Source organism: Coregonus lavaretus, assembly GCF_964263955.1.
Source record: "Coregonus lavaretus genome assembly, chromosome: 40".
NCBI lineage: Eukaryota > Metazoa > Chordata > Actinopteri > Salmoniformes > Salmonidae > Coregonus > Coregonus lavaretus.
The window spans coordinates 9,864,886-9,928,850 of NC_140027.1; the positions used below are offsets into that span (position 1 = coordinate 9,864,886).

At 43.9% G+C, this 63,965-nt stretch overlaps 2 protein-coding genes and 2 long non-coding RNA genes across 6 annotated transcripts in view; all 4 read left to right on the forward strand.

The window, feature by feature from the left end:
- The window catches only part of LOC311113619 (uncharacterized protein), a 15,604-nt gene extending 6,456 nt beyond the window's left edge, over positions 1-9,148 (forward strand). Inside the window, exon 2 of one of the 2 annotated variants that reach the window (XM_084156879.1) lies at positions 8,402-9,148. In XM_084156879.1, coding sequence (XP_084013005.1) covers positions 8,409-9,065 — 657 coding nt within the window. In that variant the 5' untranslated portion in view covers positions 8,402-8,408 and the 3' untranslated portion in view covers positions 9,066-9,148. The remainder of the gene's footprint in view (positions 1-8,401) is intronic. The other variant, XM_084156880.1, reaches the window with a different exon arrangement.
- A 28,007-nt stretch (positions 9,149-37,155) lies between these two features.
- LOC311113484 (uncharacterized protein) lies at positions 37,156-48,108 on the forward strand. Of its 2 annotated transcripts, none has more exons than XM_084156708.1 (2): positions 37,156-37,351; positions 47,363-48,108. In XM_084156708.1, exon 2 carries the CDS (start codon positions 47,370-47,372, stop codon positions 48,024-48,026), a length of 657 nt encoding a protein of 218 aa, XP_084012834.1. In that variant the 5' UTR covers positions 37,156-37,351; positions 47,363-47,369; the 3' UTR covers positions 48,027-48,108. The 2 variants fall into 2 exon arrangements, with proteins under 2 accessions (XP_084012834.1, XP_084012835.1); XM_084156709.1 differs by having other exon boundaries at positions 37,162-37,351; positions 47,366-48,101.
- A 3,592-nt stretch (positions 48,109-51,700) lies between these two features.
- LOC311113562 lies at positions 51,701-52,086 on the forward strand. The gene is made up of 2 exons (XR_014611017.1): positions 51,701-51,781; positions 51,867-52,086. It is a non-coding gene; the product is annotated as an uncharacterized lncRNA (long non-coding RNA).
- Positions 52,087-56,299: 4,213 nt separating this feature from the next.
- Positions 56,300-56,956, forward strand: LOC311113296. The gene is made up of 2 exons (XR_014611002.1): positions 56,300-56,651; positions 56,737-56,956. It is a non-coding gene; the product is annotated as an uncharacterized lncRNA (long non-coding RNA).
- The last annotated feature ends 7,009 nt before the right edge of the window (positions 56,957-63,965 follow it).

Sequence of the window (63,965 nt, forward strand, 5' to 3'; positions counted from 1 at the left end):
GTGGGGGCCATATTCCTAACACACTCAAACCCTTCTGATCAGCCGAAAGTAGTAGTTAACCTAAAACAAGTTGATAGAATAATACCTGAGCACAGTCTATGAAGGCATAGGATACAGCTAGACGTAGGGAAAGGGGAAGATTAGGGACTTTAGGGGAGGACATCACTGTATGTGTGTCGCCGTGTACATCCTGGGACTATGTAGTTGCTCATATCGAGAGCGTGGGGGATATGTAAATCTTCATACACAGTTTGGGGACAGGTGTAGTGTTGTGAGGGTAGGGAATTACCAGAAATGGCAGTGCGACCCATAGAAGGGTAGGTTCTGTCTGAAAGTCTGAAGTACGCAAAAACAGGTTACAGACCTGACAAGTGAGATATCCTCTTCAACTGGGGCACCCTATAGAGTAAACCTCTCTGAGGGAGGTAGTGAGACAGTGCAACCTATAGACCTGAAGAAAGTAGGACAGGTGGAGACGGGGTGTAGGAATCTTGACCGGTGGTTGGAATGGATTTAGTATACGGCAAGAACTATGTCTAAAGAGGACTGTTATGCCTATGGGACAGCCAAACCAAGGTTAACAACTACTCCGTTCCCCTTGACAGGCTTTGACTCTCTGTCAGGTTTATCCTCCATACAAGCCACCTGGGAATGTGGTGAAAGAGTCTTGTAGTAACTTGAACTATTAGTATCCCCCGATAACAAAGTCATTCCGACCTAGGTTGCCTACGTTTGAAGTCTCAGGGGATTCTAATTGTTATTCTAGGACTAGTAAGATAGGATACAGAGTAGGGCATCTTAGCTCTGCTCCTACACAGAGAATATCACAACTGAAAGAGACCATGACTAATCTCTCCTCTTTGTTGCAGCCAGAGGATTGTAGGAACTAAAACCAGGCCCGTGCTGACATCTGATGGTTGTGTGGTGATAACTGATTGTGAACTCACCTACATACGCAAACAATCAAACGTGTCAGAGACTGGTGAGTTGTCACGTAGAAAGTAGGACCTCCTCCCGGGATCCTTTGATGAAAGGATCCTTTGATGGGGTAGGAGTACCTCGAGAGGTTCCAGAACAATTCAAAGCTAGGAATCAGATCGCAGTTGAGTTTGAATCAAGTATTTTTTGGTGGGCAACAATTAATAAAAACGTAGATTGGATAAATTATATTTACTATAACCAGCAAAGATTTATAAACCACACTTGTGATGCAATAAAGGGATTAGATGAGCAGACAGCGGCAACTATCTTAATGACAAGGCAGAATAGAATAGCTTTAGATATGCTTTTGGCTGAGAGGGGCGGAGTTTGTGTTCTGTTTGGATCTATGTGCTGTATTTTCATCCTCAAACAATATAGCACCGGACGGGTCAGTGACAAAAGAGCTTCATGGGAGTAACTACACTGACAAACAAACTGGCTGAGAGATCTGGTATTGAGAGCTCCATAAACGGATGGTTTGATAACATATTTGATAAATGGAAAACTATTGTTGTAACTATTCTGGGTGAAGTTATAGCCTCTATGGGTATACTTGTTCTTTGTGGATGTTGTCTTATTTCCTGTGTCTGAGGTTTGGTGAGAAAGGAGATGGAGAAGGTGATTTCCCACAGATGGTGAGATAAGGCCCAATCCTGGACTCCAACCTAGGAATGGAGGATATGACCTACCAGGCTTGGTGGAGTGACACTAGAGGGTGTCTAAAGGGGGCCAAGATATACTTATCTGTTTGTGTTTTATGTTTTAATAGTCTTATGTTTTGTGTTCTATTAATCCTGTGTTTTATGCTTTATTAATCAAGTTAACCATGTGAATGTTTGTCTTTTCTTATGTGATGATTTGAAGTTCCTTGGTGACTGGTAACAATTTGCAAGTGGGGAGTAGATGGACTGAGGGTTTGAATTTTTTAGTATCATTATGGCCTATTAATAAAAGTGTGATTTTTTGTTTGTATTGTATTATAATGAATGACAATCTGTGTTTTCTTATTTTTTGAATCACACCTTATGAGGTGTGAAAAGGGGGACTATTGGGGATTTATTATTCTCCTAAATTGATGGGATGACTAACTTAGAAAGAATGCAGTCTTGACTGGGCTAATGTAGGCTGTGACACCTGGCAAGGCTGTGATTGATGTGAAGAGCTGTTTTAGGGGGTAAAAATAAGATAAGGATTGTGTCTTCAAATTCTAGACTATACTGGTTCTTTGTGATCTATGAGTCTTCCTTTGACTAGGAATGATGTCTAAGGGAGCTGGCTCTTCTCACTATGATAGGTTGTTATGATAATCTTGTGCCTGGCTGAAGTGTGTAACAAATGGCGCCGAGGAGATGAGAGCAACCCCTGAATCAACGGATTGGCTGAGAAAGTTTAAACCACGCTCAAGTCTTTACTCTAATTGGCCAGCAGAGAAGTGGGAAACTCCCTCTGTCAGAGTATTTGGGTATTGTTTCTGGAACAATGTGTGAGTTCTCTGGAGTGTCCTGCGAGACATCACAGAGAGCCCGTATATACGAAACATCATATTTACCATTGAAGGTTTTTGCATTGATTAAAATAACTAGTATACCTTAGAAGTCGTGTTGACTGTTTCTGTATGATATGTTGGATTAAGGAATAAAGACAGACACCAATGTTCAGTTCAATAGCCTTGTTAAGCCTTCTACAAATGCCTACGCCTGGAGTCTCGGGAACAGTCCAACTAGTCGATTACCTATCAACTAGACTCCGTAACATCATCCTTTTCAATAGAAAGTGCAAACATAACGGCATAACATTGCGTTCTTAACAGTCAAGTCATAACAATTGAAAAGCATGACATTTTCTTTTTACTTCAGCTGTCATCTTCCTTTTTTAAATTTTTGAAATATTTTTTTTTAAATTAACAGACAAGTTAAGTCTCTTGCTTACAGAGTAAGCCTGTCCGGTGGCTTGCACAGCCGACCCACCCGTGAGTAAGTATTGGCTCTGACAGGGGTAGGATTAGGGCCACGAGCTGGAGAGTTTGGTGGGGTAGAAGCTTCACCTTCAGTTGGCTCATGTCTCAATTCTGCACCCCTTACCCTTAGGCCTGGACTGTGATCCAGCTCATCTAAGTGAGTGTATGGCATGTTCTGGTTTGTCTGCTCTGCTACGCGCAGATCCACCCGATTGCGACGATAGAGGGAGCCACCAACATCCACCAGGTAAGAACGTGGTGCAACTCTCTGTAGGCATGTGCCCAGCCTCCAAAGTCCTGTGTGGTCTCCCGGCAGCGGTTTCATCCTTATAGTTTCACCCACCTCCAGCTCTGGTAGGTCTCGAGCAGTCCGGTCGTAGAAGCACTTAGCGAGCTGCTTTCTGTGACGCAGTTTGTCCGTGACGCCAACCATGACGCAGGGCTCAAGTAGCTTGTTAGCTACGGGGATAGTAGTCTTCAGACGTCTGGATAGAAGGCGTTGTGCTGGGCTGCTGTCCATGTTTTCGGTGGGTGTGTTCCTCCACTGTAAGATCGCTTTCCATGGGTCGTTGCTGTCGCGCAAGGCCCTGCTTAACAGGTTTTTTGCAATCTTGACAGCTGATTCTGCCTTGCCATTTGCTTTTGGGTGTCTTGGAGAGGAGGTCACGTGGTCAAACTCCCATTCTGAGGCGAAACGCTTGAACTGTGCAGTGAATTGTGGGCCATTGTCCGTGATTACCTTGTCAGGCTGACCTTGCCTTGCAAACTGCGCCTTGCAGCGCTTTATGACCGTCTCTGCGGACAAGTCAGGGAGCAGTTCAATTTCCCAAAAGTCAGAGTAATGATCAACGAGGAGAAGATAGTCCTTTTGTCTGTGGCTGAATAAGTCCATGCTGATGATTTGCCAGGCCCTTGTGGGCAGTTCGTGTGACATCATGGTTTCCTTTTGCTGTTCATGAGCGTACTCGTTGCATGTGGTACAGTTGCTGACAAAGTCTTTAATTTCTGCTTGCATGTTTGGCCAGTATAATGTTTCACGAGCCTGACGGTAGCATGCGTCACCTCCAACGTGACTGGAGTGTATGCGGGTAAGCATCTCTGGACGTAGTGATTTGGGAATAATGACCTTCTGACCTCTGAACAAGACGCCATTTTGCACACTGATCTCATCTCGAAAGGTCCAGTATTCTCTCACTGTGAAAGGTGTCTCCTCTTTCAGATATGGCCAACCTGCGAGAGCCATGGACTTCAGTGACTGTAGGTGTTCGTCCTTGTCAGTATGTTGCCTGATCTGGGCTAGGCGGTGATCTGTCACGTTTAAGTAGTCTGCCTGATTGATCTGTTGAACATCTTGTTGTTCCTGCTGTAGCGAACAGATGGCCTGCCGCTGATAGGCAGTGCCTCTACCTGTACATTGTGCTGTTGCCCTGCTCAGTGTGTCGCTGATGTACATCTCAGGTCCTGGCTTGTAAATGACCTTCAGGCTGTAGTTTTGCAGAGTCAGGAGCATACTTTGAAGCCTCTTGGGCGCGTTGAGGAGAGGTTTACTGAATATGGCAATGAGTGGTTTGTGGTCAGTTTCAGCGGTGACCAGCTCTCGACCATATAAGTAGTGATGGAATCGCTGGCAGGAGAAGACGATGCTGAGGCACTCTTTCTCAATTTGTGCATAGTTTTGTTCGGTGGGGGTGAGCGCTCTCGAGGCAAACGCAACGGGCTGGCCTTCCTGCATAAGGCAGCATCCAAGTCCCCTTTGGCTAGCGTCGCTCTGGATTGTGACAGGCTTCGTGACGTCGTAGTAGCGCAACACTGGCATGGATGAAGCCAGAGATTTCATCTCCTGCACTGCGGCCTCGTGCTTGGGTAGCCAGTGCCATGGTGTGTCTTTGTCCAGCAACCGGCGCAGAGGCTCACAGACTGCTGATAGGTGTGGCATGAACTTTGCAAGATAGTTTGCAAAGCCGATGAGACGCTGTACTCCTTTTGCATCAGACGGGTTTGGCATGTCGAGGATCGCTTGGACCTTGTCTGGGTCCGGCTTCAGGCCTTTTGCCGAGAGAATGTGGCCATGGAAGTGGACGTCTTTCACCTTGAACTGCAGCTTCTTCAGGCCAAGACGAAGCTTAACTGATCGGCAGCGCTCCATCAGTGCCAGGAGCTTCACATCGTGGTCGCGTTCTGCTTCTTCGTCTGTTTCACCACAGCCTACGATCAGGATATCATCGGCGATGGGTTCAATGCCCTTGAGCCCAGCCAGTAACTCGTGCTGCTTGCGTTGGTATACCTCAGGCGCCACTGAGACACCAAACGGGAGCTTGAGCCAGCGTTTCCGACCCCAGGGGGTCCAGAAGGTAGTCATGAAGCTGCTTTCTTCGTCCAGCTTGCATTGAAGGAATGCATCTCGGGCATCCACCAAGGTGAAAATCCTGGCCTTGGGAAGCTTATAGAGGACATCCTCTAGTGTCGGCATGATGTAGTGGGATCGTTTCAGTGCTTGGTTCAGATGCTTTGGGTCGATGCAGACCCTCAGCTTCTCTGGTTTTTTCACTATGACCATATTGCTGATCCAGTCAGTTGGTTCAGTCACAGATGTCATGTGGCCATCGGCCTCATACTTGTCCAGCTGGGCCTTCACAGCCACTTTCATTGCAATGGGCACATTGCGAGGAGCACACTGGACTGGAGTAATGCTCTCATCCACTTCAAAGTGTACCTCCCCAGGCACTGATTCAACGGGCATGTTGAATACATCGTCATATCTGCTGAGTAGTTGTTCTTTGGACAGGGGTCCATGCTGGACATGATCCACAATGTGCAGGTCATTTGGTACAGTGAACTGCATCAGTCCCAGGCGTTCGCATGTAGAGCCTGAGAGGAGAGGATTTTGACTGGTTTTCACAATCTCGAACTCCAGCTTGTGTTTGCGTCCCCGAATAACACATTCGGTCTCAAAGGTGCCCATAGAGCTCATTAGTTCTCCTGAGTACAGCTTTAGTCTAGTATCGCTGGGAACTAGATGTGTGTCAGGTGCCAGATTGATTTTGTCTTTGTAGCTCATTACGTTGCATGTAGCACCCGAATCCAGTTGACATTGTTGTTGCTTGTTGTGTAATCGTAGTGTCACAAACCATTTCTTCCCTCTTGAGTGTACAGCCCCAATGGATTCATGCATGTACATGTCACTTTCACTGTTCAGCTCTGAACATTGAGTAACATCATCAACACAGTGAATCTTGCCCTCACTCACCCTTCTTTTGCTTTTGAGACACACTTTTGCAAAGTGATTATTAGTTCCACAAGCTCTGCATGGTTTTCCATAGGCCGGGCAGTGCTCTTTGCCACGTGTGTGTGTATTCCCACAGTATTTACATGCTACGGGGCTCTCTGTGTTCACCGTTCGTGGTGAATTACTCTGCCTCGATTGGTTTTGTCTGAATGTCTGCCTAGCAACAGCGTGAACAGTATCAACGTCGGAGCGTGGGGTTTCCGTTTCCATTGCTCTCATTCTCATGTCAGTGACTTCAGCAGTGCGGCACATTTCGATGGCAGTTACTAATGTTAAGCCTCTCTCTCTCAGTAGACGCCGGCGCGTATTCTCATTTGCAATTCCCAGTACTATTTTGTCACGAATCAGTTCATCTTTCAATCCCCCGTATTCACAAGTGGCGGATTTCTCTCTCAAACGGGTTACAAAGTTGTGTACTGACTCACCCTCTTCCTGTTTGCAGCTTCCGAAAACGAACCGCTCGTAAATTACGTTTCTGGCGGGTTTGAAGTAATTCTCCAATGCATCCAATATAGCCTTTGCATCACACTGTTGTCGTGCCGTGAGGGTGAGATTGTGCCGGTAGATATGCCTGCATTCGCTGCCCATTAAACTCCTCAGAGTTGCCGCTTGTACCTCGTTGGGTTTCTCATGTAGACCGGTCGCCAGCGCATAGTCTTCGAATTCATCCCTGAAGTTGTCCCAATTAGTATTCCAGTCCCCTGTGAGAACCATGTGATTTGGTGGCGGAATGTTCGCTGCCATAGCAATGGAATAGGAGATTTCTTTGTCTTCAGTCATGGAGGTAGGTAGTGATGCTAGCTAGCCAGCTAACACGAGTTGATCAGTGTTGTGAGTAGGAAACGGCTTGTGTTCGCATATGGAACGTAACTGCGCCTATACTGTACTTAGCTACAAAAATAACAAACGTGTGTTTTCCGAGCCACTTCTGATACCATGTTTCTGTATGATATGTTGGATTAAGGAATAAAGACAGACACCAATGTTCAGTTCAATAGCCTTGTTAAGCCTTCTACAAATGCCTACGCCTGGAGTCTCGGGAACAGTCCAACTAGTCGATTACCTATCAACTAGACTCCGTAACATTGACCTCTTTTGTTCCTGATACCAGATTTGAATTGACGCGACTTTGACAAAAGGTAGAAACAATGTAAAAAATATTTTAGCAACTTTTCCACAGCCAGTCAGTTGCACCGCATTTGGATCTATAAGGCATAGATTTTAGTTTTTCTATAGTAGTAACTATACAGTACTGCATTTATTGTTGTTACTATCTATATGGATGTTTTGCTTTCTCTCAGTCCTGTCAAATTAACGCTGTACAGCTGGTATGGTGATCAGGGTTGACTTTCATTCAGTTAGTTCAGTAAAAATGAAAAGTCTTCATAATAAATGATGGGAGATTTGAATTAAATTATTCCCTGAAATGACCCCAGCCCTGGTGGTGACTATACAAATAACTCTCTATAGAGGGAGAAGATGGAGTTTAGTTCAGTAAAAAGGAAAAGGTTTGTGCTGTTCAGTGACACCTTGTATACTTTGTATACATTATGATATCATACTTTGTACTCAAATTAGCACACTTAAGGCTTGATTCAATCAGTAGAGAATATATGTGTTGTACTTCACGTTTAAAGATACTTTCTGATTGAGCCGACATATTCAGCGTTTACCGTGAATGCAGTCTCGCAACTGCGGGAACATTGCCTTTGTCAACCGCCCTATAAAGCGGATCTTCAGCGCTACGGATTGAATTAAGCCTTAGTCAATCATCTTTTGGGGGGGAATAAATCATGGAAACATACTTGAGTAAATAATCATTTGAGTTGGGAGATTTTAGAAAAGAAAACCTCTCTATGTCTACATCTTCAATATGTTTTTTCCCCAATAAATATATTATTGCTGTATGTGTACAACACATATAGCCTAACCCGGTACAGCCAGAAGAGGATAGGCCACCCCTCTCTCTGAGCTGGGTTCCTCTCCAGGTTTCTTCCTTGATGGGAGTTTTTCCAAGCCTCTGTGCTCTCACTTCTGCTTCGCTTGCACTTTGGGGTCTAGGCTGGGTTACTGTAAAGCACTTTGTGATAACTACTGATGTATAAAGGTCTTTATAAATACATTTGATTGATTGATATCATCTGTTTACAAATTGGTGTCAACTGTGTGTCCGTTAGCAGAGCCATGCCAGCGAAGTCGGTGCAGTTCAGCGGTTGGGAGGCTGTGGTTGAGAAGCAGAGTGTCCTGAAACCTGGTCAGGCACCGCGGGGCAGACAAGGCTACACCATGTACCATGGAACCCACCGTGACAGAGCCCGAGCCATCATCACAGGGGGGTTCCAACCCTCGGCGGGGGGCACGTTGGGCCCGGGGGTCTACTGCAGCCGGGACATAGCCAAGGCACAGGGCTACCCCAGTGGTTGCCCCTCTGTGGAACACGTGGTACTGCAGCTGAAGGTCCGGGTGGGCCGCGTGAAGAAGATGGATGGGCAGAATGTAGCAATGTGGCACTCGTGGCAACAGAGCGGCTACGATACGGCCTGGCTGCCCTCCACCGTCAATGGGCGTGAGGAGGACTGCGTGAAAGACCCCAAGCGGGTGGCGGTGAACGGCATCGCGCACTGTGGCGACCCAGCCACGAAGCACGCCCTCGAGAAGCTCATCAGTCAGCAGAGACAGGGGGCGGAGTCAAGTGGGCGGGGACACGAGCAGGGGATTGTGGCCGGGTGTAAGCGGTGCAAGAAGCAGACACCGATTGGCCACTCTCTGGAGGTGTGTTGGGGGTGTGGCGCCACAGTATGCCCGTTTATGGACAAACATGTCTGCAAAAAGAGCAGTTGAAAGTGACAGCTTCTAAATACTGGAGACTTTATGATGATGACATTACTGGTTCGTTCGACAATAAAAAAGGTTTGTGTGGAATTAAATTAAGCTTTGTTGGTGACTTCATTATAGGTTTATTTGAAATCGGACGGCTCACTCATTGTCCCCCATGATGAAATCGGAGGGGCGGCAGGAGGAGGGGCGGCAGGTAGCTTAGTGGTTAAGAGCGTTGTGCCAGTAACCGAAAGGTCGCTGGTTCTAATCCCCGAGCCGACTAGGTGAAAAATCTGTTGTTGTGCCCTTGAGCAAGGCACTTAACCCTAATTGCTCCTGTAAGTCGCTCTGGATAAGAGCGTCTGCTAAATGACTAAAATGTAAATGACTATGTATCTGTCTCCGTCCATTCGTACGTACAGTACGTACATTAGTTAGTCACCCGCAAGGAGTCAATGAAATCCATTTGAGAAAAGGCCTAGGGAGAATCTCAATTGGGATTTGCTAAATTCCTCACGTCCTCTCCTCTGTCTTCTCCCCATCGAGGAGAGGAGGCGAGTTGTGGTAACGTGGAAACATGCATGTATGAAATGAGACTCAGGCAAATAACGTTTACAGAGGAGGAATCCCATAATACATGTGTAAAGAGGTAAAAATAAATTGAGCTAGTTCTGCTAAACATTTTATAATTAAGTAGCATGTCATTTTTAAGAGAAAAACAACAGCTCTTTCAAAGGGGGTGATGTGGATTTCTAAACTCTTCCGCAATAAGATACACCTGAGGATCATCCACCAGAGGAGGAAATTGATGAGAGGAGCAAACTCCTCCATTCACCTACAGTGTATTAACGAATTGACACACACGCGACCACTTAACGGTTTACGGTCACGGATGAGAGGAGGAAGGAGAAGTCGAGGAGAGGACAGACTTTTTCCCAATTAAGAATATTCCTTTGTTACAAGAGGCCCTTGCTCTGGCTTGCCTGTCACAGATTAAACATGGAATACAATCTTATTTTATTGTAGGATATTTACATACATTTTTGATCACTTAAATGATTGGTATTTACACATTGAATCCGACTGCTTATAACTCTAGCATAGTGGTAGATACAGTGTGGGCGAGGGGATGGATGGAGTAAGGCACAGGAGTGTGAAGAAGGAATATGCTTTAATCAGCTCAATAAGGTAGTCCGCAGCAATGCGTAAACACGATCCCAGGGCGACTTAAATGCGTACTGGGAACCAAACATACACGGGTAAATGTTCCTGGGGATAAAAACAATAAAATGCTCAACCGAGCATGCGAATACCTCCACAAAGAACAATCACACACAAAGACAAGGGGGGCAGAGGGAACACTTATATAGGTACTGATGAGGGGATTTGAACCAGGTGTGTGTAATAAACAAGACAAAACAATTTGAATGATGAGATGAGGAGCGGCAGTGGCAAGAAGGCCGGTGACGACGAACGCAGAAGCCTGCCCGAACAAGGAGAGGAGGCAGCTTCGGAGGAAGTCGTGACATACAGTATCTCCGAAGGACTGTTCCGGCTAGGGGTTAGGCAAACTTACTCCTTATCTCATGTTTCGGGCAAATGTGGATTTAGGCCGGAATTCAATCCGCTTAAACACGCTTGACATTTAAAGGTAATTTCCGATTGAGCGGTCATCTGCAGAATTTATCGTTAATTCGATCTCTGCATACGTCAAGGAAAATTCCTTTAAACACCGCATCGTCGGCTTTCCAGTGCGCTGCGCTATAAATGGAACTGGACTGAACTGCTAGTGATTTAGCGTTAGGTTTGTATGCTTAACTCAACATTTGTGTTACTCTTAGACCAACCTTGACTCTAAAAAGCAAATATTAAAGAAACACTAAAGTCCAGAAAGTGAGCCTACTCCCGGTTGATATCAGGCTGCTCTGTCAAGTCTAAAGAATTTGGAAAAAGCACACACACACACACACACACACACACACACACACACACACACACACACACACACACACACACACACACACACACACACACACACACACACACAGTATGACTATGTCTGCCCAACCTGGTCTCAGAGCATTTTGTATTATTTTGTAAGTAAATCTGAAATTCAATTTAGTATGATATGTTGTGTTTCGTATGGTTCATAAGACAGATGGTTACTTAAGGCAAAAACTAAAGTACAGTGGTTGGTCGGGGTAGATAGGTGGGCGTATAACGCGAATGTCTAGTAACCCAAAGTTGCGAGTTCAAATCTCATCACAGACAACTTTTCATCTACTTGCTACTTAGCATGTTAGCTAACCATTTCCCTAAACCTAACCCTTTTAGCTAACCCTAACGTTAACCCTTTTAGCTAACCATTCTCCTAACCCTTTAACCTAATTTCTAAACCTAACCCTGACCTTAACCCAAACCCTAACATAACATATTGTACATTTTGCAAATTTGTAACATAATATTATTTGTAACATATCATATGAAATGGGTGATGGACAACCACAAATTAATACATAAGATATGAATTGAAACAGAATAATACGAAATGCTCTGAGACCAGGTTGGTCTGCCCCCAGAACCAAATCTAGTAGCTGGCCAGCATTCATGCACAATTTGGTTCTGGGTTCCGAGACTCCTCCCAGTTCTCCTCTGAATCATTCAGATGTTCATTGGCAAACTTCAGACGGCCCTGTATATGTGCTTTCTTGAGCAGGGGGACCTTGCGGGCGCTGCAGGATTTCAGTCCTTCACGGCGTAGTGTGTTACCAATTGTTTTCTTGGTGACTATGGTCCCAGCTGCTTTGAGATCATTGACAAGATCCTCCCGTGTAGTTCTGGGCTGATTCCTCACCGTTCTCATGATCATTGCAACTCCACGAGGCGAGATCTTGCATGGAGCCCCAGGACGAAGGAGATTGACAGTTTTGCGAATAATTGCACCAACTGTTGTCACCTTCTCACCAAGCTGCTTGGCGATGGTCTTGTAGCCCATTCCAACCTTGTGTAGGTCTATAATCTTGTCCCTGACATCCTTGGAGAGCTCTTTGGTCTTGGCCATGGTGGAGAGTTTGGAATCTGATTGATTGATTGCTTCTGTGGACAGGTGTCTTTTATACAGGTAACAAACTGAGATTAGGAGCACTCCCTTTAAGAGTGTGCTCCTAATCTCAGCTAGTTACTTGTATAAAAGACACCTGGGAGCCAGAAATCTTTCTGATTGAGAGGGGGTCAAATACTTATTTACCTCATTCAAATGCAAATCAATTTATAACATTTTTGACATGCGTTTTTCTGGATTTTTTTGTTGTTATTCTGTCTCTCACTGTTCAAATAAACCTACCATTAAAATGATGGACTGATCATGTCTTTGTCAGTGGGCAAACGCACAAAATCAGCAGGGGATCAAATACTTTTTTCCCTCGCTGTACATGGGATGCATGTTTCATCACAATATTGTTTTGAACGTTAGTTTTAGGACTGATGGCCAGCTGAATATTTACTCAATACATCCTCAATATGCGCTGATGAAGATTTGGTCTAAAGTACATTACTGTAGCTTGAAAACACGATGCCATTTCTACAGAAGGTAACTTATTAGTAGCAAAACCTTGTGTCTTCATTTTGATGTTGCCAGATTGACTTTAGTTGCAGTTTAACGTTAGCTAGCTAGCTAAGATCGAGTGGAGACCACCAAACTTACTTCACCGACCTTACTCTTTGGACCTCTCTCTTCTCTTCTACTGATGAATTTTGCTTTTTGTCCTTGTGTTTCATGGCTATTTACATAGTTTTGTTCACAAGCTACGTTGTTTTTCAATATTTGAGTTTCAACTGCTAGGGAAGAGAAGACAAAGCTGCTACTAATCAGACTCTCAATTTCACAGGTAGTGGTGGGGAGTCGACTCCAAAAGCATCGATTCGTCGACTCCTTGCCCATCGACTCCCGGTGTCGACTCCAATTTCTGGGTGTCAAGCTTGGCCGAATCGACTCCCCGACTCCTAAAATTCTGTATTTTCTGCAACGGAGGAAGCTATTGTCCGTAGTCTACTTCGAGAACATAAACTCTAGCATCTTTCACAGAAAATAAAGATAGAGCTAGCGAGGGAGAGAGGGAGATGGGAGGGGCAAAGCCAGGCATAGGTAGGCATGTCGGCCACCAGGCAGGCAGTCAGAACCGTGCATCGGTAATCAAAAGATGTAGGCTATAGGCTATCGCAATGCTGTATATCACAATTTCTTGGCTTGCAATGTCTTGTGCAAGTTCACTAAAGTAGCTTTCAATGAGTATGCTGAGCTATTCTACAAGCAACAGACCGAAGTCCAACACACACTAGCGTTTTTCATAGCGAAAAGAAAGGGGCACAGGCGAGGGAGAGAGAGGATCGGGGCAGGCAGAGAGACAGTCAGAACCGTGCGCATAGGCTATACCGGTGGTTCCCAACCTTTTTGGGTTACTGTACCACCAACTGAATTTTGCTCTGTCCGGAGTACCCCTGAAGTACCCCCTGGTGCATTTTACCAGTAGACCTATGGTCTCATGAGTCTTCTCAAGTACCCCCTGTGGATATGCCAAGTACCCCCAGGGGTCCTAGTACCCCTGGTTGGGAACCACTGGGCTATACTGTATCTTGGTAATCTGTATCTAGCAATGCCTCATAAATTCATCAAAAGTATATTAAAGTATATATTAGGCTATCAATGAGCATGGCTAAGATGTTCTTCATAGTGCCAGTGAATTGAAGTTGAACATCCCCAAATGTATCAGTTTAATTAGGCCGAAATGTGCAATATAAGGTATTGCCTATAGTTTATTTAATGAAACCCTGGCTGACTGTTGATGTCCCAGGTCAGGGCTCTCCAACCATATTCCTGGAGAGCTACCTTCCTGTAGGTTTTTGCTCCAACATTTACATTTACATTTACATAATTTAGCAGACGCTCTTATCCAGAGCGACTTATAAATTGGTGCATTCAACTTATGATAGCAAGTGGGACAACCACTTTAATTTTTTTAGTTTTTTTATTATGGGGGGTGGGGGAAGAAGGATTACTTTTATACTATTCTAGGTATTCCTTAAAGAGGTAGGGTTTCAAGTGTCTCCGGAAGGTGGTGAGTGACTCCACTGTCCTGGCGTCGTGGGGGAGCTTGTTCCACCATTGGGGTGCCAGAGCAGCGAATAGCTTTGACTGGGCTGAGCGGGAACTGTGCTTCCGTAGAGGTAGGGGAGCTAGCAGGCCAGAGGTGGATGAACGTAGTGCCCTCGTTTGGGTGTAGGGTCTGATCAGAGCCTGAAGGTAAGGAGGTGCCGTTCCCCTCACAGCTCCGTAGGCAAGCACCATGGTCTTGTAGTAGATGCGAGCCTCAACTGGAAGCCAGTGGAGTGTGCGGAGGAGCGGGGTGACATGAGATAACTTGGGAAGGTTGAACACCAGACGGGCTGCAGCATTCTGGATAAGTTGAAGGGGTTTAATGGCACAGGCAGGGAGCCCAGCCAACAGCGAGTTGCAGTAATCCAGACGGGAGATGACAAGTGCCTGGATTAGGACTTGTGCCGCTTTCTGTGTAAGGTAGGGTCGTACTCTGCGAATGTTGTAGAGCATGAACCTGCAGGATCGGGTCACCGCTTTGATGTTAGCGGAGAACGACATGGTATAGTCCAGGGTCACGCCAGGGTTCTTTGCACTCTGGGAGGAGGACACAATGGAGTTGTCAACCGTGATGGCGAGATCATGGAGCGGGCAGTCCTTCCCCGGGAGGAAGAGCAGCTCCGTCTTGCCGAGGTTCAGCTTGAAGGGGTGATCCGACAACCCCAGTTGTAACTAACCTGATTCAGCTTATCAACCAGCTAATTATTGAATCAGATGCGCTAGATTAGGGTTTGAGTGAAAACCTACAGGATGTCCATGAACAGGGTAAGAGAGCCCTGTCCTAGGCAATAGATCTCAAAGCAGCATCCCCGCTAAACCTTTTGGAAATGGCAAGTTCACTTTCTCATCCATAAACACAGTCAAGTGCAAATACGGTTCAGCAGCTCAAATCAGTAGGATGTGGGGCATTGTTATTAGGAAGGACGTCTACCATGGATGGATTGCTAAAATAATGATTATGATCACACTTTATCAATTTAAATATTATGGGGAGACCTATAGGCCTACATTTGGCAGCCACGCACGAGTTATCAGTGTAGCCTATTATTGTCTAGACATGCCGTTGAAATATCTTCACGCTTACAATAAAAACTTCCAGGCTTCCGTCATAAGATTCAATTCATTAAAAAAAGATTAATTTAAAAGACAGGGGGCAGTTTTGAAAAAGTAATCCTGTGTGAATCGTCCTCTGGAATAACGCACATGCTTGGATAATAAGTACAAAACCAACGTCTCTAGTAATACCCGCCCGAATAGGGCTATATCATGGTATAGAATAGGCTTTTCAGAGTAGAGTGCGTTGCATCATCCCATGGGATATCACTGAAATATTCTACATCCTACACATCTTCTTTCTATAGTCAAACAAAATAGTCATTTTACAGGCAAATAGGCAGCATCATGCTCATGTCAGTATTCTAGAATGCAAATGTAGTCTTCCTAGTAGGACTGCAATAATGAGATGGTGTGTATGTGTGTGCGCATTCGTTTCAGCGTGTTTTGGGAGTTGAGCAAGAGTCGACTCCTTTCGACTCCAATCACAGGAGTCGGAGTCGACTCCAAAAATCCTGGAGTTGTGCACCACTACTCACAGGCACAAAAATGACTCAGTCACTTTACCATGGTAACCTCCCGCCTTTAAAGGGGCAAGTGAACATTTTTGTCTCATCTGTGATATTTTGGATAAAAGACTCAGGTCAGAAATGTTTTAATGAAATTAAACAGTATACCATGTTACTTCTTACTAGTAATACATTTATTGTTTTAGAAACATCATAAAGCATGCTCATCCTTTATTTTGGCTGGTAAAAAATCTGATTGGCTGGTAGATTTTCTTTTGGGGGGGAATATGTTTCTAAACACTTCTACGTGAATGTGGATGCTATGAATGAATGTGGATAATACTGAATGAATCGTGAATAATGATGAGTGAGAAAGTTATAAATGCACAAATATCATACCCCCAAGAATCTACAGTCTCTTACTTTCTGGTTAGAATTTCCACGACAGGGTCCACCACCCTGCAGCACCCCAACCCAACACATCCCACTCAGCTTTAGGATCTTAGTGAAACATTCATTATTGGTTTCAGTTGTGTTAGGCCAATGCCAGAGTGAAAACCAACCATATGGAAGGGCCAGGACTGAGCAGCCTAGCAGCTAGTGATTGCCTAAATAAGTATCTCCACTGACGTGGACATGTTTTCAATACAGACTCTTTCGTCGTACAGTATTCCATATAAGGCATCCAGACCTTATGAAAGTTGCACAGTATACCTTTAACCTGGTAATCAAATCTAGTGATACATAGCTTAACATTTCTGCCATCCATTGTGACATTGTTGGAGGATAACCAACCTTCCAATTAATGGCAATGCATTTCGTAGCCGCTATAAATGCTAGGTTACACAGTTTCTTCTGATAACAGTCTCCAGTATCAACATTCCCAAGCAAACAAAAACAGGGAGAAGGGAGAATCTGTAGACATGCTGAGATAAAATAACTTACATCTTTTCCAGTCTTTATGAAGTCATTTCAATAAAAATAATGTATTACAATGTAGATATTATTTGTTTATCGTCCCGTAATTTTGAATCAAAGGTGACCTAATTATTTGTTTGTTAAAAGCAACAACACAATTATGTATAAATGCCTTTATAGTGCATTGTAGAGATGAGCAGTAGATAAATTCATAACCAAAAAACAGAAAAAGAATTGCAAAAGTTGGGTCTTGAAGGGGAAATCATGTTTGACAAGGAAGTGGTAGCTGACAATCTCGATACTTTTTTCACAACAGTTGCCTCACATTTGGTTGAGAAGTGTGTGTTTTGGAGTGTCAGTGTAGTATGTGTGAGTGTGTATGTGTGTGTGTGTGTGTGGTGTGTGTGTGTGTGTGGTGTGTGTGTGTGTGTGTGTGTGTGTGTGTGTGTGTGTGTGTGTGTGTGTGTGTGTGTGTGTGTGTGTGTGTGTGTGTGTGTGTGTGTGTGTGTTTTGGAGTGTCAGTGTAGTATGTGTGAGTGTGTGGTTAGAGTCCAGTGAGTGTATATTGAACCTGTGCAAGACAGTCAGTGCAAAAAATAAGAATAAATCTGAATAAAATAAGGGGTCAATGCAAATAGTCCAGGTAGCCATTTGATTAACTGTTAACTGCAATATTATGGCTTAGGGGTAGAAGCTGTTAAGGAGCCTTTTGGCCCCAGACTTGGCGCTCCGGGACTGCTTACTGTGCGGTAGCAGAGACAACAGTCTATGACTTGGGTGGCTGTGACAATTTTTAGGGCCTTCCTCTGACACCGCCTGGTATAGAGCTTGAAGAATATTGAAAAGAATAATGGGCAAATGTTGCACAATCCAGGTGTGGAAAGCTCTTAGAGACTTACCCAGAAAGACTCACAGCTGTAATCGCTGCCAAAGGTGCGTCTACAAAGTATTGACTCAAGGGTGTGAATACTTATGTAAAGGAGATATTTCTGTATTTAATTTTCAATAAATGTGCAAACATTTCTTAAAACATGTTTTCGCTTTTCATTTTGGGGTATTGTGTTTAGCTGGGTGAGAGATCCATTTTGAATTCAGGCAGTAACACAACAAAATGTGGAAAAAGTCAAGGGGTATGAATACTTTCTGAAGACACTGTAGACAAGGATGGGGGCTTGGGGTTTTGATGGGAAAGGTCTAGACTTTACAGTGAAGGACCATGGTTAGCAGGGTTGACCTTCATTCCATTTCAACTCAATTAACTCTGAAAATGAAGTCAAATGCAGTTAATGAGTTCACTCAGTTCAGGAAACAACAATATCATTGAATTGCATTAGCTACGTTTTCAAATGTCCAATTACTAAATTAGCTGAGCTGAGCCAGACTGGAATGGAATCAGAGTTGTGCAGGCAGATCACGCGTGATACAAGTCAGTATTCGACGTCAATCTATGGCTGAGAATGTTGGGAGATGACGTGGAAACCGGCCACTAGGGGCAACAGTGAGCGCTGTTACCTTTAAGTAAGTTTCGGTTTTGCTAGAACATTGTGGATGGGGATAAGCATCTGCCTCTGATTCCAAAGGTTTCATGGTTGAATCCAGCGAAAGAAAGTATTTTTTGATATTCTTGTTTTAAGCCTATCCCAAACCTTACCCTTACCTTAACCATTCGGAGTTAATGCCTAACCTTAACATTTCGGAGATCATACCTAAACTTAACCCTAACCTTATAATCCAGAGTTAACGCCTAAACTTAACCTTAAACACTTTGAAATGTTACGTTTGGAACAACTTTGAAATTTGAAGTTTGAGAAACATGGATGAACGTCTAATTCTGATGTGAGACTGTGAGACCTTGTAGGAATTTAGATCCTAGCTGATAGATTTGTGGATCCAGGATCATAAATTGGGATATGGCTCCCTCTAGTGGTGCTTTTCCATATATAATTACCACCACGCCAGGGTGTCAACTGTGTTTTATGATAATGTCAGCTCTAAAGACTTAAGGCGAGGGAATCAACAACCTCTGCATCATTCAAGTCTGTTGCTGTGTGAGAAGGTGTTAAAGTTCACAGTTAGCCATTGTTATGTAAATGACAGGTGAAAAGAACACAGGGCCTTGCCTTGGCCCGAAGTGAGAGCAGGTCTGCCGGAGCGATGGATAAAACACTATGGTGTAAATCTTGTGTGGAAATGAACCATTAGAAGCTGGATGTAGAAACCAATGGTAGAAACTCTGGGTGGTCGTGTTTGTGAGGCACCATCTTTTACTTGAGCATCATTTAGGTCACTGTAAACAAGGGCAACAAAGCCCAAATCCAATGATAATCAAACAGAAAGAAAGAAGCAAACATTATTTTTATCCCCACCAGTGACTACGCTTTTCCACTTGTGCTCTGACTAGCTATCCCCCTTTCCCTTTCTTTAAATTTTCTCACCTAAATTCTTGGGTAGTCCCATCTATGCAAATGGTATGTCCGCCAGCTAGTGGTGTTTTTCAGTATGACATGACTGGAGTCCTGTCTACCTCTGTAAGCTTGCTACTGTGTTTCTCACTCAAGGTAAGCACTTTATCACATTTCTATGTCTGAAGGAACTTGATAAATTCAAGTAAGGTCATTCTGAGCAAGTTACAGAGCCCGGGAGGTGACACAAATTAGATTTTATTTGAAATTGTGCCCATGTAATATAGAACGTGCCCATTAATTACTGAAACAAGCTCACAAATTGATATAAAACATGCCCACCAAATATGAAACATGCTCACGAATTTCTACAAAACGAGCACAAATTGATATAAAAGATGGCCACAAATTATGAAATGAGCTCACGAATTGTAAAATGTCGCCATACTTTTATATACATCCACTATACTTTTAGCTTTGGATGTTATGATGAAATTCCCTGGAGGTCGGGGCCCACAGGGCATGTGCCCTGCGTGCCCGTTCGGTAATCTGGCCCTAATCATCAAGTTAAACCATAGGTATTGTTGTTACACATCCTCACACTGTCTTGGAGGATAAAACTGAGACTGTAGCCAGCTTCCATTTCACCTCATTTTATTGTCCAAAGAACGTTCTCATAGTCCATAAGTATTGGATGAAAATCCACAATGTTGGTGCCATACAGGAGCACTGACCAATCTGGCTCCAAAAGAAGACTGCTGGTTTTGAGGATGGTGTAGAGGTCAGTAGTTTCAGTAGACCACTGTTGGGCTGGTAGATCAGATATGCGCTTTGAGGCGAGGTCATTTAGTGCTTTGAATGTGGTTGATATCGCCTTATAGTGGATTCAGGACTTGGACAAGGAGTCAATGCAGCTTAAAGATCCATTTACATTGGGGTTTGGATGATAGGGTCAAATTTCTTAGAACGAGCGAGTTCTGAAAATATTGGAGTTTGGGGACTGGAGGGGATACAGTGGGGGAAAAAAGTATTTAGTCAGCCACCAATTGTGCAAGTTCTCCCACTTAAAAAGATGAGAGAGGCCTGTAATTTTCATCATAGGTACACGTCAACTATGACAGACAAATTGAGGAAAAAAATTCCAGAAAATCACATTGTAGGATTTTTAATGAATTTATTTGCAAATTATGGTGGAAAATAAGTATTTGGTCACCTACAAACAAGCAAGATTTCTGGCTCTCACAGACCTGTAACTTCTTCTTTAAGAGGCTCCTCTGTCCTCCACTTGTTACCTGTATTAATGGCACCTGTTTGAACTTGTTATCAGTATAAAAGACACCTGTCCACAACCTCAAACAGTCACACTCCAAACTCCACTATGGCCAAGACCAAAGAGCTGTCAAAGGACACCAGAAACAAAATTGTAGACCTGCACCAGGCTGGGAAGACTGAATCTGCAATAGGTAAGCAGCTTGGTTTGAAGAAATCAACTGTGGGAGCAATTATTAGGAAATGGAAGACATACAAGACCACTGATAATCTCCCTCGATCTGGGGCTCCACGCAAGATCTCAACCCGTGGGGTCAAAATGATCACAAGAACGGTGAGTAAAAATCCCAGAACCACACCTAGTGAATGACCTGCAGAGAGCTGGGACCAAAGTAACAAAGCCTACCATCAGTAACACACTACGCCGCCAGGGACTCAAATCCTGCAGTGCCAGACGTGTCCCCCTGCTTAAGCCAGTACATGTCCAGGCCCGTCCGAAGTTTGCTAGAGCGCATTTGGATGCTCCAGAAGAGGATCGGGAGAATGTCATATGGTCAGATGAAACTAAAATATAACTTTTTGGTAAAAACTCAACTCTTCGTGTTTGGAGGACAAAGAATGTTGAGTTGCATCCAAAGAACACCATACCTACTGTGAAGCATGGGGGTGGAAACATCATGCTTTGGGGCTGTTTTTCTGCAAAGGGACCCGGACGACTGATCCGTGTAAAGGAAAGAATGAATGGGGCCATGTATCGTGAGATTTTTTGTGAAAACCTCCTTCCATCAGCAAGGGCATTGAAGATGAAACGTGGCTGGGTCTTTCAGCATGACAATGATCCCAAACACACCGCCCGGGCAACAAAGGAGTGGCTTTGTAAGAAGCATTTCAAGGTCCTGGAGTGGCCTAGCCAGTCTCCAGATCTCAACCCCATAGAAAATGTTTGGAGGGAGTTGAAAGTCCGTGTTGCCCAGCGACAGCCCCAAAACATCACTGCTCTAGAGGAGATCTGCATGGAGGAATGGGCCAAAATACCAGCAACAATGTGTGAAAACCTTGTGAAGACTTACAGAAAACGTTTGACCCGTGTCATTGCCAACAAAGGGTATATAAGAAAGTATTGAAAAACTTTTGTTATTGACCAAATACTTATTTTCCACCATAATTTGCAAATAAATTCATTAAAAATCCTACAATGTGATTTTCTGGATTTTTTTTTTTCATTTTGTCTGTCATAGTTGACGTGTACCTATGATGAAAATTACAGACCTCTCTCATCTTTTTAAGTGGGAGAACTTGCACAATTGGTTGCTGACTAAATACTTTTTCCCCCCAGTGTAATAGTAAAGTTGGGAAATGTGCAAATATTTAGATACAAATATATAGTCAAGTTGGGGATTATTTAGATATTCCTGTTGAAAAATAGAAAAGACAGAAAGATAGAATGTTACAGTATATTAAATTCATCCCACTGGGCCAAAACTGGTTGAATCAACGTTGTTTCCACATCATTTCAACAACAAAAAAATCTATGTGATGACGGTGAACCTGATTACATTTTCAAGAAGTAATCAAAGTAAGTTAATGTCGTCCATTTTTGGTTGATTTCACATTTTGGTTGATTTCCCAAATGTAAATCAAAACTAGACATTGAACTGACGTCTGTGCCCAGTGGGATTGGATTTCTGTAATCATATCAACTCATTTGTCATACTTCTTCCACTCATCCAGAGAGAACGTACCTTGCTTTGAGGTTAAGCTTTGAGATGACTTCCCTCAAGGATTCTCGCTCTTTCTTCGGAGCGAATTTGTCCCACATTTTAGCAAAGTTGCTATAGGTGGCCATGTTTTTCAAGATATTGCGACCATGATGCCTGTGGACAAAGATATTTATATCATCTTAAACGTGCGACAGATCAAACAATTTCCTGCTGTCTGTGATTAAAAACAGTACACAATTGATGGCAACCTGAGAAAAACTATCCCATCAAAATAAGACATTAGGTAGAATTTGCAAGAGGGTCGGTTTGAGTAATGCACTGCATTACCTGATCTACAAATCATCTCAACTATCTAACAACTGGTCATTAACCGTTCGTTATTATAAAAATCTTAGCGAATCTGCACAGCGCTTGGCTCAGGCCAACCATTGTGTTCAAGTAGGGTTGTCTTCATTAGGCACCAAATGGAAGGAAGGAAACTGAATCAGGTACTGACTATTTTTTCCATTGCTAAATGTTTTAAAAAGTTTTGTGCCCTAACAAACACAACCCAAATGGCAACTATGTTGATAATCAGTTTGGGGTCACCCAGGTCATCCAAGTGTTGTCTACAGTTGTGTGATTGTTTTGTCTGGTTGGTGTCTGGTTGTTGTGTCTGAAGATTGACTGTGTTCAATTTGTAAAGTGTATTAGGATCTGTTTGATGTTTGAAAGGGGTTGACATAAAGACTTTCTGTCTTTAAATGAAAAGCAAAAGGAAAAATTATATCCACAAATAGGTGCAACGTGACAAAAAAAGTCAAAGTCCAGGCACTCGTGTGGGTTTTAAAGGTAAAAAGCTTTTGGCAAAAGCCTTTGGCTTAGGCTAAGCCTTTGGCTTTTTAACTTTCAAACCCACATGAGTGCCTGGACTTGGATTATTCTATGCCAAGTAGCATCTATTTGTGTTTATAATTTTTCCTTTTGGTTTTCAATTACTATTCCCCTCCAAGAGCACCTGTGGTTGTTTTGGAATAGCGCTTCCGCTACTTCATGTTCTTCAAGACGTTCTGTCTTTAGATGGGTTTAGTTGAGACCACAATTCAATCCATGGCACCCTTTAGCGTAGATGCTCTAGACAGCTGACAATGTGGCTTTTAAAGGCAATTTCAATTCGTAATCGTGGTAAACGCTGCAGATGTCGACTCAAGTATAAATAACCTTTAAAAGCTGCATTGTCGGTGGTCTAGTGCTATAGCGTGCCATGGATTGAATCCCAGCCTTAGTTTAGGCCGGCCATTATGTTTAAGCAAGCAACTATACAGGATGAACTTCCCACCTGACTTCCTGTGCAGGGTCCACAGCCAGTTTACTGACGGCAATCAAGAAACGGTCAGTGAGTTCTTTCTTCCCTGACAGGAGACGAGCCGCCCCCATGACCTCAGCCAGTCTCTCCAGGTGCTGAGCAGTGCAGCACCTCACCGCAGCGTTACGGTGGCTGAGGAAGGACAAACAGAGAACATCAGTGACAGGTCATAGAGATATATGAGTTAGGAGACAAATGATAATGGTTTGTATTGATGAAGACTCATCGATGGATCAAAATGTTCAGTAACACTTTATATTAAAGTCCCTTAATAAACAATTTATAAACTGTTTGTAAAGTTTACTTACCATTTATTAATCGTTATTCCTACATTTGTAAATGTCAATAAGAAATCTATAAATAGTTATTTACACATTTATAAACATTATTTTAAATGATTTATTAATGATTTATAAGGTCATTAATAAGGTGTTTGATTATAGCATGTACACAATTTGTAAATGATTACTAATGTACTACTAATGTACTATAAACCAGTTATAAAGGAGTTATTGTCAACTCATAAGATTATTTATAAGGCAGTTGTTAATGGTTGATTAATGGTTTGACTTACCATTTATATACAAATATTTAAATGTCATGAAGGGTGTATTTATTTATTGTTAATGAGTGCATTTATAAATGTGAGTACATGCACTTACTAATACCTCAGTATCTCACTAATACCGCCTAATCTAAAGTGTTCACTATATATACTTTATAAAGTATGAAAATGTATGCACTCACTAACTGTAAATCGCTCTGGATAAGAGCGTCTGCTAAATGACTAAAATGTAAATGTAAATAAATGTTTATAAATGACTTGTTATTCCCCATAAGCTGGTCACATCAGTAGACAGTACCTCTCCACCAATGGCTAAAAATAACCTAAATCATGGAATAGTAAAAGAAGAAGTACACAACACAAGGAAGTATAAGACAAAATGGATTCCATTAAAATGTGACGTCTAGCATTGGGGTGAGTTGCTGCCAGAAGTGTTGTGGAATCTAATAAGCTACTTTAGCATGCTAGTAACCTAGCATGCTGATGAAAAAGGCAGTTAATTAAAAACTAGCAGTATTTTATTTCAATCTTCTTGATTTCGAGGCTTGGATAATGGGACAATTAGGAATACAGCGACACCTTCCATCCCTGGATTGAGATAACGTTTTCAAGCCATATCCCTTTTCCGTCACCACAGTGGAAACATATTGGCATAGGACCGTTTCGACTTGATGGCAGATTGAACTTGAAGTCGAGCTTTGGCTAACTAAGCCCAGTAACATAATTAAACTCAAAATATGCTATTCTGTTATTTTGAAAGACATTTTTTTTATAAAAATTAAGACCTGCCTAAATAAAAAAATAAAAAAACATTGTGATGGTGTATATTAAATTGATTTACTTTGACGTGTGGTAGTATTTGATATACAGTTGAAGTTGGAAGTTTACATACACTTAGGTTGGAGTCATTCAAACTAATTTTTCAACCACTCCACAAATGTCTTGTTAACAAACTATAGTTTTGGCAAGTCGGTTAGGACATCTACTTTGTGCATGACACAAGTAATTTTTCCAACAATTGTTTACAGACAGATTATTTCACTTATAATTCACTGTATCACAATTCCAGTCGGTCAGAAGTTTACATACACTAAGTTGACTGTGCCTTTAAACAACTTGGAAAATTCCAGAAAATTATGTCATGGCTTTAGAAGCTTCTGATAGGCTAATTGACATAATTTGAGTCGATTGGAGGTGTACCTGTGGATTTATTTCAAGGCCTACCTTCAAACTCAGTGCCTCTTTGCTTGGCATCATTGGAAAATCAAAAGAAATCAGCCAAGACCTCAGAAAAACAATTGTAGAACTCCACAAGTCTCGTTCATCCTTGGGAGCAATTTCCAAACGCCTGAAGGTACCACGTTCATCTGTACAAACAATAGTACGCAAATATAAACACCATGGGACCACGCAGCCGTCATACCACTCAGGAAGGAGACGCTTTCTCTCTCCTAGAGATGAATGTACTTTGGTGCGAAAAGTGCAAATCAATCCCAGAACAACAGCAAAGGACTTTGTGAAGATGCTGGAGGAAACAGGTACAAAATTATCTATATCCACAGTAAAACGAGTCCTATATCGACATAATCTGAAAGGCCGCTCAGCAAGGAAGAAGCCACTTTTCCAAAACCGCCATAAAAAAGCCAGACTACAGTTTGCAACTGCACATGGGGACAAAGATTGTACTTTTTGGAGAAATGTCCTCTGGTCTGATGAAACAAAAATAGAACTGTTTGGCCATAATGACCATCATCATGTTTGGAGGAAAAAGGGGGTGGCTTGCAAGCCGAAGAACACCATCCCAACCGTGAAGCACGGGGGTGGCAGCGTCATGCTATGGGGGTGCTTTGTTGCAGGAGGGACTGGTGCACTTCACAAAATAGATGGCATCATGAGGAAGGAAAATTATGTGGATATATTGAAGCAACATCTCAAGACTTCAGTCAGGAAGTTAAAGCTTGGTCACAAATGGGTCTTCCAAATGGACAATGACCCCAAGCATACTTCCAAAGATGTGGCAAAATGGCTTAAGGACAACAAAGTCAAGGTATTGGAGTGGCCATCACAAAGCCCTGACCTCAATCCTATAGAAAATGTGTGGGCAGAACTGAAAAAGTGTGTGCGAGCAAGGAGGCCTACAAACCTGACTCAGTTACACCAGCTCTGTCAGGAGGAATGGGTCAAAATTCACCCAACTTATTGTGGGAAGCTTGTGGAAGGCTACCCGAAACGTTTGACCCAAGTTAAACAATTTAAAGGCAATGCTACCAAATACTAATTGAGTGTATGTAAATGTCTGACCCACTGGGAATGTGATGAAAGAAATAAAAGCTGAAATAAATCATTCTCTCTACTATTATTCTGACATTTCACATTCTTAAAATAAAGTGGTGATCCTAACTGACCTAAGACAGGGACGTTTTACTAGGATTAAATGTCAGGAATTGAAAAACGGAGTTTAAATGTATTTGGCTAAGGTGTATGTAAACTTCCGACTTCAACTGTATAAGTATTTATATATTAAATGTTTATCTGACTCTATAAAGATACTTAAAATATGCAAGCAAGAATTAGGCAATGAGTTGACATTTACTAGCAAGAATTGGTCTGAGAGTGGAAAGGCTGATATTTAACATTATGAAATCATATACAAGGCATAAACTTAAGTTATAAGGCATTAACAAACATTACAATACAATACTTTAAGCATGATCAGAGAGGGGGAGAGAGAGAGAGAGAAGTCATAGCCTGAAAGGTCATGCCCCAAGAGTCCCTGTTGTGGAGAGAGAAAGAGAGAGAGTGGATCTCACCAGCGCAGGTCAGGAACAAAGAAAAAGAGAGAGACAATGAATCTAAGACTCTTTTATAAGCCGCCGAGTTGTTCGAATAAAATAATCTGAGTTGTTGACCAATAGGATACTGTAAAAATGAACTTCCAATCATATATCAGACCTACAGGCCGTCATTGTAAATAAAAAATTGTTCTTAACTGACTTGCCTAGTTAAATAAAGGTTAAATATAAAATATTAAAAATAAAACCTCTGCTACCCAGAGGGGTGACAAGAGGGGGTTGGTGAGATAATGCAGCATTCCTAAGACAACACAGAGGAAATTCTTGCATACAGTGTAAAGAGTTACTTATGGGCCCTATATAATCCTCCCTTGAACACATCTGATTCTGGATCAGACAGAAGTGTTCAAAACGATCTGGATGGCCAGCACTGTAGTCACTGTAGACAATCTTCAGACCAGCAGTTCATGGTCCTTGCAGCATCACAGGTAGCATTGTCTTCTGCTTTAGACATGCAAAAGGTCTGATATCTGATTGGAAGTTCACTTTTACAGTATACTATTGGTCAACAACTCAGATTTTTTAATTGAAATTATAAACTGGGTGGTTCGAGCCCTGAATGCTGTAACCTACCATTTGGTTTTGCGGTAGGTTATATATCACGAGTGTTGAAACCAAACCATATGATTTGTATTAAAAGTATTTTAATAAACAACAGGAAAAGGTGACTGTAAGAAGCGCTCATCATTTCAAATAGGCTACATGTCATATTAAACAGCATATAAACACTCTAAATAGGTCAGGAGTCAGACAGGTAGCCTAGGAAGGATTATTTAGGATGTATAATTTCAATTATTTCAAGTCGATAGCCTACAAATAAAAAAAATTGTGAAGTATTTGCGAGAGCAACACACTACGCTGGCATGGACATTAAGTGCTCAGCATTTAAACAACATTTTGTTGTATTAAATCATTATAGTCTTTAAATTGCACACATAGGCTGTTTGACTTACTTAGAATAAAATACAAATTAAACGAAAAATGCTTATTAGGCTCAGTCTACAGTGCCTTTGATTTCAGAAACATGAGTTTGGCCAGAGTCTGTGGCTTCAGGTTCATGTGATGGTGCCTGGAGAGCAGGCCAGCCGCGAAGAATACCCTCTCAGCTCCTGCAGAGCCACTGGGGATGCTAAACACCATTTGGGCAACTAATGCCAGGCTGGGCAGGGATCCGTAGTTGTTTTTTTATTTTTCTGTAGGTAGGCCTAAAAAGTTTTAGGTGAAATAAACCTATCAAAATGGAAAGCTCCTTGAAAGAGGTAATATGCCAGACCTATTGATGGCCTATTGTATAGATAATATAATTAAAATTAACGAAACTTTTTAGAGTCGATTGCCATAACTCAAAAATATAGATTGCTTGCATATTCGCCATCACGTAGGCCATTTGTTCGTTATATATCAGTTAATCTAATAGAATAAACTCAAATTTAGTCCAAAGTATCTGTAAAATAAATCACGTCGGGGTCACCAGTCTGATATATAAGTATTTACATATATACTGTGTATATTAGCCTATTAAAAATGTTAATCTGACTCCATAAAGATAATTAAAATATGCAAGCATTAAGCATTGAGTTGACGTTGACTAGCAAGAATTGGTCTGAGAGTGGAATACGAAAAGCAGATATTTAATACAATTATGGAATCACATACAAGGCATAATCTTCAGTTACAAGACATTAACAAACATTACAATGCAATACTCTAGGCATGGTCAGAGACGGAGAGAGAAGTTATAGCCTGTTAAATGGCGATATAGCACTGCAAATATGCTTTTTGTTCAAGTGCAAGTTGCCGAAGTTGATGATCACTTGTGATTTATCAGGCCTTTGTTAATGGCTGCAGTTGTGAAGCAAGAAGTTCATGCAATAAAATAGATTCTGGAGATGCTCTGTTTTTAATGTAATTATTTTTCTTATACTTGTATTTTGTACTTCTATTATCATTGCATGTTTTAGGTTATTTTTAGCTATTGCTGGAGCATCAGGTACTGTCTACTAATGTGGCCAGCTTTTGGGGAGTAACAAGTCATTTATAAATGTTTATAAAGTATACATAGTGCACACTAAATTAGAGGCTGCGAAATAGTTTATTAATAATTAGTAAATGGTTTATAAGGAGCTACATTAATCATCAACTGAGGTATTAGTAAGTGCATGTACTCACATTTACAAATAAACTCATAAACAATAATAAATATACCATTCATGACATACTGTATATAAATATATTTGTAAATATGTATATAAATGTTGAGTCAAACCATTAATCAGCCATTAACAAATGGCTTATAAATAATCTTATGTGTTGACAATATCTCCTTTATAACTGGTTTATAAGTCCATTAGTAGTACATTATTAATCATTTACAGATTTTGAACATACTATGATCAAACACTTGATTAATTATCGTATAAATCATTAATAGATCATTTAAAATAGAGTTTATTAATGCGTAAATGACTATTTAGAGATTGCTTATTGACATTTACAAACGTAGGAACAATTATCAATAAATGGTAAGTAAACTCTTTATAAAAAGTGTTTATATATGATTTATTCAAGCTTGAATCCTTAGTTGCTACATCCATTTTTGGACTTATTAATTAATTATATATACCCATTGATTCTTGAAGAACATAACTTTGAAATGCATCATGGGCTTAGTTCAGAACCCAAAATATAAGCTTGTTTTACTCCAATGTTTGTAAACAATGTACATGTAAACATTTTACATTTTAGTCATTTAGCAGACACTCTTATCCAGAGCGACTTATAGTTAGTGAGTGCATTCATTTTCATAAACAAACACTGTTTAGCCTCAAATAATGGTTACAACTATAATTTTGATATCATGGATGGTCAGTCCTTGCATCCATAACTCTGTCTATGAATTTGATGGTGGTTACATTTCTCAAGGCCCATCCCTCAGCTATTTACCGAAACAGAGGTGGGGTGAAGCTTTGTTATTGTTTCAATTAAGGATTCTAGCTTTAAGCTAATCAGAATTTGTAACATATCATAGGAATTGCAAAACAAATTGTTTTTTTATTTTATGATTTTCTTTGCAGGACGTAGCATATCATATGAAATGGATGTCATAGTACACAATTGTGCACAATTTTCGGGGACCAGTTTTGGCTTGTGAGCACTACTTTCAAAACTACTGGATGAAATTATACAAAAGCTCTTGAGCAGGGCATAAGCGACATAAGCGGTCGCTTAGGGGGCCCCCGACCCAAATTATTATATATACTGTATTTTTTTAGGAACTCAGTCGGCGTCTCAATTTACTGCTGAGAGTTAGAATAGTAGAATAGCAGTTTTTCTCTTGTTTTGTCAGTCACTGACAGTTACTCAATTAGCCATGTCAGCTAATAATTTTTAGATGGTAAATTAGTCCAGCCAGTTATCTAAACTTGTAGTAATCATGGACGAAAATTGAACGGGCACGCAGGCCACGTGGCCAGGGGCCCTGACCTCAAGGGTGCCCATATTGAGTCATTTTCACTCAGATGTCATTAACATGGCATGAGTCATGGCAAAATGTGCAGAATTGCAGGAAATTTGCTTTAAAAGGGCAAACATTTTTCTCCACCCCATGGCAAAATGGGTAGAATAGCAGGAAATAAGCTTTAAAACTGCAAAAATATATATACGCCCCATGGCAAAATGTGTCGAATTGCAGGAAATTAACTTAAAAACGTAATTTTTCTCTCAGCCGTTATAATTTTTTTGCCTGCTTGGTGGGGGGGTCTCCCAACTTAGGGCCCCCAAGAGGCTAGAGCCGGCCCTGCTCTGGATCATCACTTTCATAGAAAGTGTTACCAAACGTTCTTGTGTAGAGATGACACACATTCACTGCTAACTAGGGCCGGGACATACCAGTATCCAAAACACGAAGCGGATTTAACTTCTTTAGGAAAACAGTTGTAATGTTGAAAACAAATATCATTATGTTGTCATCCTGAGTCACATTTATTTTTATTTCCAAGCTATAGCACACAATATTTTACATACATCATTTTTTTTTAAGGACCAAAGAGTGATATCTGCTTTGAGTTTTCATATTTGCCATCGAAAAAATATTGTGATACTGGTATTGTCCTGGCCCTAATACTAATGTGTAGTATACATAAGCAAGCAGTGACCATTTTGCACCAGAAAGTTCACTACATATCAATTATCTATTGCATTGTCACATCAGGGCTGTTTGGAGTGAATCCTAACTACCACTCGAGTCAAACTTTCAATGTGAGACAAAGTGAACATTTGTGGAAGTTAGGATCTACCCCTTAGTGAGTGACTGTTAATTGATCCCTCTCCCTCTTTACCTCAGCCCACCGACCAGCAGGGCTTTCATGACACGGGTAGGGGTGCAGCTCTGCACCATGTGACCCAGGGCAAAGTTTGCGCCCTGCCGGATGAAGGTGTTGGACTCGCTGGCTTTGTGCAGCAGCACGCGTGCCGTCCCCTCCACCTCACTGTCCATGGCCCTCTGGAGGTAGGCGTACATGTCACCCAGTGTGGCCATGGCAGCAGAGGACACTGCAGAGCGCAGGTTCTTCACCTGAATCATAATAACACACAGGACCAGCTATTAATGTTGAGCAGTACAACCCGCTAACATCAGAAACATGACACAATCATTTGTCTTGACTTGTTCTCCAAATGTAGCAGATTTGTGCAGATGAATAAATAGGGCAGTGAATGAATACAGCTACCTCATTTATAATAGCAAGGCAGATATCATGGAGTTTAGGCATCAGCATGTCCATGTGGTTCTGAGCCAACGCACGGAGAGAGGTCAAGCCCTCGATCTTCTTCTCCCTGCAATTCAGAGAAAGAAACATAAGCAATTTCCACAACATTTTCCATTGAAAAACATTATGATGATGTTCATCAATTAGGACTCCCTGTAGTTTCTACGCTCTGTAGCTAAAATCTACATTTACAAGGACACTACACTGTGCTTCCTTTAGCCGAGCTCCATTGGTCTTGTCTACAGTGAATGCTCACCAGTCATCAGAGCGGAGCAGCTGGAAGGTCTTAGTCAGGGCCTGCTCTGGGTTGGACAGGGGCTGCAAGCTGGTCTTTATTTGGTCCTTTGGCTCACTGGCTAACTTCTTGTCTATAGGTTGACAGTGGACATCTATCTGTCTGTGAACTGTATATATATTTATATTTATATTTATATTTATATTTATATTTATATTTATATTTATATTTATATTCATGTATTTATTAATTTCCATATCTGTTTTTAGCTTTTAAAACTAGAACATCTTAGTTCATTATGACATCATATAATTCTAAATTTAGCACACATTTTTTGGTGCTCACCCAGTTAGCCTTCAGCAAAGACTATCTCAATGTGAAACAAGCAAAGCAAATGTGGAAAAATGTCTTAGCCTTGGGCTAAGCTGGGGAAAAAAGTCATATGAAAAGCTATTTGTGTCCCTTCCCTTTCTACTGTCTTCCTATCAATCTACCTACAGTGAGGGAAAAAGTATTTGATCCCCTGCTGATTTTGTACGTTTGCCCACTGACAAAGACATGATCAGTCTATAATTTTAATGGTAGGTTTATTTGAACAGAGAGAGACAGAATAACAACAAAAAAATCCAGAAAAACGCATGTCAAAAATGTTATAAATTGATTTGCATTTTAATGAGGGAAATAAGTATTTGACCCCTCTGCAAAACAGTACTTAGTACTTGGTGGCAAAACCCTTGTTGGCAATTACAGAGGTCAGACGTTTCTTGTAGTTGGCCACCAGGTTTGCACACATCTCAGGAGGGATTTTGTCCCACTCCTCTTTTCAGATCTTCTCCAAGTCATTATGGTTTCGAGCCTGACGTTTGGCAACTGAAACCTTCAGCTGCCTCCACAGATTTTGTATGGGATTAAGGTCTGGAGACTGGCTAGGCCACTCCAGCACCTTAATGTGCTTCTTCTTGAGCCACTCCTTTGTTGCCTTGGCCGTGTGTTTTAGGTCATTGTCATGCTGGAATACCCATCCACGACCCATTTTCAATGCCCTGGCTGAGGGGAGGAAGTTCTCACCCAAGATTTGACGGTACATGGCCCCGTCCATCATCCCTTTGATGCGGTGAAGTTGTGCTGTCTCCTTAGCAGAAAAACACCCCCAAAGCATAATGTTTCCACCTCCATGTTTGACGGTGGGGATGGTGTTCTTGGGGTCATAGGCAGCATTCCTCCTCCTCCAAACACGGCGAGTTGAGTTGATGCCAAAGAGCTCGATTTCGGTCTCATCTGACCACAACACTTTCACCCAGTTCTCCTCTGAATCATTCAGATGTTCATTGGCAAACTTCAGACGGGCCTATATATGTGCTTTCTTCAGCAGGGGGACCTTACGGGCACTGAAGGATTTCAGTCCTTCACGGCGTAGTGTGTTACCAATTGTTTTCTTGGTGACTATGGTCCCAGCTGCCTTGAGATCATTGACAAGATCCTCCCGTGTAGTTCTGGGCTGATTCCTCACCGTTCTCATGATCATTGCAACTCCACGAGGTGAGATCTTGCATGGAGCCCCAGGCCGAGGGAGATTGACAGTTATTTTGTGTTTTTTCCATTTGCGAATAATCGCACCAACTGTTGTCACCTTCTCACCAAGCTGCTTGGCGATGGTCTTGTAGCCCATTCCAGCCTTGTGTAGGTCTACAATCTTGTCCCTGACATCCTTGGAGAGCTCTTTGATCTTGGCCATGGTGGAGAGTTTGGAATCTGATTGATTGATTGCTTCTGTGGACAGGTTTCTTTTATACAGGTAACAAACTGAGATTAGGAGCACTCCCTTTAAGAGTGTGCTCCTAATCTCAGCTCGTTACCTGTATAAAAGACACCTGGGAGCCAGAAATCTTTCTGATTGAGAGGGGGTCAAATATTTATTTCCCTCATTAAAATTAAATCAATTTATAACATTTTTGACATGCATTTTTCTGGATTTTGTTGTTGTTATTCTGTCTCTCACTGTTCAAATAAACCTACCATTAAAATTATAGACTGATCATTTCTTTGTCAGTGGGCAAACGTAGAAAATCAGCAGGGGATAAAATACTTTTTTCCCTCACTGTAGCTTCATCTCCCCGTCGAATTCCCATTAGTGTGAGTACATGAGAGGGACTGACCTGAGCCGGTGGCAGCCTTTGGCAGACTAAGGAACCTTATAGGCCGAGCCAGTTGGCTCCTGGGCTTGGTAGGAGGTGGAGTAGGCCTGGGTGTGGGGTCACGCGGCGTGACCGGGGTCCCGACATTCAAGTAGTCACGGAGCTCCTCGGGGGTGTTCATATCCACTGAGCTCAGGCTTCCCAGAGAGCTGGTGGCTATTTCCCCCATAGACATGACCGGGCTCAAACTTCTCCTGCCCATGGCCTTCACCGCATGTACCACCTTTGGAGTAGACCAAAAAATAATGCTCCTATCATAGAAATACATATAGAACTATATACATAAACTAATACATAGAGAGATCTTGTATTCTATGATCTATTCTATCATGCTGTCATAGACAGTGTCCTAAGACATGGAACCACTGTCTAGTTTGGCAATTTATCAGTCCAAGTATAATCCCGAACTGCAAATCTGCACATTTACAATAAATTCGAAGTCCATCCTACCTTCCAGGCCTCCTCCTTCAGGTGAGCCTCGATGGCCCTCACCTCCTCCAACACGTCAATGGGTCCGTTGTTGTCAGCACAGCCCTGGTCCGAATGGACTTTCAGGGCCTTGACTCCCCGCCTGCCCTTCCTCTTCTTGCCCCTTTTGGAGGGAGCTCCAGTGGAAGGGTCGGGGACAGGATGCACGCTACTACTGCTGAATGACTTCTTTACCTGGATGGACTCCAGAGAGTGAGATCCGGGTCGAACTTGGGCTCCGTCCACCCCCACCACGTTCTTCAGTGGGGCCAGAGCTATGTGTTCAAGCCTTCGTGGCAAAGGCCTTAGCGGAGCTTTCGGGGGCAGAGTGCACTGCATAGTGGGGATGAAGTGGTGCGCGAAGGTGCTGCCAACACCGACGAGAGCAGTCCGGACGTAATTCTCGTGGACAGCACTTATCTTCCTTTGCTTTGCTTCCATGGCCTCTCTCTCAGCTCTCTGCATCTGCCGAAGTCTGGCGTCACTGATGAAGCCACGATGGCCTTCTGGGATTGTGTAGCTCTCCTGATAGCCCTGGATCACAATGGTGAAATGAATAGCAGAAGTGAAGTAGTCAAAATAGTTTCTACAGTGTGTCATATAAAGCTTTTAAGCTAAAGATTTTATGGATGTAAGCCTACTGTGTATCTATGAAACCACAAAATAAACACAGTGATATTTTAGAAAAACTTTAGAAAAACTGATGAGCCTTACAAAACTTGAAGACTTGTCCTGGTCACCCTGTTGGTTTAAAGCCATGTTTCGCTTCCTCAAGTTTTCGATGACACTCTTCAACTTAGAGTTCTCCTTCTGGAGTTTGTCAAACTCACTTGTTTTTCTTCCTCGATAAGCCATTGATGATAAATATTAACACTCTCTAAATAAGAACTTAACCTATCTCTGTGAGAGATCTATCATGAACTGAGTGGAAATAGAATTTTGCCAGTCAGATGGAACCAGCAATGACATCATGGCAAGGGTTCCGTTACATTGTGATGTCATAATGGAGTCTGTTGACAGTGTTGATTAGCACATCAGCACATGGTGAACATTCATGAAAGCTTTTTGATTCCCATATAAAATCATAAATATGTGATGAATTTTTAAATACTATATAAATATACACTAAACAAAAATATAAACGCAACATGTAAAGTGTTGGTCCCATGTTTCATGAGCTGAAATTAAAGATCCCAGAAATTTTCCATACGCATAAAATCTTAATTCTCTCAAATTCTGTGCACACATTTCTCCTTAGATAACCAAGATAATCCATCCACCTGACAGCTGTGGCATATCAAGAAGCTGATTAAACGGCATGATCATTACACAGGTGCACCTTGTGCTGGGGACAATAAAAGGCCACTCTAAAATGTGCAGTTTTGTCACACAACAAAATGCAACAGAGGTCTCTCCACCAGAGCTGTTGCCAGAGAACAGAATGTTCATTTCTCTACCATAAACCTCCTCCAACGTTGTTTTAGAGACTTTGGCAGTACGTCCAATCAGCCTCACAACCGCGTGTAACCACGCCAGTCCAGGACATTTGAGTCATTTAGCAGACGCTCTTATCCAGAGCAATTTACAGTTAGTGAGTACATACATTTTTCATATTGGCCACCCGTGGGAATCGAACCCACAACCCTGGCGTTGCAAGCGCCATGCTCTACCAACTGAGCTACAGGAGGCTCCACATCCAGTTTCTTCACCAGCGGGATAATCTGAGACCAGCCACCCAGACAGCTGATGAAACTGTGGGTTTGCACAACCAAAGAATTTCTGCACAAACTGTCAGAAACCGTCTCAGGGAAGCTCATCTGCATACTTGTCGTCCTCACCATGGTCTTGACCTGACTGCAGTTCAGCGTCGTAACCGACTTCATTGGGCAAATGCTCACCTTCGATGGCCACTTGCACGCTGGAGAAGTTTGCTCTTCACGGATGAATCCCAGTTTCAACTGTACCGGGCAGATGGCAGACAGCGAGCGGTTTACTGATGTCAACGCTGTGAACAGAGTACCCCATGGTGGGGTGGGGTTATGGCATGGGCAGGCATAAGCCTCAGACAACAAACACAATTGCATTTTATCTAAGGCAATTTGAATGCACAGAGATACTGTGACGAGATCCTGAGGCCCATTGTCGTGCCATTCATCCACCGCCATCACCTCATGTTTCAGCATGATAATGCACGGCCCCATGTCATCGGATCTGTACACAATTCCTGGAAGCTGAAAATGTCCCAGATCTTCCTTGGCCTGGATACTCAACAGACATGTCACCCATTGAGCATGTTAGGGATTCTCTGGATTGACGTGTACGACAGCGTGTTCCAGTTCCCGGCAATATCCAGCAGAGTATACTTTTTGTTTATGAACGTCAGGGTTGAGGTCAATTTCATTTAAATTCCAGTCAATTCAGGAACTACACTGAAATTCCAATTCCAATTCTCTTAAATGTTTTTCAATTAGGAAAATGTGTAATTTAATCTGGTTTAGTTTCTGAATTGACTGGAATTTAAATGGAATTAACCACAACCCTGATGACCAATGAACAAATAATACATGCTGTATCCCCAAAAAATCACTAGAGGGAAACATTGCCTGGTATGTCTTACCATGAGAATGGACCTATCGTCTTACCTTATGATATGGAATAGCATGATTACAAGAATGTGGGATTCTGTGTACAGCACTTTAAAATGAAAGTGAATGTGATCTCTAAAGCAAACGGGATATTGTTTGAAGAAATTCTATTGGGTATGATGTCCATGGATGCCACACAAGGAAGCAGAGTTGACCTGAAAAATCGAAAGTGAAACTATCTGAGAAACACTGTCAAAACATTGGAGGCAGAACAAGTAGGTTAATTACGAGAGAAAGTATTGGGGATTTATTATTCTCCTAAATTGATGGGATGACTAATTTAGAAAGAATGCAGTCTTGACTGGGCTAATGTAGGCTGTGACACCTGGCAAGGCTGTGATTGATGTGAAGAGCTGTTTTAGGGGGTAAAAATAAGATAAGGATTGTGTCTTCAAATTCTAGACTATACTGGTTCTTTGTGATCTATGAGTCTTCCTTTGACTAGGAATGATGTCTAAGGGAGCTGGCTCTTCTCACTATGATAGGTTGTTATGATAATCTTGTGCCTGGCTGAAGTGTGTAACAAATGGCGCCCAGGAGATGAGAGCAACCCCTGAATCAACGGATTGGCTGAGAAAGTTTAAACCACGCTCAAGTCTTTACTCTAATTGGCCAGCAGAGAAGTGGGAAACTCCCTCTGTCAGAGTATTTGGGTATTGTTTCTGGAACAATGTGTGAGTTCTCTGGAGTGTCCTGCGAGACATCACAGATAGCCCGTATATACGAAACATCATATTTACCATTGAAGGTTTTTGCATTAATTAAAATAACTAGTATACCTTAGAAGTCGTGTTGACCTCTTTTGTTCCTGATACCAGATTTGAATTGACGCGACTTTGACAATTGGTGACCCCGACGCGGTCTGGTAGAAGGGACTTCGCTGGATACTGTCCGGCCCATTTGGTCAACTCTTTAATCGAACCGTGTGTTTCACAAACTGCCCGGGCTTCTATAAAGGTAAGCAGATACCTGTTGTTAAATAACCAAAGATCTGCAAATTGGCTTTATCCAAATTAATTTTGTGAAACACCTGTCTGATGTAAGTGAACTAAATTATGAAACTAATATGAGTAGATAAGCACAATATTGTGACATGCAAACCTTTGCTAAATGTGATGTTTAAAACCATGGTACCAGAGTGTTGATTCTACCGGCAAGGTCCGCTAAGAGACGGCTAGGTTCAGGAGACAATGCTGACATCTACCGGCAAGGTCCGTAATTGCGACATACGGCTAAGGTTCGGAAGATATAGGGAATAATTGGTTTAAGTAATTGCTATCGGCAAGGTTCGTAACTACGACAGTACGACTAGGTTCGAAGAATTACACCGGCAAGGTCCGTAACTACGAGGATACGGCTAAGGTTCGGGAAATTTTAGATATAGGGAATAATTGGTTTAAGTAATTGCTATCGGCAAGGTTCGTAACTACGACAGTACGACTAGGTTCGAAGAATTACACCGGCAAGGTCCGTAACTACGAGGATATGGCTAAGGTTCGGGAAATTTTAGATAAATACTAGCGACTGGCAAGGTCCATAACTTCGAGCATATGGCTAGGTTCAGCGGAGTATTTTTTAAAGATAGTAGAAGAGGCTGTGTGCTCAAATAGATTGTGTGTGGAACATGGGTGTCATTTATGACTGTGTGACATTTTGACTGTATGATAGGATTATGACTGTGTATTGTGAGTGAGGGCGATAACTGTGTACTATTTTTGATGTGTGATAACTGTATACTACGCTTAACTGTGTACCATTTTTGGCTGTGAATAGAAATAATATTTTAAAACAGTAAATAATGAGAATTACAAATAGGAAATAAGGTTTAAATTGTGCAAACGTTAACAAAAGACACCCATAGGAGGTACTATAAAAAGTTAAACAGTGCGAGTGTTGTCGTATGCATGAAAGTGTGAATGATAAACCTGTATACCTTGATAGAAAACAAATTGGGAATCATAAGACGTCTGTGGCTGTCCAAACTGTATAATTTGGGAATAACTGTTGGATTTATGGTTGCTTAAACCATATAACCCGTTAAAAACAATTGGGAACATAAAGCTAAAGTGATGAATTGTGTGACTGAACTAAAACGTTTGAACTGATACATTTGAAATATAACGTTTGGTGTTTGAAATAGCATAATACTGCTTTTGAATAGTTGTGTCGAAACAATTCGGTTTAGTATTTGATTTGAGGTTTGATGTTTGACATAGAATAATACTGGTTTTAGGTGCTTGGTTTGGGCTATTTGGTTTATTATTTGATTTAACGTTTGATGTTTGACCGTGCAAAATACTGGTTAAACAATTAGACCGAAATAATTCGGTTTATAAACGTGCACCAACGTTAACTAATTAGGTGGGAATTATTTGATTTAATAAATGGACTGGAATACTTTGAGTAACGGCGGAATATTGGAGGCGCGCTGGGACGAGAAGCAGCTCCTCACAGCTCCTCAAAAAGGTAGAGTTGCAAGGGGAGGGGCTGGAGAGAGCGAAAGTGTGGCTTTTGGAGCCATGAAAAGACTGGGAGATGGCTGGGAACGCATGTGGGTTTCTGACAAGAAATTTTCTAAACTTGCTCACCCGACCGTCGTGGGTGAGAAAGTAGAGAATGTTTACATTTGCATTTTTGTAATTTGGCAGACGCTCTTGTCTAGAGCGATTTATGGGAGCAATTGGGGTTGAGTGCCTTGCTCGAGGGCACATCGGCAGATTTTTCGCCTGGTCGGCTCGGGGATTGTAACCGGCAACCTCTCGGTTGTTGGCGCGGTGCTATTGGTCACTAAACTGCCAGCCGCCCCATATGAGTTTAAGATTGTGGCGTTGTTGGATAATGTGATGGTGGAATAAACTAAGTAAATGTTGTTTTAGACGTAACGTATAATATAGTACAAAACAAATAGAGGGTTAAATTGAACTAATTATCATGGTAGAGCTAACGTAGTACAGTGAGGGAACTTCATTTTGTGTCAGAGGGTAAAATGAGAAATCATTGTAATATGCTATTGGTGGAAATCTATTTATCATTTCAAGGCATGGAGTAACAATCTGCATTTATGAGTGTAAATTCCACGGCTGATGTGTTGATTGAATGGGTACGATGGAGTATTTGGTTTGGTAATGTTGAATGGACTATTTGTAGCGAGCGTGTTTAGGGGTTAAATAGAAAAACTAACTTATTCAATAGGGAATCAAAGAGAGAGAGTTTTTTGCTGAGGTGAAAGCTACTGCGATTTTCATTTGGTGACGTCACTTGCTCTATGAACTGGGAGTGGTTACTTTGAGAGCATCGCAGATGGTGTGAAGTGACTGGCGATGTCCCTGGTTCGAACTCAGGTAGGGACAGTAGACAAAGCTTTCGCTGTGGGGCTATATACCTAGATTATTATGTGGATTGAGAAATATGAAAGGTTGAATTAGATAGCTTAAATAGAAGTATTCTAGAAAAGTCTATGAAAATATGTTACCAACGATAGCAAGTATTTGTTTTATTAATTAGGGCCTAATCAGAGAGAACAGTTAAATAAATTGAATAGCGAACTGAAATGGGTTAGCGGGAAAAATACAAAATAATTGGACGATTTTAAAACGATAATTTATTTTGGTTAGGATGAAAGTATGCATTGGCTGTTGTGCTGGGGAATAGCGCCAGCCTGTAGTGGGTTATGGATTTGTTACATAAACTTATATTTTAAATTAAAGTGATGGAATAGGCTACAATTATAACATTATCAGAAAAAAGACACAATTTAATGTGAAATAGTTATTACAAGTATTATTGATAGTTATTACAGTTATTATCATTGATCCAGTAATGATATAAGGATAGTAGAGGAAGGCAGGGGATTTAATCTCATTTAGGGAAGTTATATTAGGAAGAAAATACCATTAAATGAGGGAACATTTGATGTAACCGTGATTGTATTGGCTAAAAACTCAAATATGACATTTACAGGGAGGACAGGAACAATAGAAGGGAAGACAGGTTTTCCTAGGGGGTTGAATAAATAATTGATTAATGGATCATTTGAGATGAGATCACATGTAGCAGAGTTAGGGTAATCAATTAAATAATCATTGTATACTCGAGGAATTTTGAGTGGTTTAATGGATTAGTTAGGAGGAATTAGAATGATACAAACAATTATTGATGGGTTAAGACTGGGAATATCTATCATGTTTTGTGTGTACTACCATCTTTAGATTATAACTAGGAGAAAGAGATTATCTCATCTCAGTTAGGAAGTAGGTCATAAAAGTGAGCTATCAAATTGAGTGAGGCCTGGCTATTTGTGATTGTTGTTTTTTCAAATTGGGTTAAAATGGGTTCACAGAGCCAGAGGCTGTACAGAGAAAGGTGGAGCCCCCATGTTGCCCTAGTGAAAGAACATTCAGAGGAATGGTTAACACTAGGTAAATGGATAAAACAGGGGAAAAACATTACTGACTGGCAGAATACACCAAATGGGGATCAGTATGGCCACTCCACTGGGAGATATAGAAGAAAGTTAAATTGGAGAGCAAAAACCCAGCCCAGTGTCCATCTGGAGATAAGTTTTAACGGATGACAGGAAGAGATTTTCTTAACTCAGGAACAGGAGGCTGAGTTAGAAGCAATTCCGTTCAAATTATGGTCACAAGGATAACAGATGTAGGACTAATTAAGGGGGTAGCTCCAGTACAAGTGATTCCTCGATTCGATAATAGACCATACCAAAAGCAATATACTATGAAACCAGAAGCAATAAAAGGGATAACACCTACATTTGAGCATTTACTTAAGGGAGGGGTGATAATTCCTGGAGATGAGGTACAATGAAACTCTCCAATGTTTCCTGTTAGAAAGGAGGCACCTAGCGCCGACTGGAGGATGGTCATGGACTTGCAGGGGGTTAATAGAAATATCATTGCTGAAATACATTGCTGAACCAATTGAAACCAGAGAACTCCTATTTTACAGTGATAGATTTAGCTAATGCGTTCTTTAGTATCCAAGTTCATCCGGATAGTTAGGGGTGGTTTGGCTTTACTTTTCAGGGAAGGAAATGGACTTAGGCTAGGATGCCTCAAGGCTACTTGGAAAGTCTTACAATCTTAGCCCAGGCTATAACTAAGAATTTGGGAAAGTTTGAACCTAGGGAAGGAAGCAAATGTTAGTTTATATAGATGATATTCTATTGGCTGATCCCACTCAGGATGGATGTAAGAGGGATACAATCCAATTGTTAACCTTCCTGGCAGAACAGGGACACAAAGTGAGCAAAAAGAAACTTCAACTTTGGTAGAGTGAGGTCATTTACCTAGGACACACTATAACACAGGAGGGGCGAATGTTAAATTCATCCAGGAAAACTGCTATATTTGAAGCGCCAAAACCGTTAAAACAAAAAACAAATGATGAGCTTTTTGTTAATGATAAAGTGCTGTAAAGTTTGCGTACTCCATTATGTACTGCATACGGGTAAATTAAGTGATCTTATCTATGGGAAGGCAATGGCAGCCCATGGTAAAATCATTTGGAACTCTAAGGAGGCATACATACATCAGGGATGTTATCCAAATGGTAGAGAGTAACGAGGGATATGACATTGGTAGTGATTTAAAGATGATGAGGTTTTTTGGTGGGCTATTAGATATAACTGGGTTAATCATGAACATAATAAAGATTTGTATTCTTTGTTGCTAGACAGAAGACTTAGGTGACCTAAGAAATAGACTTGTCATGTCCAACAATTAGTCTTCAGGTCAAGCCCGGGAGAGCCTGGGTAGAACAGAGTTTGAACTAAACATGAGTGTTTTTACAAGATAAGAGATTGAATGATTGGATTACTAATTGATTCTGAACTGGATGAAAGTTGAATTTAGCTGCCATTAAAGACAAAGGAAGTGGGAGGAGCAATAAAGAAGCAAAAGATAATCTAAAAAATTAAAGGCATGGCAATTGGATGATAAATTACATAAGGAGGGTTTAGAAAGGTGGTAATATTGACACATGGGCAAATCATGTGTCAAAAAAGGGGGAGTGATAGGATTAAATAATAGTGATAGGATTAAATAATAATGATAGGATTAAATAAAAATAAAAAAACAACAATAGAAATTGAGAGCTCAACATGTATGTGTGAAGATAATTTATTAACCACACCCGTATGTCAGAGGTTCTGTGCCCCACAGGTGAACTAAAGGAGAAGGTGACCCACTCTATCACACCAGGAGACTGGGTGTGGAACCAGTCCCTAAAAGAAGAAAAACTGGAAGCAGGCCTGTTGGGAAGGGCCCTATCAAGTCCTATTAGATCCATCTGGGTGCATGTCACACACTGCAAAAAGGTAAACCCAGTTACACCTGATGAACAAACACAGAGTTAGGAGAAAGATCCGATCACCATTAGGGCTCGGGGGTTGGCTCCTTAACGAAGATTCCCTTACCCTGTCTGATCATCCCTGTGTGAGTTTGGTAGAAGGTGAAGTAATGGGTTGGCGTCTGACATGTTCTCAGGGCAAGGGTGGGGATTCACAGGTTTCCTGACGGTAGGTAGCTGTCTGATTGTGGGGGCCATATTCCTAACACACTCAAACCCTTCTGATCAGCCGAAAGTAGTAGTTAACCTAAAACAAGTTGATAGAATAATACCTGAGCACAGTCTATGAAGGCATAGGATACAGCTAGACGTAGGGAAAGGGGAAGATTAGGGACTTTAGGGGAGGACATCACTGTATGTGTGTCGCCGTGTACATCCTGGGACTATGTAGTTGCTCATATCGAGAGCGTGGGGGATATGTAAATCTTCATACACAGTTTGGGGACAGGTGTAGTGTTGTGAGGGTAGGGAATTACCAGAAATGGCAGTGCGACCCATAGAAGGGTAGGTTCTGTCTGAAAGTCTGAAGTACGCAAAAACAGGTTACAGACCTGACAAGTGAGATATCCTCTTCAACTGGGGCACCCTATAGAGTAAACCTCTCTGAGGGAGGTAGTGAGACAGTGCAACCTATAGACCTGAAGAAAGTAGGACAGGTGGAGACGGGGTGTAGGAATCTTGACCGGTGGTTGGAATGGATTTAGTATACGGCAAGAACTATGTCTAAAGAGGACTGTTATGCCTGTGGGACAGCCAAACCAAGGTTAACAACTACTCCGTTCCCCTTGACAGGCTTTGACTCTCTGTCAGGTTTATCCTCCATACAAGCCACCTGGGAATGTGGTGAAAGAGTCTTGTAGTAACTTGAACTATTAGTATCCCCCGATAACAAAGTCATTCCGACCTAGGTTGCCTACGTTTGAAGTCTCAGGGGATTCTAATTGTTATTCTAGGACTAGTAAGATAGGATACAGAGTAGGGCATCTTAGCTCTGCTCCTACACAGAGAATATCACAACTGAAAGAGACCATGACTAATCTCTCCTCTTTGTTGCAGCCAGAGGATTGTAGGAACTAAAACCAGGCCCGTGCTGACATCTGATGGTTGTGTGGTGATAACTGATTGTGAACTCACCTACATACGCAAACAATCAAACGTGTCAGAGACTGGTGAGTTGTCACCTAGAAAGTAGGACCTCCTCCCGGGATCCTTTGATGAAAGGATCCTTTGATGGGGTAGGAGTACCTCGAGAGGTTCCAGAACAATTCAAAGCTAGGAATCAGATCGCAGTTGAGTTTGAATCAAGTATTTTTTGGTGGGCAACAATTAATAAAAACGTAGATTGGATAAATTATATTTACTATAACCAGCAAAGATTTATAAACCACACTTGTGATGCAATAAAGGGATTAGATGAGCAGACAGCGGCAACTATCTTAATGACAAGGCAGAATAGAATAGCTTTAGATATGCTTTTGGCTGAGAGGGGCGGAGTTTGTGTTCTGTTTGGATCTATGTGCTGTATTTTCATCCTCAAACAATATAGCACCGGACGGGTCAGTGACAAAAGAGCTTAATGGGAGTAACTACACTGACAAACAAACTGGCTGAGAGATCTGGTATTGAGAGCTCCATAAACGGATGGTTTGATAACATATTTGATAAATGGAAAACTATTGTTGTAACTATTCTGGGTGAAGTTATAGCCTCTATGGGTATACTTGTTCTTTGTGGATGTTGTCTTATTTCCTGTGTCTGAGGTTTGGTGAGAAAGGAGATGGAGAAGGTGATTTCCCACAGATGGTGAGATAAGGCCCAATCCTGGACTCCAACCTAGGAATGGAGGATATGACCTACCAGGCTTGGTGGAGTGACACTAGAGGGTGTCTAAAGGGGGCCAAGATATACTTATCTGTTTGTGTTTTATGTTTTAATAGTCTTATGTTTTGTGTTCTATTAATCCTGTGTTTTATGCTTTATTAATCAAGTTAACCATGTGAATGTTTGTCTTTTCTTATGTGATGATTTGAAGTTCCTTGGTGACTGGTAACAATTTGCAAGTGGGGTGTAGATGGACTGAGGGTTTGAATTTTTTAGTATCATTATGGCCTATTAATAAAAGTGTGATTTTTTGTTTGTATTGTATTATAATGAATGACAATCTGTGTTTTCTTATTTTTTGAATCACACCTTATGAGGTGTGAAAAGGGGGACTATTGGGGATTTATTATTCTCCTAAATTGATGGGATGACTAACTTAGAAAGAATGCAGTCTTGACTGGGCTAATGTAGGCTGTGACACCTGGCAAGGCTGTGATTGATGTGAAGAGCTGTTTTAGGGGGTAAAGGGAGATAAGGATTGTGTCTTCAAATTCTAGACTATACTGGTTCTTTGTGATCTATGAGTCTTCCTTTGACTAGGAATGATGTCTAAGGGAGCTGGCTCTTCTCACTATGATAGGTTGTTATGATAATCTTGTGCCTGGCTGAAGTGTGTAACAAATGGCGCCGAGGAGATGAGAGCAACCCCTGAATCAACGGATTGGCTGAGAAAGTTTAAACCACGCTCAAGTCTTTACTCTAATTGGCCAGCAGAGAAGTGGGAAACTCCCTCTGTCAGAGTATTTGGGTATTGTTTCTGGAACAATGTGTGAGTTCTCTGGAGTGTCCTGCGAGACATCACAGAGAGCCCGTATATACGAAACATCATATTTACCATTGAAGGTTTTTGCATTGATTAAAATAACTAGTATACCTTAGAAGTCGTGTTGACCTCTTTTGTTCCTGATACCAGATTTGAATTGACGCGACTTTGACAAAAGGTAGAAACAATGTAAAAAATATTTTAGCAACTTTTCCACAGCCAGTCAGTTGCACCGCATTTGGATCTATAAGGCATAGATTTTAGTTTTTCTATAGTAGTAACTATACAGTACTGCATTTATTGTTGTTACTATCTATATGGATGTTTTGCTTTCTCTCAGTCCTGTCAAATTAACGCTGTACAGCTGGTATGGTGATCAGGGTTGACTTTCATTCAGTTAGTTCAGTAAAAATGAAAAGTCTTCATAATAAATGATGGGAGATTTGAATTAAATTATTCCCTGAAATGACCCCAGCCCTGGTGGTGACTATACAAATAACTCTCTATAGAGGGAGAAGATGGAGTTTAGTTCAGTAAAAAGGAAAAGGTTTGTGTTGTTCAGTGACACCTTGTATACTTTGTATACATTATGATATCATACTTTGTACTCAAATTAGCACACTTAAGGCTTGATTCAATCAGTAGAGAATATATGTGTTGTACTTCACGTTTAAAGATAATTTCTGATTGAGCCGACATATTCAGCGTTTACCGTGAATGCAGTCTCGCAACTGCGGGAACATTGCCTTTGTCAACCGCCCTATAAAGCGGATCTTCAGCGCTACGGATTGAATTAAGCCTTAGTCAATCATCTTTTGGGGGGGAATAAATCATGGAAACATACTTGAGTAAATAATCATTTGAGTTGGGAGATTTTAGAAAAGAAAACCTCTCTATGTCTACATCTTCAATATGTTTTTTCCCCAATAAATATATTATTGCTGTATGTGTACAACACATATAGCCTAACCCGGTACAGCCAGAAGAGGATAGGCCACCCCTCTCTCTGAGCTGGGTTCCTCTCCAGGTTTCTTCCTTGATGGGAGTTTTTCCAAGCCTCTGTGCTCTCACTTCTGCTTCGCTTGCACTTTGGGGTCTAGGCTGGGTTACTGTAAAGCACTTTGTGATAACTACTGATGTATAAAGGTCTTTATAAATACATTTGATTGATTGATATCATCTGTTTACAAATTGGTGTCAACTGTGTGTCCGTTAGCAGAGCCATGCCAGCGAAGTCGGTGCAGTTCAGCGGTTGGGAGGCTGTGGTTGAGAAGCAGAGTGTCCTGAAACCTGGTCAGGCACCGCGGGGCAGACAAGGCTACACCATGTACCATGGAACCCACCGTGACAGAGCCCGAGCCATCATCACAGGGGGGTTCCAACCCTCGGCGGGGGGCACGTTGGGCCCGGGGGTCTACTGCAGCCGGGACATAGCCAAGGCACAGGGCTACCCCAGTGGTTGCCCCTCTGTGGAACACGTGGTACTGCAGCTGAAGGTCCGGGTGGGCCGCGTGAAGAAGATGGATGGGCAGAATGTAGCAATGTGGCACTCGTGGCAACAGAGCGGCTACGATACGGCCTGGCTGCCCTCCACCGTCAATGGGCGTGAGGAGGACTGCGTGAAAGACCCCAAGCGGGTGGCGGTGAACGGCATCGCGCACTGTGGCGACCCAGCCACGAAGCACGCCCTCGAGAAGCTCATCAGTCAGCAGAGACAGGGGGCGGAGTCAAGTGGGCGGGGACACGAGCAGGGGATTGTGGCCGGGTGTAAGCGGTGCAAGAAGCAGACACCGATTGGCCACTCTCTGGAGGTGTGTTGGGGGTGTGGCGCCACAGTATGCCCGTTTATGGACAAACATGTCTGCAAAAAGAGCAGTTGAAAGTGACAGCTTCTAAATACTGGAGACTTTATGATGATGACATTACTGGTTCGTTCGACAATAAAAAAGGTTTGTGTGGAATTAAATTAAGCTTTGTTGGTGACTTCATTATAGGTTTATTTGAAATCGGACGGCTCACTCATTGTCCCCCATGATGAAATCGGAGGGGCGGCAGGAGGAGGGGCGGCAGGTAGCTTAGTGGTTAAGAGCGTTGTGCCAGTAACCGAAAGGTCGCTGGTTCTAATCCCCGAGCCGACTAGGTGAAAAATCTGTTGTTGTGCCCTTGAGCAAGGCACTTAACCCTAATTGCTCCTGTAAGTCGCTCTGGATAAGAGCGTCTGCTAAATGACTAAAATGACTATGTATCTGTCTCCGTCCATTCGTACGTACAGTACGTACATTAGCTAGTCACACGCAAGGAGTCAATGAAATCCATTTGAGAAAAGGCCTAGGGAGAATCTCAATTGGGATTTGCTAAATTCCTCACGTCCTCTCCTCTGTCTTCTCCCCATCGAGGAGAGGAGGCGAGTTGTGGTAACGTGGAAACATGCATGTATGAAATGAGACTCAGGCAAATAACGTTTACAGAGGAGGAATCCCATAATACATGTGTAAAGAGGTAAAAATAAATTGAGCTAGTTCTGCTAAACATTTTATAATTAAGTAGCATGTCGTTTTTAAGAGAAAAACAACAGCTCTTTCAAAGGGGGTGATGTGGATTTCTAAACTCTTCCGCAATAAGATACACCTGAGGATCATCCACCAGAGGAGGAAATTGATGAGAGGAGCAAACTCCTCCATTCACCTACAGTATATTAACGAATTGACACACACGCGACCACTTAACGGTTTACGGTCACGGATGAGAGGAGGAAGGAGAAGTCGAGGAGAGGACAGACTTTTTCCCAATTAAGAATATTCCTTTGTTACAAGAGGCCCTTGCTCTGGCTTGCCTGTCACAGATTAAACATGGAATACAATCTTATTTTATTGTAGGATATTTACATACATTTTTGATCACTTAAATGATTGGTATTTACACATTGAATCCGACTGCTTATAACTCTAGCATAGTGGTAGATACAGTGTGGGCGAGGGGATGGATGGAGTAAGGCACAGGAGTGTGAAGAAGGAATATGCTTTAATCAGCTCAATAAGGTAGTCCGCAGCAATGCGTAAACACGATCCCAGGGCGACTTAAATGCGTACTGGGAACCAAACATACACGGGTAAATGTTCCTGGGGATAAAAACAATAAAATGCTCAACCGAGCATGCGAATACCTCCACAAAGAACAATCACACACAAAGACAAGGGGGGCAGAGGAAACACTTATATAGGTACTGATGAGGGGATTTGAACCAGGTGTGTGTAATAAACAAGACAAAACAATTTGAATGATGAGATGAGGAGCGGCAGTGGCAAGAAGGCCGGTGACGACGAACGCAGAAGCCTGCCCGAACAAGGAGAGGAGGCAGCTTCGGAGGAAGTCGTGACATACAGTATCTCCGAAGGACTGTTCCGGCTAGGGGTTAGGCAAACTTACTCCTTATCTCATGTTTCGGGCAAATGTGGATTTAGGCCGGAATTCAATCCGCTTAAACACGCTTGACATTTAAAGGTAATTTCCGATTGAGCGGTCATCTGCAGAATTTATCGTTAATTCGATCTCTGCATACGTCAAGGAAAATTCCTTTAAACACCGCATCGTCGGCTTTCCAGTGCGCTGCGCTATAAATGGAACTGGACTGAACTGCTAGTGATTTAGCGTTAGGTTTGTATGCTTAACTCAACATTTGTGTTACTCTTAGACCAACCTTGACTCTAAAAAGCAAATATTAAAGAAACACTAAAGTCCAGAAAGTGAGCCTACTCCCGGTTGATATCAGGCTGCTCTGTCAAGTCTAAAGAATTTGGAAAAAGCACACACCCACACACACACACACACACACACACACACACACAGTATGACTATGTCTGCCCAACCTGGTCTCAGAGCATTTTGTATTATTCTGTAAGTAAATCTGAAATTCAATTTAGTATGATATGTTGTGTTTCGTATGGTTCATAAGACAGATGGTTACTTAAGGCAAAAACTAAAGTACAGTGGTTGGTCGGGGTAGATAGGTGGGCGTATAACGCAAATGTGTTAGGCTGGGTGGGGGACTCAGGTGCAGAGACGGACACACGGAAAAAGAGGGTGAATTAGGATGTTGTTTATTCAGCGTGTTTTGGCAGAGAGAAACAGTTCAGGGTGGAGTAGCTTCAGACCGGGGTAGGAGCTGAGTGGGGTGGAGAGCCAGTAGTACTGAGAGCTGGATGACGAGGATATCAGACAACAGATGAGCAGGTTGCGGCGTGGGAATGGCAGGCAGGCAGGCAGCAGGAACAGACGGGATCTGGTCGAAGGAGAGACAGGTTACAAACGTGGCAGAAACAACTATAATGCTGAGAGAGTAACAACTAAACTGAGATTGCTGTACGGAGCCAAGTTACCACAGGTGGTGTAGGAACGAACTGGCGCTGGAGAGGTGTCCAGCCCGGGTAGATAACTGCTGGTTGATTGGTGACAATGAGCTGCAGCTGGATGTAACTGAGCATGAGAGAGAATGGCCACGCCCCCTGACCTAGATCCTCTGACTGGGCTGCACAGCAGGGGGAGACAGACACAGACAACACACACAGGGAAAAAAGGAAAAGGAAAACAAGCGGGGACAGGACCAACAGTGCCGGACCGTAACAGTACCCCCCCCTCAACGGGCGCCACCCGGCGACCCACCCGGCTTGTCAGGGTGGTCCCTATGGAAGTCAGCCACCAGCTGCGGATCCAGTATAAACCGTCGGGGAATCCAGGACCTCTCCTCGGGACTGTATCCCTCCCAGTCCACCAGGTACTGAAGCCCTCTACCACGCCTCCGGACGTCCAGCAGTCTCCGCACCGTGTAGGCTGGATGGTCGTCAATAATACGCGGTGGCGGAGGGGGATCCACAGGCGGACACAAAGGGCTGGAGGAGACCAGCTTCAGCTGGGACACGTGAAATGTAGGATGGACTCTCATGGCCTGGGGAAGCTTCAACCGAACAGCCGAAGGGTTGATGATGGAGTCGATCTCGAAAGGACCCAAATACCGGGGCGACAGCTTACGGGAGTCAGTGCGCAGGGGGATGTTGCTGGAGGAGAGCCAGACTCGCTGACCAGGCTGGAACTGGGGAGCGACTACCCTGTGCCTGTCCGCCACTCTCTTGTTACGCTCTGCTGTCCGTAGAAGGGCCTCACGGGTGTCCACCCACACCTTGCGGCAGCGACGAAGGTTATCCTGAACTGATGGGACGGCTAACTCCTTTTCCTGAGACGGGAACAATGGCGGTTGGTACCCCAAAGCTGCCTCAAATGGTGAAAGGCCGGTGGCAGATGAGGTGAGGGAATTGTGGGCATATTCGACCCACGGGAGGTGTTTGGCCCAGGTGGACGGGTTCTGGGATGTCACACAGCGTAGAGCAGCCTCCAGGTCCTGATTGGTCCTCTCAGTCTGGCCATTGGACTGGGGATGGAAACCTGATGATGTTAGGCCTACTGCTGCTAGGTAGCTCTCTCTCTGCTCTCTCCCTCCCCTCTGTCTGTCCTTGATTGCAGGAGTGAAGTCTGGTGTGCGGGAGTCAGGGTTCCAGCTGCAGCTCATTCACCATAATCACCTCAGCCTTTAAGACCCGGTCAAACTTACCACTCATCGTCAGATCATAGTCAAGACGACCATGTTAGTCTCGCTGCCGACTCAACCTGTTTATTTTTGCTCTTTGTGTTTTTGGTCTGTTCTATTTACTTTTTCTCCTGTGCCACAGATATTAGGAACCTGACTCCTGCCTCCGCTTCACTCCTGCCACCACCATCCTGCTCTCCACTACCGGACCTCTCTTTTGGACACACCACGGACACTAGGCCATTACGGTACCACACCTGCCCTGACCTGGATCTGTTACCCTCCCTGTAACCTGGACTTGCTCTTCCCCTATTATTGGAAACCTGGACTATTGAACATTGTAAATAAACCTGTTAAACCTTCTCTGGCTTGGTGTACTTGTCTGCATTTGGGTTCTATCCAGTTAAATCATAACAGTATGATCTGACCAACATGAACCCAGCAGACAGTAGCTCGGATACCACCCCAGAGTGCACTCAAATTTGGACTGCCATAGCCAATCAGGGCATTTTACTTGGCCAACATGATACCCTGTTTAAGACGATTGCTGAGGACAGTCAGGTGCTGCTTAATCAGGTTCAATTACTCACCAATCAAGTGTCTGCCCTTACTACCCCTTCAGGCCAGATCAGAGAGCCTTTTGTTCCTGCTCCAGAGCGCTATGACGGGAACATGGGAACCTGTGGCGATTTTTTGACTCAATGCTCGTTAGTGTTTGAACAACAGCCCCTCACCTACGCCTCAGAAAGAGCCCGTATTGCCTACCTTATCAACTCTACTAGCGGTTCCGCTCGTGCCTGGGGATCCGCGGTCTGGGAGAGTCAGTCGGACATTTGCAACGCTTACGTTGCCTTCACCACTGAGATGAGGAAGGTTTTTGACCACCCCGTACGAGGCAAGGAGGCTGCGAAACGGTTGTTTTCTCTTCGGCAGGGGGTTCGCAGTGTGGCGGAGATGGCAGTGGAGTTTCGGACTTTAGCAGCAGTGAGTGGTTGGAATGACGAGGCATTACAAGGAGTGTTCATCAATGCTTTGTCTGAGACTTTAAAAGATGAATTGGTGTCATATGATGAATCGCCTACGCTGGATAATCTTATTTCACTCACCATCAGGTTGGATAATCGGATTCGGGAGCGCCGCCGGGAGAGGAGTGTTAGTTCCAAGCAACCTGTCTGTCATCAACAAACTCCTCCCCGCATCTTCCCTACGGAGAAAGCCGTGTCTTCCCGAGGTGATACGAGGAGCACTGAACCCGAAGCCATGGAGGTGGGTCGTGCACGGTTGTCCTCAGAGGAGCGTGCACGTCGTATTCAGGCTCGGGTCTGCCTGTATTGTGGAGAAGCTGGTCATTTCGTTCTTTCCTGCCCAGTTCGTCCGGGAAAAGGGCCGGCTCATCATTAATGGGAGAAGTTTTGGTGAGCCGAGCAGCGGATTCTTCCTCTTCTCCCCGCATTCTGCTCCAGGCATCCCTCCAGTGGCAGTCCCAGAATTTCTCGGTTAGTGCGCTGATTGACTCTGGTGCCGACGAAAGCTTTTTGGATAGAGAGTGGGCTCAACAAATGGATTTGGAGACTGTTCCTATGGACTGTCCGCTGCAGGCTAAGGGTCTAAATGGACAATTGTTGACCCGTATTACCCATCAGACTGTTCCTGTTTGTCTTAGAGTGTCGGGAAATCATCAGGAGAACATTCAATTCCATATTATCGACTGCCCACAGACCCCCCTGGTCCTTGGTATCCCCTGGCTCATAAGACACAATCCACACATTGATTGGGTGACAGGTAGAATTGTTTCATGGAGCACATTTTGTCATGTGAATTGTTTGTGTTCTGCTCAGACTCCTGCCAGTACTGTGCCTCAACCTCCACTGGAGTCCATTGATCTTTCTGCTGTTCCTGACGTGTATCATGACCTGGCATCCGTTTTCTGCAAACACAGAGCTACTTCTCTTCCTCCTCACCAGCCTTACGACTGCGCCATTGACCTCCAGCCAGGAGCCCCGCTCCCCAGCAGTCGCCTGTACAATCTCTCCCGGCCGGAGACGGAGGCTATGGAGAACTACATTCGGGACTCCTTGGCGGCAGGTATTATGCGTCCTTCCTCGTCACCTGTAGGAGCGGGATTCTTTTTTGTTGCTAAGAAGGATAAGACCCTCAGACCCTGTATTGATTACCGTGGACTTAACAACATCACCATTAAGAACAAGTATTCTCTGCCTTTGATTAATTCTGCTTTTCCCCTCCTTCATGGTGCTACCATCTTTACGAAACTGGATCTACGAAATGCGTATCACCTGGTGCGCATTCGTAAGGGTGATGAATGGAAGACTGCCTTCAACACACCCTTGGGACATTTTGAGTATCTGGTTATGCCTTTTGGGTTGTCCAATGCCCCTGCTGTTTTTCAGGCACTAGTCAATGATGTCCTTCGGGACATGTTGAATCGGTTTGTTTTTGTCTATCTGGATGATATCTTGATTTTCTCAGAGTCCTCCCAGGAACATGAACTGCATGTGCGCCAGGTGTTGCAAAGGTTGTTGGAGAACAAACTGTTTGTGAAGATGGAGAAATGTGAATTTCATGTGTCTGAGACCTCTTTTTTGGGTTACATCATAGCTCAGGGGGAGTTGCGGATGGACCCAGCTAAGATCTCGGCTGTCACGGACTGACCAGCCCCCTCTACCCGCAAACAACTTCAACGATTCCTGGGGTTTGCGAACTTCTATAGGAGGTTCATCAAGGACTACAGCCGCATTGCGGCGCCACTCACCGCTCTCACCTCCATCTCACGACCGTTCGCTTGGAATGAAGGGGCCGAATCAGCGTTCGAAGAACTGAAACATCGCTTCGCCTCGGCTCCCATTCTGATGCAGCCGGACCCCGACCGCCAGTTTGTCGTGGAGGTGGATGCATCCGACACTGGGGTAGGTGCGGTGTTGTCACAACGTTCTCCTGAAGATAACAAACTGCATCCCTGTGCTTTTCTCTCAAGGAAACTTTCTCAGGCAGAGAGGAATTATGATGTTGGCAATCGTGAACTGCTCGCCGTTAAGCTGGCTCTCGAGGAGTGGCGACATTGGTTGGAGGGGGCGGAACAACCCTTCATCGTTTGGACGGATCATAAGAATCTGGCTTACCTCCAGTCAGCGAAGCAGCTCAACCCCCGTCAAGCCAGGTGGGCACTATTTTTTGGGAGATTCAATTTTTCTCTGTCTTACCGTCCTGGGTCACGCAACGTCAAGCCTGACGCTCTGTCTCGTGTTCATTCGGCTGTTGATACTGGTAGTAACCCTGAACCCATTTTGCCTCCTACCTGCAGTATTGCGGTCATCACATGTGACATCGAGGGGATTGTTAGACAGGCTCAACATCATCAAGCTGACCCTGGGAGGGGTCCTCCTAACCGGATGTTTGTCCCTGAGTCTGCTCGCTCCCAGGTACTTCAGTGGGCTCACTCGTCTCCCCTTACCTGTCACCCTGGAGTTTCGCGGACCCTTGACTTTGTGCGACGGAAGTTCTGGTGGGCCACGATGGAGGCGGACACTCGAGCCTTCATTGCTGCTTGTACGGTATGTGCACGAAGTAAGAACTCCACCCAGGCCAGCGCTGGTCATCTACGACCCCTACCTATACCCAGCCGGCCCTGGTCACATATCGCTATGGATTTTGTCACTGGACTTCCCCCCTCGTCTGGAAAGACTGTCATTCTTACGGTGATTGATCGTTTTTCTAAGTTCGCTCATTTTTTGGCCCTACCTAAACTGCCCACTGCCAGAGAGACGGCTGATATTTTGGTTGAACATGTGTTCCGCTCTCATGGTCTACCCACGGATATTGTCTCTGACAGGGGTCCCCAGTTTGTCTCCCAGGTGTGGAAAGCTTTCTGTAAAGCTTTGGGCATTACATCCAGCCTGTCCTCTGGATATCACCCTCAGACCAACGGGCAAGCCGAGAGAGCGAACCAGGAGATGGAGACCGCTCTTCGCTGTGTCACAGGGTCTAACCCTGGGTCATGGAGCTCCATGCTCCCCTGGGTGGAATATGCTCATAACACCTTGACTAACGCTTCCTCTGGTTTGTCTCCTTTTCTGTGTGCTCTGGGTTATCAACCTCCCCTGTTCCCTTCTCAAGAGAGGGAACTGGCGGTACCCTCGGTGCAGTCCCACATGCGCCGCTGCTTCAAGGTCTGGAGGAAGGCCAGGGTAGCTCTGTCCCGAGCTTCGGCGTATATGCAGAGGCAAGCCAACCGTCACCGGTCCCAGGCTCCCGGTTACTCTCCTGGTCAAGAGGTATGGCTGAAGTCACGGGACCTTCCATTGAAGGTGGAGTCTAAGAAGATGGCGCCTCGTTTTATAGGACCGTTCAAGATACTGTCTATTGTTAACCCCTGCGCGGTTAAGCTACAGCTTCCTGCCTCCCTACGGGTTCATTCCACCTTTCATGTTTCCCAGATTAAGCCTGTGTCGGTTAGCCCTCTGTGCCCGCCCTCTCGTCCCCCTCCTCCGCCCAGGATCGTGGGTGGGGGTCCGGTCTACACTGTCCGGCGACTTCTGGATGTTCGCCGCCGGGGTCGTGGTTTCCAGTACCTGGTGGATTGGGAGGGTTATGGTCCTGAGGAACGTTCCTGGGTGCCCAGGAGCTTCATTGTGGATCCTGCTCTGGTCCGAGAGTTTCATAGGTTACATCCCGATAAACCCCGTCGGCCGCCAGGTGGCGTCCGTAGAGGGGGGGGTACTGTTAGGCCTACTGCTGCTAGGTAGCTCTCTCTCTGCTCTCTCCCTCCCCTCTGTCTGTCCTTGATTGCAGGAGTGAAGTCTGGTGTGCGGGAGTCAGGGTTCCAGCTGCAGCTCATTCACCATAATCACCTCAGCCTTTAAGACCCGGTCAAACTTACCACTCATCGTCAGATCATAGTCAAGACGACCATGTTAGTCTCGCTGCCGACTCAACCTGTTTATTTTTGCTCTTTGTGTTTTTGGTCTGTTCTATTTACTTTTTCTCCTGTGCCACAGATATTAGGAACCTGACTCCTGCCTCCGCTTCACTCCTGCCACCACCATCCTGCTCTCCACTACCGGACCTCTCTTTTGGACACACCACGGACACTAGGCCATTACGGTACCACACCTGCCCTGACCTGGATCTGTTACCCTCCCTGTAACCTGGACTTGCTCTTCCCCTATTATTGGAAACCTGGACTATTGAACATTGTAAATAAACCTGTTAAACCTTCTCTGGCTTGGTGTACTTGTCTGCATTTGGGTTCTATCCAGTTAAATCATAACAGATGAGAGACTGACAGAGGCACCCAGAGCAGAACAAAACTCCTTCCATACCCGAGAAATGAACTGTGTGCCTCTATCGGACACTATGTCCACAGGTATTCCATGGGGACGGAATACATGTAGGACAAAGAGGTCGGCTGTCTCACTGGCAGACGGTAATTTTGGTAATGCAACAAAATGGGCAGATTTAGAGAATCTGTCCACGATGGTGAGTATGGTGTCATTACCCTCAGACATAGGAAGTCCAGTGACGAAGTCCAAGGCCACGTGAGACCAAGGACGACTCGGGACTGGGAGAGGCCGCAGCAGGCCCGAAGGAGCCCGGTGGGAAGCCTTATTTTGGGCACAGATGGAACAGGCCGCCACGTACTCCCGGACGTCAGTCTCGACGGATGGCCACCAAAAGTGCCTCTTCAGTAGCGACAGTGTACGGTTCATACCAGGGTGGCAGGAGAAGCGCGAGGTGTGGATCCAGTTGAGCACTTGCGGCCGCACGGCTGCGGGAACATAGAGAAGGTCGGGGGGGCCATCGGCCGGTCCAGGTTCCGACTCTTGTGCCGATCGGACGAGGGACTCGATTTCCCAGTGAACAGCCGCCACCAAACAGGAAGCGGGCAGAACAGGTTCAGGATTGCTGGAGTCTTCATTGTCTGTAAACTGGCGAGAGAGAGCATCAGGCTTGACATTACGTGTGCCAGGACGATATGTTAAAATAAACTTGAACCTGCTGAAGAACAGAGCCCATCTGGCCTGACGGGAGTTTAGCCTCTTGGATGACTGGATGTAAGCCAGGTTCTTGTGGTCTGTCCAGACTATGAAGGGTTGCTCTGCTCCGTCTAGCCAGTGCCTCCACTCCTCCAACGCCAACTTGACAGCAAGCAACTCCCGGTTACCCACGTCGTAGTTCTTCTCAGCAGGGGTCAATCTCCTGGAGAAAAAGGCCACAGGATGGAGCTTCTGGTCCGTGGGGGAATGTTGTGACAGGACAGCCCCCACCCCCGAATCAGAGGCGTCCACTTCCACAATAAACTGCAAACTAGTGTCTGGATGAATAAGAACAGGTGAGGTGGAGAACAGTTCCTTCAATGTACTCACAGCTGACTCGGCCTCAGGCGTCCACAGGAATGGCACCTTTGGGGAGGTGAGCTTGGTCAGGGGGGCAACCACTCGGCTGAAACCCCTGATGAAGCGGCGGTAGAAGTTGGCGAAGCCCAGGAAGCGTTGTAGCTGCTTCCGAGACGTGGGTGTGGGCCACTCCGCAACCGCTCTGATCTTGTCAGGGTCTGGTGACACTTGTCCCCGCTCGATAATAAAGCCCAAAAAGGGGACGGACTGCCGGTGGAACTCACATTTTTCTGCTTTCACATACAGTTTATTTTCCATGAGGCGTTGGAGAACCAGACGGACGTGGGAGACGTGTTCATCCTGTGACTTAGAGAATATTAGAATGTCATCCAAATAGACAAACACAAAACGGTGTAGAAAATCCCTCAACACATCGTTAACCATGGCCTGAAACACTGCTGGGGCGTTAGTGAGACCGAATGGCATGACTAGGTATTCAAAGTGTCCGAGAGGGGTATTGAACCCAGTTTTCCATTCGTCTCCCTGCCTGATCCTAACGAGGTGGTAAGCGTTACGCAGGTCGAGTTTGGTAAACACGGTGGCACCATGAAGGGGTTCAAATGCTGAGTTGATAAGAGGCAGGGGGTACGTATTTCTGACTGTGATGTTATTTAGTCCTCTGTAGTCAATGCAGGGGCGTAATGTTTTGTCCTTCTTCTCTACAAAAAAGAACCCAGCACCAACAGCGGAAGATGAGGGACGAATGATGCCAGAGGCTAGGGAGTCGCCTATGTAGGTTTCCATAGCTTCTCTCTCAGGACGGGACAGATTGAAAAGCCGACTGGACGGCAAAGGGGCTCCAGGCAGTAACTCAATAGCGCAATCGTATGGCCTATGAGGTGGTAGTGAAAGTGCTTTGGACTTACTGAATACCTCGGCCAGGTCCAGGTACTCTTCAGGGACTGAAGAGAGGTCTGGGGGTTTGACAGGGGAAGCAGGGGAACCTACCGAGGGCGGAATAGCCGACCCAAGGCAAGCAGAATGGCAGTGAGTGCTCCAACTGTGTATTTTGTGGTTTTGCCAGTCAATATGGGGGTTGTGAAGGCTAAGCCAAGGGAAACCGAGGATAAGAGGGGAGGCCGAGGAGGAGACTACTTTAAACTGGATGGTTTCTTTGTGATTGCCGGACAGCATGAGAGAAACGGGGACAGTTTGGTGGGTGATGTTGGCAAACTGATGGCCGTCTATAGCGGTTACTGTTATAGGCTTAGGCAGGGGCTTAACAGGGATCTCAGCCTGAGTGACCAGGTTAACGTCAAGGAAACTATCCTCAGCACCAGAGTCAATGAGAGCAGCTAATGGGAGAGACAGATTCCTGAACTGGACTGTAGCTGGGATAACTAGACGGGGTGCTGTGGGCATTGAGTCAGGTGTAGCACTCGCAAGTACGCCCACTTTTACCTGCGAGCTTTGTCTTTTGGGTGAACCGGACAGTTAACCAGGAAATGAGTGCGGTCCCCACAGTACATGCACTCACCAGCCCGCATGCGCCGTTCCTTTTCGGCAGGGGACAGACGACCACGGCCCAGCTGCATGGGCTCGTCTAGTTCCGTGGAGGGATCCGCTGAGGTGTGTGGGCGGTGTCCGAGTGGTGGTGTTGCTCGGGTTGCAGAAAGCGAGGGGGCCCCGCCTGCGGTGTGGACCCGACCGCCCCTCTCCTGTCTCCTCTCCCGTAGCCTGTTGTCTATTCGTGTAGCAAGGGAAACGAGAACATGAAGGTTAGCAGGCTCATCACGAACAGCTAGTTCATCCTTAATCGTGTCACTTAAACCGTTAACAAACGCTCCCTGAAGAGCTTCGTCATTCCACTTGGAATCGGCTGCCAAGGTCCAAAAATCAATGGCGTATTCAGCCACGCTACCCGTGCCCTGTCGTAGCTTCAACAGTCTCTTTGTGGCGGTCCCGGCATGGTCCGGGTGATCAAACACAACTTTCAATTGAGAGGAAAAATCGTCAAACGACAGGCTGGCAATCTGCTGAGTAGAACAAGCCGCTTCTGCCCAAATCAAAGCTTTGCCCCTCAGTAACCCCAGAGCGTAATGTACCTTTGAGGATTCCGTGGAGAAAGACAGGGGCTTCTGTTGGAACACCAAGCGGCACTGAAGCAGGAAACCACGGCATTTGTTCAGGTCCCCGGTGAAAGGTTCGGGTGAGGTTGTAGGTGGTTCCCGAAGGGCAGGAGCGGAAGCCGAGCCTGGAGCCACTGTAGGAGGAACAGGCGGAGGAGAAGCAGAGGGAGGAAGAGTAGTGAGTGTTACCAGGTTAGCTACCTGAGAGGTGAGATGAGATACTTGATCCAACAACCACTGGTTGTTATCCAATAGAGACCGGATGAGTTGGTCGTGTTGTCCCAATAACATTCCCTGTGAATGGAGGGCGCGTTGTACGCCATCACCCGTTGTTTCATGTGGCATCTCTGCTGAGTCCATGTTTGGCCAGTTCGTTCTGTTAGGCTGGGTGGGGGACTCAGGTGCAGAGACGGACACACGGAAAAAGAGGGTGAATTAGGATGTTGTTTATTCAGCGTGTTTTGGCAGAGAGAAACAGTTCAGGGTGGAGTAGCTTCAGACCGGGGTAGGAGCTGAGTGGGGTGGAGAGCCAGTAGTACTGAGAGCTGGATGACGAGGATATCAGACAACAGATGAGCAGGTTGCGGCGTGGGAATGGCAGGCAGGCAGGCAGCAGGAACAGACGGGATCTGGTCGAAGGAGAGACAGGTTACAAACGTGGCAGAAACAACTATAATGCTGAGAGAGTAACAACTAAACTGAGATTGCTGTACGGAGCCAAGTTACCACAGGTGGTGTAGGAACGAACTGGCGCTGGAGAGGTGTCCAGCCCGGGTAGATAACTGCTGGTTGATTGGTGACAATGAGCTGCAGCTGGATGTAACTGAGCATGAGTGAGAATGGCCACGCCCCCTGACCTAGATCCTCTGACTGGGCTGCACAGCAGGGGGAGACAGACACAGACAACACACACAGGGAAAAAAGGAAAAGGAAAACAAGCGGGGACAGGACCAACAGTGCCGGACCGTAACAGAATGTCTAGTAACCCAAAGTTGCGAGTTCAAATCTCATCACAGACAACTTTTCATCTACTTGCTACTTAGCATGTTAGCTAACCATTTCCCTAAACCTAACCCTTTTAGCTAACCCTAACGTTAACCCTTTTAGCTAACCATTCTCCTAACCCTTTAACCTAATTTCTAAACCTAACCCTGACCTTAACCCAAACCCTAACATAACATATTGTACATTTTGCAAATTTGTAACATAATATTATTTGTAACATATCATATGAAATGGGTGATGGACAACCACAAATTAATACATAAGATATGAATTGAAACAGAATAATACGAAATGCTCTGAGACCAGGTTGGTCTGCCCCCAGAACCAAATCTAGTAGCTGGCCAGCATTCATGCACAATTTGGTTCTGGGTTCCGAGACTCCTCCCAGTTCTCCTCTGAATCATTCAGATGTTCATTGGCAAACTTCAGACGGCCCTGTATATGTGCTTTCTTGAGCAGGGGGACCTTGCGGGCGCTGCAGGATTTCAGTCCTTCACGGCGTAGTGTGTTACCAATTGTTTTCTTGGTGACTATGGTCCCAGCTGCTTTGAGATCATTGACAAGATCCTCCCGTGTAGTTCTGGGCTGATTCCTCACCGTTCTCATGATCATTGCAACTCCACGAGGCGAGATCTTGCATGGAGCCCCAGGACGAAGGAGATTGACAGTTTTGCGAATAATTGCACCAACTGTTGTCACCTTCTCACCAAGCTGCTTGGCAATGGTCTTGTAGCCCATTCCAACCTTGTGTAGGTCTATAATCTTGTCCCTGACATCCTTGGAGAGCTCTTTGGTCTTGGCCATGGTGGAGAGTTTGGAATCTGATTGATTGATTGCTTCTGTGGACAGGTGTCTTTTATACAGGTAACAAACTGAGATTAGGAGCACTCCCTTTAAGAGTGTGCTCCTAATCTCAGCTCGTTACCTGTATAAAAGACACCTGGGAGCCAGAAATCTTTCTGATTGAGAGGGGGTCAAATACTTATTTACCTCATTAAAATGCAAATCAATTTATAACATTTTTGACATGCGTTTTTCTGGATTTTTTTGTTGTTATTCTGTCTCTCACTGTTCAAATAAACCTTCCATTAAAATGATGGACTGATCATGTTTTTGTCAGTGGGCAAACGTACAAAATCAGCAGGGGATCAAATACTTTTTTCCCTCGCTGTACATGGGTTGCATGTTTCATCACAATATTGTTTTGAACGTTAGTTTTAGGACTGATGGCCAGCTGAATATTTACTCAATACATCCTCAATATGCGCTGATGAAGATTTGGTCTAAAGTACATTACTGTAGCTTGAAAACACGATGCCATTTCTACATAAGGTAACTTATTAGTAGCAAAACCTTGTGTCTTCATTTTGATGTTGCCAGATTGACTTTAGTTGCAGTTTAACGTTAGCTAGCTAGCTAAGATCGAGTGGAGACCACCAAACTTTAGCTAGCTAAAGTTCGCATTTCTAGGAATTATTTACAAACTTGGCTAGCTAATGACAACATTGCCATCTTTCTAAAGTGAAGTCGATGACATGATGATAATGGCAGTTGTTTCCTACTAAATATTTGCCTACTTTAGCAATGTCATCGTATTTCGAAGCCACTATAGTGTAATTTAGGCGTAACAGTCATAGCTCCTGTTCAACGTCATTAGCCCCGTTTTACTTTTGGACATCAATGTGGCTGCGGCTTCTGTAGAACGTTGATAACAATGGCAACGACTCAACCGCGTGATGAAGGTGCAATCCATGAAAATGTAAGTACCAATTCAGATACCTACTGACTTTGTCTGTACAATTGTGATCAAGTTGCTTTTCTCACGCCACATACATTACAGATTACATTTACGGAGCTTGTCTCTCTCTCATTTACGGTCACTGTCTCTCTCTCAGGCACAGACCTATCAGGAAAAGTGATCTTCTACGGGCAGGGTTTTGTACTATTAGAACCGAAGAAACACAACGAGTCTTCGACTGTCTGCCTGACTTACTTCACCGACCTTACTCTTTGGACCTCTCTCTTCTCTTCTACTGATGAATTTTGCTTTTTGTCCTTGTGTTTCATGGCTATTTACATAGTTTTGTTCACAAGCTACGTTGTTTTTCAATGTTTGAGTTTCAACTGCTAGGGAAGAGAAGACAAAGCTGCTACTAACCAGACTCTCAATTTCACAGGTAGTGGTGGGGAGTCGACTCCAAAAGCATCGATTCGTCGACTCCTTGCCCGTCGACTCCCGGTGTCGACTCCAATTTCTGGGTGTCAAGCTTGGCCGAATCGACTCTTCGACTCCTAAAATTCAGTATTTTCTGCAACGGAGGAAACTATTTTCCGTAGTCTACTTCGAGAACATAAACTCTAGCATCTTTCACAGAAAAGAAAGATAGAGCTAGCGAGGGAGAGAGGGAGATGGGAGGGGCAAAGCCAGGCATAGGTAGGCATGTCGGCCACCAGGCAGGCAGTCAGAACCGTGCATCGGTAATCAAAAGATGTAGGCTATAGGCTATCGCAATGCTTTATATCACAATTTCTTGGCTTGCAATGTCTTCTGCAAGTTCACTAAAGTAGGGGCTTTCAATGAGTATGCTGAGCTATTCTACAAGCAACAGACCGAAGTCCAACACACACTAGCGTTTTTCATAGCGAAAAGAAAGGGGCACAGGCGAGGGAGAGAGAGGATTGGGGCAGGCAGAGAGACAGTCAGAACCGTGCGCATAGGCTATACCGGTGGTTCCCAACCTTTTTGGGTTACTGTAC

What these genes read in the sequence shown, in the direction of transcription:
- LOC311113484 (XM_084156708.1), top strand. Translation starts at nt 47,370, where the DNA reads ATGCCAGCGAAGTCGGTGCAGTTCAGCGGTTGGGAGGCTGTGGTTGAG.